Below are 72,089 nucleotides of genomic sequence, written 5' to 3'. Positions count from 1 at the left end.
CTGTTGTGCTCAGTAGACCTTTGAGTAATATAATCAGTGTTTTGAATCATCTATTTGACTTTTGGTTAACAGAGTTTCTGTTTGAAACTATTGTTGGGTTAAAAAGAGTTTTGAAAGAGAACAATGGTGGGTTTTGATGGAACAGTAGCTCTGCTTGACTTTTGTCGTCAAACAATGGTTTTGAAAAAATGTGGTTCTTTTGTCTTAAACAATTGTTTTCCAACGTTGAACAAACTTTTGAACCAAAGAAACTGATGTTATACTCCTCTGAACAGAGTTTTTGTTTTTTGTGATTTTATCAATCTTTTCTTAATTTTAAGACAAAGGTTTGATTTCTAATATTTACACAAACAACAAAATGATAAAGATAAAAAATTTTGGTAAATTTTTTAAAACAATTTTCTTTCTTTTATTTGGATAGAGATAGATATACAGGTAACCTCTATAATATTTTTTTATATCTTTTTTATTAAATTTTCTCTCTCATTCATAACAACAACTTTCAAAATATATATTAAAAAATTATAAATGGTGAATAGTGTCTTCTCAAATATACAGATAAATAGTAATATTTTTTATCTCCTCTACTCACACCCGTTTACAACCCCTTTTATTATAACTTTCTCACATAATTTCATGTAACGATTGTGAATGTTGTTAAGAGTTATTTTAATGTTAGATAGAATGATAGCTACTTGGTTTTTTTGTTTTTTTTGTTTGAATGTTAGGTTATTTGATCACATTATTCTTTGACTAACTATTTGATTCATTACTGTTGATGCAAATTTAGTGAGATGAAAATTGTTGGTGTGAATCAGTTAGATATGTTTATTTTCATGTGGGTGATTCTAACAGTGTGCACAACAATTAAGTCCAAATTGAACCAGGTTAAAAAGTCTAAAATCGGGTGAGACATCCAATGATCCAAACATTGAATATCTTGACATCGATGAAAAAATTTTAGGGTAAATTACACTTTCCGTCCATTATGTTTGTATCAGAATGCAATGGATGTCCGTTAACTTCAATAATTACAATCACAGTCCTTTATTTGGAAAACTCATTACACCCTACGTCCTTTAGCACTAACCAGGTTAAAATTTAAGTTAAGTGTGATCATGTGCCTTGCACCTGAGGGTAGAATGGTAATTTAACTTATTTGTTTACAAGATTATAAAACCCTGTCTCTTCCCTCAGCCATCTTTCTCCCTCTTTCTCTTTCTCTTCAACAAACCTCCACCACCACCACTAAAGCAACAATAGCTGCCCTTTGATGCTGAAACTAGTAATGTTTTTATAATCCTAAATATTACATTCTTGTTTGATGGGCTATATCTACACTTTCTATAAAAGGAGAAAACCAAGTGACATAAGAAAAGCTGAGGTGGCAGCCATAGAGGTTGTCCAACAAGGCTTTTCTTATGTCATTCTGCATCATAAAAAGCACTATAATTTTCAAAGGTTTGGCCCACCTCAAAATTTCAAAGGTTTGCCCAACATTGAAAATTCAAACCTCTGCCCATATACAAAAGGGCAACTATTTATACACACTTAAAACATCTGCCCATAATTTCTACCCATATTCAAAATTCAAAATCTTGGCTCCAAATTCAAAATTCAAATTATATATGAATCTGGCTCCCTATAAATAACATATATGAATCTGGCTCCACATTCAAATTTTAATTCATCTCTCTCTCAAATGCATAGCTCTCATGATTCAGTCGGTTAATCTCCGATTACAGTTCTTTGTTTGAACATTTGTTGATTATGTTTACACATTATCCTTCCAATATCATTGTTCCAACATCGTTGTTTCAGTGAAGCTCTGTTTCACACATCAATGTTTCAACATCGATGTTGCAATATCATTGTTGCAACATCGTGAAAAGTTTCTTGTTCTACCTTCATTGATGGGAGAGTTGCATTATTCCAACATCGTTAAATTACAATGAAGCTTTTCTAATGTCACTTGGTTTTCTCCTTTTATAGAAAGTATAGATAGATTATTGCAACATCGTGAAAAGTTATATGTGTTACCTTCTTTGATGGGAGAGTTGTATTTTAGGTTTGTGGTTTATTTTTAATAACTGTAGTTTAATTTGATTATGAAGAAACAAGTGTTGATAGTGTTGATAGTTTTTATTAACAGTCACATTTTAGAATATGTTAACATCCATATTGATAGATAGTATTAAATTAAATGCATATACATAGAAAGATATAAATGCATAAACTATTACACACTACAGTTAACACTTGAAAGGATTTCGTATACTCTCGCCTTTCTCCATGTGATTTTATTCTCTCTTTTGTTTTTCAGATCGGTTAGCATGTCGCAGATTTTCTGATCCCGTTTTAGTAGTTGTGACAGAAACTCTTCTGCATTCTTCTGGAAATCTGATGGAGGAGAGTGGAGGATTTCATCAAGTAATGCTATGCTATTCTAGGTTTTGTTGTAATTATTGTCACTGATTATGCCGAATTTTCTGTTTAGTTCCTCATCCGATCTTTTTTCTTTCAGTGACCAGATTGAGAATTGTGTTTTAACATTGCTGGTGTCTGACCAGTGGTAGAAGCATCTGTTTGCCATCTATATTTTTGTTGGATTTACTGATTTTGATTATTTTTTTACAGACAGTGATTTGTAAGACAATTTGTTGATGTTTTGATTCAAATTAATCATCGGTGTTTTATAGTGTTTAAAACACGTCTATGTGGCAAATGAAGAGGTTAATTGTAATTATGATGGCCTGTTTTTTTCTTTGAAGCTTTAAAATTTATCCCTTGGGTTTCTTGATATTTAATTTTATAGTTTTCCCATAAAAGCTGGGGTTTGAAAAGGTTTTTGCATTAAAAGGCTGGTGTTTTGAAATATAAATTTATATGTTTATATTAAAATTACACGTTTTGCTTGGTTGGATTCTTAAATGTACAATGACTTTAAATCTGATATCTTGGGCTGTTAGATATTTCACTATATAAACACATTGCCACTTCACCTGTTTTTCATTACGTTTTTCTACGAAGATAACATTCTTTCACATTACTTGAGTAATATATAAGTTAAAATGGCGTCATACACTTCTGCAGGGTCTAATGATTTGAAAGCAATGCTTTATCAGGCAAATTGAGGAACAAGTGTATGAGGATAAGACTACTATTCAAGAGCTGAAGAGATGTTTTGCTGGACTGCATTTTGGTATGTTTACGAGAGAGGAGGTTTCCAGAAACCAGATGCGAATGCCTTCAACTTCCGTTTGTGACCTTTGTGTTGTTGCAATACAGAGTGTGGTGATAGAGACGTGGAGTTCATGGCGATGCTCAAGGATATACATCGAGAGGTTCAGCAATCGATGGAGTTGAAGCTAAAAATTTCTTAATTCTTGCTGTTATTGTTAGATTTGAAAGTTTTCTTGTTCAGTATGTTATGTAATTATTGATATTTTAAAAATGAATGCAATTGTTTTCCTATTAATCTTTGTTGTTGCTTTTTTTACTTTTACTTATTTAGTGTCTGAGTTTGATTTATATTATGTTTATGTTGAATTGTGTGTGAACAGATGTTTGGTAAGTCAACAGAGGTTTAATAGGATTAAAGGTTGGTTTAAGGTGAACAGATGAGTGCAAAGACAAAATAATGTATAAAATTTGATCATCAATAAGAGTTTTTTGAAGAATTTGCTCCCCAAAATTACAAACACATCTGTATTTACTGTTGGAAAAGGTCTGTTGTAGCTATAAAAGGTAAAAGAGAACATTTGCTGATGAAGAACGTCTGAAGAAGAAAATGTCTGCTATGGGCCAATAGATGTTAAAGAACAACAAATGATATTCAAACTATGCTGCTCAAAAGTGGTCTTTATAGTAACAGTGGTTAGGATAATAGCAGTTGTTGGGAGTTTGTTAGATTAAGTTGATTTTGAATTATGTGTGAACAGATGTTTGGTAAGTCAATAGAGGTTTAATAGGATTAAAGGTTGGTTTAAGGGTGAACAGATGATCGTAAAGACAAAATCATGTATAAAATTTGATCATCAATAAGATTTTTTTGAAGAATTTGATCCTCTAAATTACAAAAGAGTTAATACTTGCTGTTGTAAAAGGTTTGTTGTAGCAAAAGTCTGGCAAAAGAGAGTATCTGCTGATGAAGAATGTCTGAAGTCGCTAAGGTCTGCTATAGGCCAACAGATGTTAACGAGCAACAGATGATATTCAAAATATGCTGCTCAACAGAGGTTTTATAGTAGCACTGTTTATCCTAATGACTGTTGATTTACCACTGCTGAATAAATGAATATATTTTAATCCTATTAATCTTTGTTGTCGTATTTTAGTTTTACTTATTTTAGCAAGTATAAGTAGTATTATATACTTTTGAATATCAGCTGAGGATTGCAGACCGATATTGATGTAGATGTGTAATTGTGTCTGAGTTTGATTTAGATTATGTTAATGTTGAATTGTGTGTGAACAGATGTTTGGTAAGTCAACAGAGGTTTAATAGGATTAAAGGTTGGTTTAAGGGTGAACATATGAGTGTAAAGACAAAAATAATGTATAAAATTTGATCATTAATAAGAGTTTTTTTGAAGAATTTGATCCTCCAAATTACAAAGAGTCAATACTTGCTATTGTAAAAGGTCTGTTGTAGCTAAAGTCTTGCAAAAGAGAGCATCTGCTGATAAAGAATGTCTGAAATAAGCCTCAACGTTATGTTATGGGTTAACAGATGTTAACGAACAACTGTTTATCCTAACGACTGTTTATCTTAATGACTGTTCATCAATCTTTTCATTCTTATGAAACAAGTGTTTATCCTAATGACTGTTCATTTACCACTGCTGAAAACAACTACTGAAAGGTATCGTCTGTTGGCATAACTTTTGTTTATCCTAATGACTGTTGATTTACTATTGTTTCCAACCTCTGTTGTTGCCCAACAGAGGTTTCCAAACAATTTTTCATCCATTATTAGAAGTGCTTAGGTTAAAGGCATGATCATAAAAGCATTCCTCTCATTCTTATGAGAAAAAAAGTTTATTATCCTGCTGCATATATTTCCATTTCTATTTTATCTTCTTCCATTGTGATCATCTTAACTGTCACAACAATCTTAACTTCTATTTATGCTAACGACTGTTGACTTATTCTGTTTCTAACTTCTGTTTTTGGCCAACAGAGGTTTCCAAACAACTGTCATCCATTATCAAAAGAGAGGTTCTGACGTGGACATATGTTAGCCATAAGATATTTGTACCTACTGCTTTGTCAACATTCAGTTAGTTACAAAAGTGTTAGTTATATAATTATTATAAACATATTTAATTTTTAGTTACAAAAGTGTTAGTTATATAATTATTTATATATAGTATAAATATTACAATTTTACCCTTAATTTTAATATATTTAATTTTAATTAACTACACATTATGTTACCCTTATGTAATTATCATAAATCAATGAGGGTTGTTTGTGGAACTATAGGTTAAATTAGTTGAAATTTGGGGGAACTAACAGTTCTGTGCATACAGACCACCATTACACATGAACAACTATCATCTTTCAAATCTTCATCCAAAATACTTTTTCATCTCCGTGTTCATCTAGGGTTCAACATATATTGTCTTCTTCTTCTACAACAGACTTCAATCGACCGATTTTATTGTTGATTTACTAAGAACAGGTATGTACATTCAACTTATGATGAAGTTTGTAGTCTTTTTTAGTCTTAAATGAATCGAATTATTGTAGATATACCATTATAAACAGTTACGAATACAAACTGAAAAAAGGATTTAGTTAAGTAGTTGTATTATTTATGGAGAACATGTCAAGAGATCATTATTTGGAAAAAAAACATTCAGTAGATAATCTATGTTTTAGGCATAGATATTAGCCGATGTTAGGGTTTATCATAAAATCCAGATTCTCAGTTATACAGTATCGTTATGGTTTATTCAATGCAATTTTAGAAGTTTTCTTTTTGTGCGAGTAATGTACTCTGTTTCGGTAGATATGCTCTATTTCAGGGATATATAAAATCTCGATTTTATGTTCTTTGTTTTCAAGATTTACTGAGTAATACTTACATGGAATTCTTGGTACTATTTTAATGTTTATGTTTTAAATTCATGGTTAATTTGTCTTACGAATACATTAGGATCTGTTGAACAGACTTTGCCTCAACAAACCTTATCATCTGTTTATCATGATCTGTTAAAGCTCTTTTGTTAAACATCCTCTGTTGAACTGCATCATCTGTTCATCCACAACAGATGTTAGTTTCATCATAGTTTTGTATTCATCAGCAGAGGTTCTCTTTGGCAGACGTTTGGTTGAACACTCTTTGTGTTTATCAGCAGTGGTTGTTTACTTCAACAGACATTCTCTGTTTCAGTAGATATTCTTTATTTTAGGGATATATAAAATCCCAAATTCATGTTCTTTGTTTCAGTAGATATTCTTTGTTTTAAAATGATTTTGTGTTGTTATTGTTTTTTGTTATTTATTTTCATTTTATTTGTTTCGGAATTCATCATTGTAACTTTTAAATATTCTGAACTTTGTATCATTATGGATGTCTTTTTTTTTCCAGATTCAACAGGAAAACAAGGAGAATGTCTTTCTACAAGTGTTTTTCATCAGTCACCAAGGAATTCTTGGTACTTTTCTAATGTTTACGCTTTAAATTCATGTTTAATTTGTTATACTATTGCGTATTTTGAAATGCTTTTCATTGATTGATTGCGTATGTGTTTATCTTACAGGTTATACCTGAAATCTTTTGCAAGACATGGTTATCATCTGCTGTTGATAATTACAATGCTGCCATAAGGTGTGTGAATGATAAGACTTGGTTGGTTAATTTTGCCGAGCATAATGGTCGTTTTGTTTTCATGAAAGGCTGGGAAAAAGTTGTTGCTGATTTTTCTTTATCTGATGAAACGATGCTTGTATTTAGGAAAATCGGACCATATGCTTTTTTTGCTGACACCGTTTATGAAGGTTGCACCTTATCAGCATTGTCAGCAAAAGCTTGTTATGTTCAGCGCTATTTCATCTTTTGTGTATAAAAAGTATATTGAGTCTTTCTGACATTTTGTTAATGAAATTACAGTTGAACGTTTGGTAAGTTGTAGTCATATCTATTTCTTCATGTTTTTAAATAAAGTAGATTATTTTTAAGGATGTTAATGCTAACATTTTTTTTTATTGTAGCTTCTACCCACCGATTTTGTGAAGAACACTATAGGTGTTTCTAAGCTGAAGGGAGCAATGAAAGTTTATATCAATGCGTGGAATTGGTTTGATGTTATTATTGAAAAGGATCATATTAGCAAGTGTTATTTCTTTGGCGATGGATGGAAGAAGGTCGTAGGTTTTCTAGGTGTTGATGAAAAATGTGTTGTTGCTATAAGATACCTTTTTTACTACAACTTTCATTTGACTCTCTTTGATGTAAGTCAATGTGAAGTTTTGGTACCTAAAGTTGTAATGGAAAACACGGCTGGTGGTGTTGATAAGCCTCCTGGTCAGACATCTAATGCTACTCCAGTAGTAGTTGAGTTACCTGATAAACAACGAGCCTTTGATGATGAATGTGATTCACTGACTCAGGTGATGGTTCTTCTGGCAGTGACGTTTCTATGGATGATGTTTCTGATGATGAGGAGGATGAAGATAGAGGTGGTTCTTCTTCTGATGATAAATATGATCCTGATTATCATCCAGTATAGTTTGTATGGAAATTTGATCGCCGCTTTGTAAGTTATCTTATCTATTCATTTTGTGTTATACATGTTTAGTAGATTTGATAAAGTTATTTTAAAAACATGTATATCTTCATATTGATTATTGTATTTTTTTTATTTTTAGCGCCTTAACACAACAGTTGTCATGATGTCGCGTATTGACATGTCGTTGAAGTTGACCATTCAGAATCTGCATGGAGTAGACACTGTCATTCATATATAACCTGAGAAGCATGGTCAAGGCTTCAGATATGTCGCAAGTCAATGGCGAAAAAAGTTCCTCACTCCGAACGATATCAAGGCACCGCAGAAATGCACATTCGTTTACGAACCTGATGTTGGCAAGTTGATTCTGAAGAAGGTGTCCATGTAGTTTGTGTTGTGGTTGTTGTTACAAACTACTTTTAGTATTTTCTACTAAGCTTATCGTTTGTGATTCTAAAAAATTATATATATGGGTTTTTGTAATGGTTGTATCTAAACAGTTTTAATGTAAATAATTATTTTTGTACTTGTAGCTTATCGATAGATTTTTTGTTCATCATGGGTTGAAGAACATATGATGTGTGCAAAATGTAACATAAAAATTACATCAAATGAGGTATAAAACTAACCCTTTTTAGTACTAATGTTGGAAAAAGTTTGTTTTTGTCTTCCTTTTGAATTTACAGGACCAAATGAGCTTAAACAGACAAAAGGGGCAAATAAGAAGCCAAAACCAACATAAATACCAAGAAAATGAATAAACATGACATGCCCGACCCCTCGGCAGCATCCCCAAAGTAAAAACAAGGAGTCAGAAGACTGACCACAGGGCCGTGTCTAGCCGAACACGGGGCGTGGTCAGAAACCTGCAGAAAAGACAAAACTGTAGAAGCTTCCACGCCCACCACAGGGGGCATGCGCAGCTCAGCACGGGGCGTGGTCAACGCAAAGATACGCCAAATCTTGCCAAATCTTGATAGTACAGATTCGATGCTGACCACGGGGTCGTGCCCGCTGGACACGGGGCCTTGTGGGACCCTCTTCTGACACTTGCAATTAATGAAGGAAGAGAAAAGGCTGGCCACGGGGGTGTGCCCGCTGGACACGAGGCCGTGGCCAGAGTACTGTGTAGGCTATAAATAGGGGTGCTTGGTTCACTTCAAAGGCATCCCTTGGCAAACCACTACTCTCCCACTTTGCCACCACTCCACCACCACTACAACACCAACACCCACCACCATCATCCATCATCCATCTTTAGAGTGTGTAATAGTCTCGGGATCCAAGATTGATTGTAAGGGTTCTTGCCAATCAAAGCCTATGTTTAGTTAAGCCTCTTACATCACTTGGTGAAGACAAATCTTGATTGTATTACTTTTGATTTTTAATCTTTAGGCACTTTTTATTTGGTTTCGTATTAATGACTTTAATAACTAGTTTCTTATGTTGAAGGTGAATTCTTCCTATCATTTTTCCGTGGAGTCTTGGCGTTACTTTACTGTCTATATAAAGTAGAAGATTGCATCATTCATGTTTTTACGGTCTATATAAAAGCATGTGGACTACCTGGTCGACGGTTAGGGGAATGGTTTGGTGAGGTTCTTGCCTTGTTTAGTGTATAGATCCTGCAAGGACCTGGTTCAAGCTTACTAGGACCTCATTCAATACCCACTGGTATTGGATGGCGGGGGTGCGAATAGCTTGAACCCCTCATACGTAAACTACTATTAATACATTAAACCGGCTACTTGAGATTGTATCCTTGCTGACTAAAACCACTTAGCCGAGAGTAACGTCACCTTCCAAAGAGGGGCCTACCACTTTTTGCATTAATAACTTAATTAATTATCTTTCAATATTCCGACCCTTTGGGATTGTATCCTTGTTGACTCAAACCACTGGGTTGAGGGTAACGTCACCTTCAAAAGAAGGGCCTACTACTATAACTAAGATAATCTCTTAAAAAGTCCGAAAGTGCGAAAATCATCAAAAGATACATTAAAGGCGAGTCATATCCAAGTGATTCATCTTGTCTATTTATTTTTATTTTATTTATCTTTGCATTTTTAGTTTTTATTTTCATGTTTCAAAACTTTTCTAAAAAAAATTAGATTGATTAGACGTTGAGGATAAACCGGTACTAAAAGCTCTTGTGTCCTTGGACGACCTCGGTAACTTACCAACTCTATACTACGCTCACGATGGGTGCACTTGCCCAAGTGTGTGTTTAGTGTTAGTAGAATATCGTGTTTTATAAATTTAAAACTTGATTAATGTGTAACATGGAATAAAATCATATCACGCTTCGCACACACCAACATACTACCTACGAAACATGTTACTATAAACGCTTTTCCTAACTGTACATGGTTAGTTGTTATGGAAAAACATGGTCAAAATTTTTATATGACTACAGGATGGAACTCCTGTTGACCATTAGTTTATATCAATTTTGTAAGGCTACACTAATTTTTTTTTTACTTTCTACTAAAATGTGTTATGCATGGTTTTCTAAAAGCCACCCGTGTTTGCACACGGGTCTTACCACTAGTTATGACATATGACAAAACTAAAACATCAGAAAGAATACACCCCTTCGAAACATTCACAATTAACCCATCTTTGTAAGCATTGATTTCAAATCAAGGTAACCAACTAAAAAACAAACTTAAAACCGAATTCGTAATAAACGAGCCTATTTACAGAAAACAACAACGCCTCGTCAGAAATTTCACAAATCACTAAAGTATGTTTGAAACTTTAAACAACCGTTAGTTGTGTTGAAATCGATTGGTTCCCCTACTCTTTAGAGATTTGGCCCCATTCTGGGGAGACCCTCCTTTATGACGAGATTTGTTATTTGTGTGGTTTCTTCAGGAGTAAATTGGTCTGGATCTTCAGTAACATGCGACACATCAGACTATAACCCATATGTCTTCGAAAAAGGGGGTGGCGGCTGATGAGGAAGACTCCCTTGTGGAACCAATTGATCCTTGTTTTCTGCATTAGGGGGTGTTTTACAAGTTGGAGAATTCAAAATTGATGGGGGATCAGGAGGTAGGGGTGAAATCTGAGGTGAAAATGATGGATTTGTTCCATCAAATGAAGGTTTCATGAAGAAAAGTGGGAGACGGCTTGAGGGGATATTTTTGAGAGAGAAATTAGAGAGAGAAAAAGTTAGACAAATGAAAATTCCTATATGTCATTTTTCATCATTTATTGTTAAGAAACATTTTAGATAAAGGTGTGAAATGATAAGAATGCCCTTAAGTGAATATTATTAACTGAAAATTTTAACAAGGTTAGTGCTAAAGGGTGTAGAGTGTTATTGGTTTTCCAAATAAAGAACCGTGACTGTAATTATTGAAGTTAAAGGGCATCCACTGCAACCCGATACAAACATAAAGGATGAAAAGTAACAACATTATTATTGTTGTTGTTGTTATTATTATTATTATTATTATTATTATTATTATTATCATTATTATTATTATTATTATTATTATTATATAATTGAAAAAAGTTATGTATTTTTTATTTTGTTTAAAAAGTAATCTTAACAATTCATTTTTCAAATCAATGGTTAAGATGAAAATGTAGAGAAAAAAAGGAGTGTAAGGGTATCTTAATAAAATCCTATTTATTAACTTTTTTTCTAAACATGCAAGTCACATTAATATTTCACCTCATTTTTTAAACGTTTATAACTATTTTATACGACATTATTTTTTCATGAAAAAATTACCAAAAAATGAATGTCTTTTCATCTTTAATTTGAGTATCATGTTTCTATATAAAATATGACAACTAAAAAAACCCACAAAAATATGTTGGATAACATTTTTTGTGCTGGATTTTTGTATTACATTTTTGTGCTAAATTGTTTTTGCTGAATTTTTTTGTCTTAATTTTATTTCTAAACTTTTTGTGCTAGATTTTTTTATACTAGATTTTTTTGTACTGATTTGTTTTGTGCTATATTAATTGTATAAGATTTTTTTGTTTTATATATTTTTGTACTGGATTTTTGCTGGATTTTTGTACTGGATTTTTTTGTGTTGTGTTTTTTAGAAAAAATAAGGGGTGTCACATGTCATTTTCATATTCATACTTCGTTTGGATAGTGAAAGATTTGAGACGGTGCACAACACTGTGCAAAATGACAGTGGTAACCCTTTGGAAGACGACATCATACAAGTCGTCCTCATTAACTAAAGTTACGTATTGAACCATGACTTTAAACAGATTTCAACGTGATATATAATTAGATTTTTTGTTTAATTATGCTTAGAATTAACGTTTAATTTTAGTTATGTAATGCTTTTTAGTTTATTTCGTGTATGTTTTTTTAGTTTCATTTTTTTAAGTTAAGTAATTTTGTAGTTTTAAAATTATGCAATGTTTTTTATTAATGTTATTTGTTTAATTAGTATTAATGGTTTTTTTTTAAATTAAATTATTAATGTTTTTTTAAATTAAATAGATTTGTTTTAATTTTTAAATATCAAAATAACAATTAAAAGTGTGCGTCACGTGTCGGATAATGCCCAATCTAACTCCTTTTTTGTATCACGCAATTTTTCTGACACGTGTTGACGTGGATGACACATGTCGTATAGCACCCTCTTTTCAAACCCGCACAATCCATATACTCTTAAATTCCTTAACCACGCCGCCTAATCATCGCCTCCACCTTCCAAGTAATCACATACATCTCTTTATCTAGAAGTGCTATTAGGCTGGGGAGTGTGGTTTAAAGCCCCTAGGGGCTTTATAGTGCCACATCAGATCCACATCAACGCCATCTCACATAGGGGGCTTTAAAGCCACTCCCTTTAACTTGCATGCAATGGTTTAAAGCCTTGACGGTTGGTCCATAGGACAACCCTTAATGGTGTTAAAAGACGAGTTTATCCCTCACTTGAGCGCGTAATTATCTTGAATTAGATGACTACAGTGGCTTATGTTTCAGGTACGTTTTGGAGCTTAAAATGGATAAATCGCTGCTTTGGATGGACTGGAGTGGAACGGGTCAGGCATGGAAGGAAAGAAGAAAATACACAACCTCAATTTCAAAGACCGATTCAACAACAACCGCCAATGCATCAATACCAATATCAACCACCATTTGCACCTCAAGGGCCTATGCAAGGGCAAATGGGTCAACCAAGAGCACCATTGGGTGCCCCTCGAAGACATCATCGGGAGGTAGTACAGAGAATTGAAGCTCACTTCCAGCCTATTGCTACTAACAATCCATCACCGGTAGTGATTCCTCATCATGCGGACGGAAGAACTTTTGAAGTTAGAACAACCGCCCTCCAAAGTTTACCAAAGTTTAAGGGGTTAGCAACGGAAGAGCCTTACTTTCATTTGGAGACGTACGACTCTATTTGTAACACCATTGGAGGTCAAGGGTTCTCTTCGGATGATGTCAAGTTGGTTCTCTTCCAATTTTCCTTGGAAGACAAAGCAGAGAGATGGTTTCACACTTTACCCTCCACATCGATTTTTACATGGGCCGATATGCAACAGATTTTCTTGGATGAGTTTTACACTTCCCAAAAGACTAATGATGCAAGGAGAGGTTTGAGAAGCTTCCAACAACAATCGGGGGAGATGTTTCGTGAAGCGTTTGAAAGGTTCAATATGATTCTATGGAATTGCCCTCATCACGGTATCCAACTTTGGGAGTTGTTGAATGCGTTTCACGAAGGGTTGAGTTCGGAGGATGCACGTGACTTGAGGTCGATTACTAATGGTACGTTTGGTACAAACTTTGAACAATACGATTGGGCATTTTTAGAACAAATGGCGGTGACTTCCAAAAGGAAGGCCCAATCCTCAAGACGGGCAAGGCATGTGATATAAAGGCCACAAGTGCATGGAGTAGAGAGTGGCAATGTTCAAACCATGAATCAAGTGTACAACGTGTGCACTAATTGCAATGAAATAGGCCACACGGCGGAAGTTTGTGTAGTGGGAGTGGTTGATGAGCAAATAGAAGAAGTGAATCCTATCCAAGGGGATGGTCGAAATTTCAACATGAACTCCAACACATACCACCCTGGGTTACGCAACCATCCTAATTTTTGTTATGGAAACGCGGCGAACCAAGCTAACCCAAACTTTCAAGGAGCTCAAGGTAACTTTGCACCTCGCCAACAATACAATCAATGCAACTATAGGGTTGGAAACAACTATGGCTACCAAGGGCAATTTCAACAAACGGGTCAAAGTGGTTCGGGTCAAAATTCGTCAAGCAGGAATGAAGTCATGGATATGCTTCGGGCTATGCAACAAGACATGCAAAAACGGAATCAACTTGATGAAGTCCGGATGCAAAAGGATGAGGTTCATGACAAGAGCATTCAATCACTAACAACCCAAATGGGTCAATTAGCAACTGATGTGGCGGAGTTGAAGAGGAACAAAGGTCAACTTCCTAGCGACACCAAGGTAAATCCTTCCCATGGTTCGTCACGAGGTAACAATGTTAATATTAGTCATGTTAGTGTGTTGAGAAGTGGCAAAGAATTTAAAGCCAATTTGTCACCGGGTTTGGTTTAAGGGGTGGTTGAGGATGTCACGGGTAATGAAAGTGACGATGATGAATTTTCACCGTTTATGCCTAAAGAATCAAATGTTAAAAAACCAGGGTTGGACATCATTAATTATATATATGAGCTTGGTAGTGAGAGGGGCGGGGGTTTGGACATTTAGTTACCCATTTTGTGCTTAAAGCCTATCATTTGTTACCCCTTAGCTAGTTTCCCAAAAAATTACCCGACTTGACCCGGTCTTATAGTGTTAGTAGTTGTTTTAGTAGTGTGTAGATATGTCATGATGTTATGTTGAATGTTTGCTTTGATTAAAAAAAAACAGAAAGAAGAGAGAAAAAGCAAAGAAAAGAAGAAAAAGAAGTGTTGAGTTGTCTTGTGTATAGTAGTTTAAGTTTGGTATTTGTTTGTTTATTTCATTGTGTAATAAAAGACCGGGTTAGGTTCTTCGCTACTACATATATATTCCATTTCCTACCCGTACGCCTAGCCACGTTACAACCTTAAAACCCCTTTGATTTGCATTCATGTTTGGCACTTGTTAGGAGAAGGACCAATTTAGGTACAAGCCTATAGTTGTGCAATCACTCGTTTGCCTTTTGTGTGTCTAGCTTACATATTCTAGTGCTTACTTGTTGCCGAGAGGAGAGATATAGCGAAGGGTGTGTTATTTTGGGTGTTAAGAAAGGGTTAGTAAAAAGACAACATGTTATTGCTTGATTTATGTTGATCACTTGTTTTGAAAATGGTTTTGATGACTTGCTTGGAACAAGCAACGGTTAAGTGTGGGGATGTGACGGGTGGTCCATAAGACAACCCTTAATGGTGTTAAAAGACGAGTTTATCCCTCACTTGAGCGCGTAAATATCTTGAATTAGATGACTACAGTTGCTTATGTTTCAGGTACGTTTTGGAGCTTAAAATGGATAAATCGCTGCTTTTGATGGACTGGAGTGGAACGGGTCAGACATGGAAGGAAAGAAGAAACAAAACAGAAGAATCAGGGGTCTACCGTAATTTACGGTGGATACCGTAAATTACAGTAGCCCTGAAACTCCCATTTTTCCACCGTAACACAGTCTACTTTTACCGTATCGATTTGAAGTCTACCGTAACTTACGGTAGCTACCGTAAGTTATGGTAGAGGCGACGAGGAAAAGACGTAACTGCTCATTAAAAACGGTTTTCTTGTGTCTTTTCAAGTCATTCATGATTGGTAATGTTTCTTTACACTTTGTGGGCGAATTTTAGCTTTGGATATCATTTGGGAACAATTTCTAACATTCGGTTTTAGTTTTCGATTCGTATGAACTTTTACTTTGATGTTATGATGATCCACCGAACAATGTCCGACTAAATTTGTGGGGATCATCTTAGGTGAAGGTTTCTCTACAACTCTTGTGTGTTTTTCCTTAATTTCTAGAATGATAACTTTGTGTGTTTGCTTTGATTATCATGGTGTATGAATATTTGATTGTAGCTTGTTGATTGATGTTTCAATTCTAGTCTAAATCGTACGTTCTTGGTGTTGTTGACAATCGAGATATCACGGGAAGGGATAGGGTTGGATATTGATTGATTGATCATCGGGAAATAACCTCGCGTTAATATAATCTGAGTACTTTGTTCCTTTTTATCACAACAAATGTTTGTACATGAGTTATGTCTATGTAACTTTTTCTAGGTTGAATTTTGCACAAGTGTTAAAAGAAACTGAATCCTAAGATGTCATTGTTCTCATAATCTGAATTAAAAATCCAATCTTGATTAGCAATTAGTTGATAACTTAGTTTTTAAATCAAACAATCCAAACTCTTGATCTTTAATTTCTGCACATTAGTTTAATTGCAGTTAATTTGTAAGGCTATAGAATCGACACATTTTTCACAAACTCCCTGTGTTCGATACCCATTTACTGCTATCTACTAGTTGTAATTTGGATTAAATTTGAGTGTACTACGACAACACGTCAAATTTTGGCGCCGTTGTCGGGGAGTAGTGTGCAACGTGTGTTAGTTTAATAGTTTTGTTTTGTATTTTCGGGTTTACGCTGGTTGTGTTTAGTGTACATGTACTTTGGGGGTATGCATACTAAAGGCTCTCACAAGTCGTCACCACTATCGTTTGATCTGGAAATTGAAAGAATGCTAAGGCAAAACCGAGTTTTGGTACGAGAAAACAGAATTATTGGTTCACCCACTTCACCCGTTACACCAAGAAACATCATGCAACAAACCCAAATACCACCCACAACGGGTCAAACGACCTCATCAACTTTCATTCCTACATCAACACAACCTTCACCAAATACCACCATGCCTAATTCCACTACCAATCCTACTCCACCTCATGACGTTACACTCACCAATACCACGCAACCGATTACTACTCAAGTTGAACCAAATCTTACCTTTAGCCCTTCTACCACAATTCCACCACTTTCACATTTCTTCCCAACCACGGGTCAATCATCTTCAACCCACCCACTACCACAAGGTTCAACCGTCATCCATACTACATCTACATACCGACCACCGAACCAATCGGGTTTCGAATATTCATCCCTTCCATTTGGGCAATCTTCGGGTATTCAAGGGGATGGATATGATGATGGTTTTGATGATTTTGGGGGGTATGAAGAAGAAGGCTTTTATTATGGGAGTGATGGAGGATACTTGGGACCTCAAGGAGGAGCGGGTCAAAAAAGTCAACCGATACAACAATTTCAAGACCCGGGTAGATTACCGGTTGGGGTGCAACATATTAGACCACAAGGGCCACAATTGCAATGCCCTACACCGCTACATCAAGTCCGTCCACAAAATACACAACCTCAATTTCAAAGACTGATTCAACAACAACTGCCAATGCATAAATACCAATATCAACCACCATTTGCAACTCAAGGGCCTATGCAAGGGCAAATGGGTCAACCAAGAGCACCATTGGGTGCCCCTCGAAGACATCATCCGGATGTAGTACAGGGAATTGAAGCTCACTTCTAGCCTATTATTACTTACAATCCATCACCGGTAGTGATTCCTCATCATGCGGGCGGAAGAACTTTTGAAGTTAGAACAACCGCCCTCCAAAGTTTACCAAAGTTTAAGGGGTTAGCAACGGAAGAACCTTACTTTCATTTGGAGACGTACGACTCTATTTGTAACACCATTGGAGGTCAAGGGTTCTCTTCGGATGATGTCAAGTTGGTTCTCTTCCAATTTTCCTTGGAAGACAAAGCAAAGAGATGGTTTCACACTTTACCCTCCGCATCGATTTTTACATGGGCCGATATGCAACAGATTTTCTTGGATGAGTTTTACACTTCCCAAAAGACTAATGATGCAAGGAGAGGTTTGAGAAGCCTGCAACAACAATCGGGGGAGATGTTTCATGAAGCGTTAGAAAGGTTCAATATGATGCTACGGAATTGCCCTCTTCACGGTATCCAACTTTAGGAGTTGTTGAACACGTTTCACGAAGGGTTGAGTTCGGAGGATGCACGTGACTTGATGTCGATTACTAATGGTACGTTTGGTACAAACTTTGAAAAAGACGATTAGGCATTTTTATAACAAATGGTGGTGACTTCCAAAAGGAAGACCCAATCCTCAAGACGGGCAAGGCATGTGATATAAAGGCCACAAGTGCATGGAGTAGAGAGTAGCAATGTTCAAAACCGCGAATCAAGTGTACAACGTGTGCACTAATTGCAATGAAATGGGCCACACGGCGGAAGTTTGTGTAGTGGGAGTGGTTGATGAGCAAATAAAAGAAGTGAATGCTATCCAAGGGGGTGGTCGAAATTTCAACATGAACTCCAACACATACCACCCCGGGTTACGCAACCATCCTAATTTCCGTTATGGAAACGTGGCGAACCAAGCTAACCCAAACTTTCAAGGATATCATTTGGGAACAATTTCTAACATTCGGTTTTAGTTTTCGATTCGTATGAACTTTTACTTTGATGTTATGATGATCCACCGAACAATGTCTGGCTAAATTTGTGGTGATCGTCTAAGGTGAAGGTTTCTCTACAACTCTTGTGTGTTTTTCCTTAATTTCTAGAATGATAACTTTGTGTCTTTGCTTTGATTATCATGATGTATGAATATTTGATTGTAGCTTGTTGATTGATGTTTCAATTCTAGTCTAAATCGTACGTTCTTGGTGTCGTTGACAATCGAGATATCACGGGAAGGGTTAGGGTTGGATATTGATTGATTGATCATCGGGAAACAACCTCGCGTTAATATAATCCGAGTACTTTGTTCCTTTTTATCACAACAAATGTTTGTACATGAGTTATGTCTATGTAACTCTTTCTAGTTGGAATTTTGCACAAGTGTTAAAAGAAACTGAATCCTAAGATGGTCATTGTTCTCATAATCTGAATTAAACATCCAATCTTGATTAGCAATTAGTTGATAACTTAGTTTTTAAATCAAACAATCCAAACTCTTGATCTTTAATTTCTGCACATTAGTTTAATTGTAGTTAATTTGCAAGACTATAGAATCAACACATTTTCCATAAACTCCCTGTGTTCGATACCCATTTACTGCTATCTACTAGTTGTAATTTGGATTAAATTTGCGTGTACTACGACAACACGTCAAGCCTCCATCATCAATGTTACACCCCAACCGATGGCGGAAACATCGGGGTGAGGCACTGAGCGAAACAGATTGTCCAAGAGAAATCCATAACAATTAAATTACCAGATAATTTACATTATGCCCCATACCATAACTTATCAAAATAAAAACAGTTATTACAGACATAGATATCTCAAGGCAAATCATAGTTCCGACAACTCAAAATATTTATTATTTGTTTGTTTCTAGACTCTCTCCTAGCTTGATTCCATAAAAGCAAGGCAAAGTACAACATCCTAAACACCTGACGCATACGTTAAAATAAAAGTCAATACACATAGTGTAAAGGTGAGCATACAAGTTTAATAGTATAATAGGTTGCGAAAGTCGTTTACGCATAACCAGCATGTCACATGTAGCAAAGTGAAGCTAGTAAGTTATCGACAATGAAATATGCACAGACGTGACTGCAAGTTGTGGAGTGCGCAACACATATCACCACTGTGACACGTGAAGAGATACCCTTAGCAACCCCCGTCCACGATAGGTGCTGAGTCCAAACTATAGTACTATCGTTGCTAAGGTGTCATGCAACAATCACTGTGTAAACATAACATACAATCATTCATCGAGTAACATGTATAACGATGGCATGAGCGATGAATGGAGCCCTGAGTTTTTAGCTTGAACAGTTTTTTGCTCTCTTGGATTGAAGGGAGCCCTGAGTTTTTAGCTTGAACAGTTAACGATGGCATGAGCGATGAATGGTGCGTTAAACGGTGATGAGTGAACTGAATGACGAAGGGCCATTCATTCGGATGACAGTCCGGACGGATGGTCATTCGATCGGATGACAATCCGTACGGATGGTCATCCGAATGGATGGCCATTCGGTCAGATTGTCCTTCATTTGGGATGGATGTATTTGTTTATGATGGCTTTGAAGTTTTCATTGTAGAATATTAAAATAAGAGAAGTATCTCTACCTTTCAGGTCATCCGGTCGAATGGTCGTCCGGTCGGATGGTCGTTCACTCGGATGGCGATCCGTCCCAAGAGAGACATTTCCTAGAGAACATGTTCACAGCGGAATAGTCATTCAATCGGATGGTCATCCGATAGGATGGCTATTTTTCAGAAACTGATGATCTTTGATAATTTGTAAAAAATGTCTAAGTGTTGGGATTACAAGTCGTCCGATCAGATTGTCGTTCGATCGGATGGCAATCCGATCGGACGGTAGTCCGTTTGGTGACTTGCTCATTTTTTGAAAGTTGGAAATATTTTGTTAAGTTTGAAAAGTTTGCGGTTTAACCGAGACGGTATGACAACGTGTTAAACAACGGAAATTCCACCAAGTCCGAGGCGTCCGATCGGATAGGAATCACCCCCTCCGATCAGTTGACTGTTCTTGACGGTATTTTATGTTTAACCCGTGAATAGGTCGTCTTCTCCGATAGGAATCAGTTCTCAAACCGACACTTCACTAGAGAATGAGTGGGAGGCTTGAATGAGCTCTGATTCTAACGGTTTTGAGTTCATGAGTGTAAAAGAGTTGAAAGAAAGTTAAACCGGTTTGAAAATGTTTAGATTATGGCGAAATTAGTGTTTAAACATGTTGAAATCCCTTAGATCTGAGTTGTTCATGGTGGAATGAGGTCACACTTTGAAGTTCATGAGAACCCATGGTGACATCACCCTAGAACAGCTCAAACCGGATGGATTTCATGGTTAAAAGTTGAGATTTGTTGGTGAAAAAGATGAAGGAGTGTGTGTAGATTATAGAAGTACAAGATTTGAGGTAGAAACTTACAAGAATCGCGAGAAATCGAGAGAAAAGAGGGCTGGAACGTGTTGGTCGGACGAGAGAGCTGTCACATCATGAACACATGATGTGACAGGTGGTATTTATAGGTGAAGGGAGAGTGAGGCGGTGTACAGCGATGGATCACAGGGTGGTTCGATCGGATGGCCATCCGATCGGATGGTCATCCAGACGGATGACCATTCGATCGAATGTCTCCGGCGAGTTGAGTTTCGATGTTTCGTTTCGTGCGCTGAGCGTTGCGATGCGTTACGAGTAAGCGGTGCGATAGTATTAAACAATAGTTACTCAAATAACCTAACTAACACTTATCATAAAAGTAAACCTTATATTTCGAGTCCGCGATGAGATTGCGTTGCGAGAGAATTGCGATTGCGTTTTCGATTAACCACCACAAAAACAATAATAACATGCTTAAGTAACACATAAATAGCACACACACGTAAAACAATATCCGGTACACATAATTCGAGTTGTGATGCGATAGCGATGAGATAGCGATAAGTCGAATAGCGATAAACTGCGGTTATTACATTTACTCCACATAATACAACTAAAGTAACATAAAATAGAGTATCGATTACAAGTCAAAGAGTTTAATCAATAATTAGGCAAGGAGTGGCAGATCGCATTTAGCAATCTTTTCTTCCTTTGACTTTGACTTTGACTTGTACTTTGACTTTGAAAATGCGGGGTGTTACAGCCTCCCCTAGTTTAGGGAATTTTGTCCCGAAATTAAGGCGCATGCATAATGAAACGCTGAGGGTACTTAGACTTCATGTCACTTTCGAGTTCCAGGTGAACACTACGTCGCGTTTGCCTTCCCAGCGAACCTTCACAATGGGAATGCGTGAGCGCCTGAGCTTCTTGGTTTCTCATTCCATGATCTCAACTGGCTTTTCCACGAAGTGTAATGTTTCGTCCACTTGTAGATCCTCAAGTGGTACTTGTAAATTCTGCTCGGCCAGACACTTTCTGAGGTTCGATACATGGAAAGTCGGGTGGACATTACTAAGTTCCTCCGGTTGTTCGAGTCTGTAAGCCAACTTGCCAAGGCGCGAGCTTTCCTTTCTTGTCGAATCTGATCACACCCTTCCAAGGTGATACCTTTAGGAGTACGTGATCGCCAACGTCAAATTTAAGGGGCTTGCGGGGTCTATCGGCGTAACTTTTCTGACGACTCCGAGCTTGCAGCAGATTGTCTCGAATTTGGAGGATTTTGTTAGTCGTTTCTTGTAACAGCTCAGGACCGGTAATTTGCGCATCTCCGATCTCATGCTATACAATAGGCGATCGACATTTTCTTCCATATAATGCCCCAAATGGTGCCATTTGAATGCTAGAATGATAACTGTTATTGTACGAGAATTCGACCAAAGGTAAGTGCGCGTCCCAATTACCACAAAGATCTATGACACACGAGCGAAGCATATCTTCAAGGGTATGAATCGTTCTTTCAGTCTGGCCGTCGGTTTGGGGATGGAAAGCGGTACTTAGATTGAGAGTAGTACCGAGAGCAGATTGAAACGTTTCCCAAATACGCGAGGTAAACCGACCACCGCGGTCAGAGATGATATCACGAGGCGTCCCGTGTCGACAGATAATTTGGTCGGTGTACATCCGGGCTAATCGTTCTACCATGTAGTCTTCTCGTATCTGCAAAAAATGAGCAGATTTAGTCAAACGGTCAACGATAACCCAGATGCTATCGTGACCTGATGGCGTGCGGGGTAGTTTCGTTATAAAGTCCATAGCTATACTCTCCCATTTCCACATCGGGATCTTGGGTTGGACGAGTAAGCCAGAGGGTCTTTGTTGCTCCGCCTTGACTTTCGAACAAGTCAGGCACTTCGAAACATAGATTGCGATATCCTTCTTCATTCCAGGCCACCAGTACCGTAGACGAAGGTCATGGTAAATCTTGTAGGCACCAGGATGAATGGAATATCGAGACTTGTGCGCTTCAGTTAACAATATATCTCGGAGGTTATTGCGACTTGGAATCCAGATGCGATCTAGATAGTAATAGATACCGTTCGATTTGGTGACAAAGTGCGATTCAGCACCACACTTCTTCATTTCCTCTCACATGGTATCTTCAACGAAGCAAGCGTGCTGGGCATCCCGAATCAAGGCTTCGAGGTCGTGTTGGGCGTGAGTATTACGAACGCTATGCAAATAGCTTCTTCTGCTTAGAGCATCGGCCACAACATTTGCTTTTCCAGGGTGATAACGAATCTCACAGTCGTAATCGTTAAGAAGTTTAACCCATCGGCGTTGGCTCATATTCAGTTCCTTTTGATTCAAGATATGTTGCAGGTTCTTATGGTCGGTGAACTTGGTACCGTAAAGGTAGTGTCACCAAATCTTTAATGCAAAAACAATTGCGCCTAGCTCGAGGACGTGGGTTGTATAGTTCTTCTCGTGGATCTTGAGCTGACGAGAGGCGTACGCGATACCCTTGTCCCGTTGCGTGAGAAAACAACCGAGACCAAGGTTCGAGGCATCACAATAGACAACGAAGTCATCGTTTCCGTCGGGTAGAGTGACGATAGGAGCATTGCAGAGCATATGCTTGAGAATTTGAAAAGCAGTCTCTTGTTCAGTTCCCCAAGCATAATGCTTGTCTTCATGAGTCAAAGAAGTAAGCGGAACGACGATTTTCGAGAAATCAGCAATGAATCGACGGTAATAGCCCGCTAATCCGAGGAACGAACGAACATCGGATGGTGATTTTGGAGTAACCCAACTCTTAACGGCTTCAATCTTCACGGGGTCGACGTGTATACCTAGACTATTAACGATGTGACCGAGGAATTGAACCTCCTCTAACCAAAATTCACACTTGGAGAACTTGGCATAGAGTTGATTCCCTTGGAGTAATTCGAGAACCAAACGTAGATGTTGCACGTGTTCGGCTTTCGACTTCGAATAGATAAGGAAGTCGTCGATGAATACGATGACGAAACGGTCAAGAAATGGTTTACACACGCGATTCATCAAATCCATGAAAACCGCGGGTGCGTTGGTTAAACCAAAGGGCATTACGATGAATTCATAATGGTCGTATCGCGTTCGGAAAGCGATTTTCGGTATATCTTACTCCTGGATTCGTAACTGGTGATAGCCTGAGCGTAAATCAATCTTCGAGAAACACGTTGTGCCTTGTAACTGATCAAACAAGTCATCGATTCGAGGCAGGGGATAGCGATTCTTGATAGTCAGCTTATTCAACTCCCTATAGTCGATGCACATCCAGAACGAACCATCCTTCTTGTTGACGAAAAGGACTGGTGCGCCCCAAGGAGAAGTGCTAGGGCGAAGAAAGCCTTTGTCAAGCAATTCCTGGAGTTGACTCGAGAGTTCGCGCATTTCAGACGGAGCGAGGCGATATGGAGCTTTAGCAACAGGATTTGCTCCAGGAACGAGATCAATACGAAAGTTGATGTCACGAGATGGTGGTAAGCCAGCTAGATCATCGGGAAAGACTTTAGGAAAATCATGAAGCACAGGCACCCTATCTATTGCCTCCTCTTTCTTTTCCTTCTTCGCTACCACGATGTGAGCCAAGAAGGCCTTGTATTCCTTGCGGAGATACTTGCTTGCCTGTATACACGACATAAGTTTGAGACCTTTCGAGGAGTTCGCCGTACACACAAAGTTGGTCACCATTAGCGAGCGAGAAATGAATCATTTTATCAAAGTAAACGACTTCAGCATGATTTTCGCGAAGAAAATCCATGCCTACTATGACGTCAAAACTACCAAGCTGCATCGGGATAAGGTTGATAGGGAAGACGTGATTGTTGAGTTCAAGCGTACAATCACGGAGAACAGAACGGACGGTAACGGTTCTTCCAGTGGCAACTTCAACGTCGGACGTCGTAGGGATATGGGCGCGTCTACGCTTTAGGAGTTTCTCGAATTCAAACGATACAAAATAGTTATCTACTCCAGTATCGAACAAACACGAAGCATATATACCATTTACAAGGAACGTACCATTAACCACATTATTGTCTGCTTGAGCCTGGCGGGCGTTGATGTTGGAGGCACGTCCGCGGGCTGCTGGCTGCTGCTGCTGCTGTTGTTGTTGATGTTGAGGCTGCTATTGTGGCTCTTGCTTCACCACTCTGTTGGGGCACATGTTTGCAAAGTGGTTGGGATCACCACATGCAAAGCAAGCACTAGCGTGAGCAACGGGTGTAGGAGTTGCTTGTTGGCCCTGTGGATCAGGAAGGAGAGCTTGCGATGCAGGAGCTTGACCTTGGGCTGGAACTTGGCGGGGACAAGTACGGCAGTTAGTAGTAAAGTGGCCGTACAGGTTGTAGTGAACACAAAACCTGCATGCAATCCCAGTAGGATGATGATAAGTACACGCTTGGCCGGCGGTGCATTGGTCACCGGTGCCGCTACTTGGCGGTTCTAAGGTTGCGGTTGAGCAGGTACTGCTAGGAGTTGAGCGGCGGTAACAGCACAATTTGTAGTTGTTCTTTCTCTTGCGGCAGGAGGACATGGAAGCTTGCGGAGCGGCGGCGGTTTCAGCGGTGGGAGCAGCGGTAGCTTGGTGAAGATTCTTGGTGGCTTTATCGAAGTAACCAGCCCTAACTCGCTTGTCATTAATCTCGGCAGCGAGCAGGAAGGTTTCCTCAATGGTTGTCGTCTTCGCGGCTTGCACGAAATCAGCCACACAATCCGGTAGAGCACGGATGTATTTCTTGATGGTTATCTTAGGAGTAGTAACTTGGTCGGGACAAATGATGCTCAGCTGCTTAAAGCGGGCAGTTAGACCAACGTTGTCGCCACCCTCTTGCTTGATATGCCAGAACTCGTCCTCTAGCTTCTGAAGCTCGTGGGGAGGGCAGAACTCCTTCATCATGATCTCCTTCAACTCATTCCCACGTAAGCCTATAGGCTGCATCATTCCCACGCTTGTTTCTTTAGTCCACCAGTCCAGAGCCCTGGACTAGAAAACGCCAGTGGCGTTAACAGTGCGTATGTCTTCAGGACAGTCGCTTTGGCGCAGGGTGACTTCAACTGAATCGAACCATTGAAACATGGCAGTAGGCCCGTCTTCTCCGGGGAATTCTTTAGGTCCACAGGCTTTAAACTGCTTGAAGCTAAAGGCAGACTTAGGAGAATCAGTCCTAGATTCTTCAAAGGACTTGCTGGTGTTTTCATTCAGCTCGCTAACAATTTGCGGAATTACCTTAGCCATCTGCTTAGCGACTAGAGCAGCAATGCGTTTGTCCTCATGGTTTCTGTGGGCGGCTCGGGAGGTATGCGATTCAAATGACGACATTGTCTGCAACAGACATCGCCATAGGACTTAAACACTATATAATCGAATCACACCTCACACGCACTACTACTAAATAAAGCTCAGGAACACATCTACACATAAGCACGAAATCAAGTAGGCACATAATCCACAGAAGCACGTAAACACGTAGGCACATAAGCACGTATACACATAAGTACCCAGCTCGTCGTAACCATATATTACACTATATTTTGCTCGTATTCACCTACATATATTGCACGTATTCACCTATCTTTCACAGCTGCGTAAAGCGTTCAAGAGTTGCGAGTGCGATTGGCGAGTAGCATGGCGTGTAGTATAGCATGCGATTATTCACAGAGTAGTGGCGATTTGTCAGCGCATTGAAATAGATGTATAGTGCAAGTCGTGTGTGTTGATAAAAGCGAAAAGCGTATAAATCATCAAAAATCGAAACACATAAATAGGTAAAACCACATAAAACACATAAAGTTCCACATAAAAGCGACAAATTACAGATTTAGCGGCGGCGAAATCCGGAATCGAAACACATGAAATCACCGATGGGAGTGTCTGGGTGTGAGACGTCGACTATCCAAAGGGATTCGACTATTCACAAGGACTTTAAGTGCACATTGTGGCTTTCCGGACTGTACTCTCGCCTCAAATTGTGCGATCGGCACGCATCCTTCCAGTTATAGCATGACTCAAGTCGTTGGAGTCCATCGAGAATTTGGTGAGAGTTTTGTAAAACCACAATAGGGAGCGGAATAAGTTATCAAGGTTCGGGTTTCACCCCTGACTTAACGACTTTATTCCTGTTTGTGTGATAACATCATGAGATAGAGAGGAAAAAGTTTGCGTCGAAGTTTGGATTTCACTCCTAATTCAACGCAAATTCTCGTGTTTAAAGTAAGAATTGTGCGTCAATCGGGCGATTTAATCGAGAGTTTGCGGTTTTCACACCTGATCTCGACACAGATCCCCTTCTCATTTTGTTAGAATTGTGTGTGTTTCCATCCTTAAAGGCGGATAGAGCATAGTATGTTGGTACTTAGACTATAGACTAGGTCGTTTCTAAGAGATCGACCCGGACTAGGTCGAGTTGATCGAATAACAGAAATAGGCTCGTGCGGAATCCCTACCGGGTTTGCACAAGGCGGTCTGTTGGTACTTAGACTATAGACTAGGTCGTTTCTAAGACATCGACCCGGACTAGGTCTAGTCTTGCCTGATTTCCGATAGTTATGGCTCTGATACCAATCCGTCACACCCCAACCGATGGCGGAAACATCGGGGTGAGGCACTGAGCGAAACATATTGTCCAAGAGAAATCCATAACAACTAAATTACCAGATAATTAACATTATGTCCCATACCATAACTTATCAAAATAAAACAGTTATTACAGACGTAGATATCTCAAGGCAAATCATAGTTCTGACAACTCAAAATATTTATTGTTTGATTGTTTCTAGACTCTCTCCTAGCTTGATTCCACAAAAGCATGGCAAAGTACAACATCCTAAACACCTGTCACATACGTTAAAATAAAAGTCAATACACATAGTGTAAAGGTGAGCATACAAGTTTAATAGTATAATAGGTTGCGAAAGTCGTTTACGCATAACCAGCATGTAACATGCAGCAAAGTGAAGCTAGTAAGTTATCGACAATGAAATATGCACAGACGTGACTGCGAGTTGTAGAGTGCACAACACATATCACCACTATGACACGTGAAGAAATACCCTTAGTGTAACACCCCGAAAACGGGTTTGGTAACCAAACCCCGTTAATACTAATACACGGATAAAATAGCCTTAGTAGTGAAAGTAACCCAATAAATATTAGGATTTAAATAAATAATCCTAATATTAATAAAAAAAGAGAGAGAGAGAGATTCCACGAAAATAAAAGGGATAAAAAGGCCCGAGTTCACGGGACCTAAAATATAACGGGTTATAACTTCCCAAACCCGTTAAAGTAACTAGGAGTAATTAAACTAGTTAGTAGCATGTGATTAAGTAACTAATGGGAGATATAGCTTCATTTGATCAAAATAAAACATGAGGGACTAATATGGACAAGTGGGAAACTTGTTTTATTAAAACAAAAAAAAACACAACACACTTGGTGTGTGTGTGCGTCTAATCGCCAGGAGAAGAAAGAAAGGGGTTAAAAACCCTAGTTCAACAAATCCTCCAAATTGAAGCTCAAATCAAGCCCGAATCGTCTGCATGATTACAAATTCGTGATCACCTAGTCGTGGGGATCATAAGGTATGTAAAAATTTGATGATAAGTGAAGTTGCAAAATTTGAGTTAGCATCATAATTCACGAATTATGTAAAGGATTAGAGGAGCTATGGCTAAGTTAAGTGATGTATGCATGCTTAGGAACTAAACCCTAAGTGAAAATCATACATATGATGATATGACTTGAATGATTTGGTGATACTTTGAGATTATGATGAACAATCATAATGGAAATTCTGGAATGAATGATGAATCTATGAGTGTTATTGTGATTATATCTTGGTTTAGAAACAAACCCTATTAGAAAACTTGATGAATTGTTGTCAAAACTAGGGATTTGATAATTACCCTATTATGTGCTAAGTGGGTTTTGACTTAATAATGAAGATGATGATATGTTTGTGTTAGAAATCATCATAAGTGATAGTTGATGCAAGATACTTGAACAAATTATAAGTTTGAGTGAAAGCTCATGCATGACTTGAAGTGGGTTTTTGTATGTTATGATGAAATTGGTAATTTCGTTCATATAAATTGGTGTATGAAATCGTGTAGTATATTAATTCATATGAAAAACTTGATTATATAAGGTGTTGGGATGAATCCTAGTGATATGATGAATGGGTCTCACTTATAGATGAGAACCCTTTGTTCTTGTGAAATGAATGAATAAATTAGTTTTTGATAATCGCTTGAACTAATTAAAGTGATTGAAATGTGATAAACATGGTTAGAACTTTGGTTAAAACGGTGGCCTAAAGATAACGCCTACCGGGTAATTAAAGAATGCAAAAACTATTTGATGAACTCGAATATGCATCTAGTATACTAATGGTTAAAAGTCAAACTGCCTTACGATGTGATGAATGATAATTAGATATAGAAATGCGTAAGGTGGAATAATCGTATTAAGTCATGATTAAACTAACCACCTTGCGAATGACGAATAATAGTTGGCGCTTAACAAGCAAGGTGAAGCTTGGGGAGAAAGCGGGTCAAACGGATCAAGAAGGAAAAGAAAAGTGTAGCTTGGATATGAGGTAAGTAAAACTTACACCCTTTTGTAAGACGTGTATATTTTATAAACTATAAATGCGAATGATGCAATATCCAAAATAAGGGTTCCGACACGATTGACATAAGTCGGAACAAGTGTAAATGATAAAAACCAAGGTTTATGGTAAATGGGGCAATTGAGTGAATTTGAAAATTTAAAACCATGCTTTTATCTTTGGTCTTATAGTCTAAACGGGTCAAATGGTGATGATAACACCATTTGACAATATCGACTAATGTGATTGTTAAGTCGTATGTTATCAGGAGCGATTAGCAATTTGGATAATCGCGACGCCATAGAATATTGGTTAATTAAAGCAAGGTATAAGTCGGGTCTATTTGTTGACCCGGGCCAGGTACGCATATATAGTCTTATAGTTAAAAGTGCAATGATTGGTCAAGTATTTAGTGAAAGTCCTTCATCGCAAGTTGAAGGACTAAAATCGACCAAAAAGCCATTGATGGGTCAACCGGGCAAACGACCCTTAGAGGTTGTTTAAAAACTTATATTATGACCGTGCAACCCTTGGGTGCGCATAAAAGTTGTGGGAATAAACTTTCTAGGGTTAAACGCCTTAAAGTGCGTCTTGCCGTAAAATGACATATCCGAGGGATAAAATTTGGAATAAGTATTTAAATGCGTTAAATCCACCACAATTATAATTGTCGTGGAAGACTATTCAATATAAATGGGTGGACTTATGTTGCATACAAGGGACGAGCGTAAATTAAGCTTAAAAGTACATAAATACCCTTAACGGGTCAAAACAAGCATTTAAGTGCAAACGGGATTTTATTATGTAAGAAACCCGTGATTTGAGATTTATATGATAGAAGATATTGAAATAATGAATTTCATGAGTTTAAAAGTCAAATAAACATGTTGGTGTGATAAAATCATGAACGGGTCAATATATGGTAAAAAGGGTAGTAAGCCGAAGACTTAAAAGTCTCAAATTATGTTAATCCGGATGTCGGATTTTAACTCCATAAGATGGAGAAATAAATTACGGACGCGTAGGAAAAAGAATCGGGTAAAACGGATTAAAAACAAGAGAGTTATGCTCGTTTCCGTGAAATCGGGTTATGCTGGGAATGTGCAGCAACTGTTAAGCAGCATTCTACTGAAAAGGGGGCTAGGCGTCACGCGACGCCCCCTAGTTCCGGAAAAATGTTATTTTTTTGTTGTTTGACCCATGGAACTTGTTTAAACTTATTATTTAAGTATCAAAACTAACATTTAAGTTGGTTTTGATTATAGGTGAATGCCAAGAGTGCCCGGATGAAGATCAAGCTCGATGAGGAACCAAACACGATAAAGTTAAAAGCTTCCGCGTGGCGTTTTGTCGTATCTTTTAAATGACGAATTCAATTACATTAAGTTGTTCTTTTTTTAAAATTGTAAAAGTTTTAGTAAACTCGTATTGTCATACTTACGTGTAATCGTAAAAACATGCATTTTTACGAAACTTATATAAAATATTGTATTAAACAAGCAAGGGTGTTACAAGTTGGTAATCAGAGCTCAAGGTTAAAAGAAAAAAGTGTTCGGTTCGAGGCTTGATCGCAAATCTGGTAAGTACAAGTATGTTAATGGTTTAGCGTGTTAAAGTGTTGTAAACAACACATAGGGTTATCGTGTAATACACGTTACCCTAATTAAAATGATTGATATAGTTGATGAAAATACGCGCGTTGACGTGTATAGTAGAAAAGCCTTGTATTATAATTCGGGCGATTACTGAGGTCGATATTACTAACTATTGTAAATGTTTTAGTTGAAGGACACTCACATATGAAGATAGCGAGGGTTGAACAAATTACGGATATGATAGAGGAATGGTCCGAAGTATGACAAGAGGAGCATGCTCACCAAGGACTAAATCGCGTAACGACCGCGAACAAGGTTATTGGCAAGGAACGCCCGTCGGGGCAAACATTACCAGGTGCACGCTTTTAAATGTAAATGCAAAAATAGCAATATGCAACAAACATGTAGGGAATGATTGTTGCATATGTAAATTAGAAACTTGGAAAACCGAATAGAAAATGTATTCGGGATATTGTTTCCAAGAGAAACAAATAGAGGCATTACATACATAGGGCGTGATGTGAAAACTATAAAAAGGTCATGTGTGTCATGTGTTAATCACTTACTCTGGCCAAGTAAGTAGTGGCATATGATACCATGAACTTCTTATAGCGGACACATTTATGTCCGTAGTAAGGGTGGGTTGAATGGGACTAACTTAAATGGTACCCAAATGAATCAAATAAGTAAGATGTTTGATAGTAAACGTAAACGTAAGTCGGATAACGGAAGCGTATTACGTAAGAAAAACGAGCCCGAGAGAAGGGACAAGGATCAAGTAAAAAGAAAATACAGACCGACCAATAGGAATGCTAAGGCATAGGGATAAAAGTTTGACTGTCACAAGTGATGAAATTCACATGGACAATTCAAACGAATTGAATAAAGAATAAAGGACTTGATTGAATAAAAGCGATGGATCTCGCTAAGACGACTGACGGGTGGTCCGTTGGACAACCCTTAAATGGGTTAAAAAGATTAAAATTCCATGTTTTACTTGGTTATTTGCTTGAACTTAGTAACTACGAATGTTTGTGTGATTTGCAGGTAAATCGCTTAATTCGGTTAAATTGGACCCGTAGGCTACGGTTGGAAATTAAATGGCAATGTGACTTTGTGGTTCAAGGGATTAAAAGGATAAAAGGGGTGGAACCAAAAGTCATCACTGTAACTTTGGTTTTGTTTTGTTTAACAACAACAGATCATCATCAAATCGGCAAGTATCATCACATGTGGGCTTGGATTTTGATGCATGACACATGAAGAACATCATAATTTGGGCCGACATTTGGATGGATTGTATTGGGCCGCCACACACAAAAGGGGGCAAACATTGGATGAGAAGTGGGCGGCACACATCATCAAATCATCATCACATGTGGGACTAAATACATCAACAACAAACATTAAAACTCATCATCATCTAATGCAGAGGAGGTGGCGGCAAAGTCAACAACAACATCATCAAGCACTCGTGGATTTCCTTTGTTCTTATTGGGCCGCACATCATCATCATTACAACATCCTTACATTCACGTGACTTATGACAAGAAAAAAAGTCAAAACAACATAACATCAATTCATCACCATCGATGGCTGCTAGTCTGAATTCTAATGATAATAGCATATGATTGGTCTTGGGGGGCGGCAACATCAAGAAGTCAGGCGACATCTTTTGAGGATACACGTGAAGAGGGGAACCAACATAAAGTTCACGTGGGCTTGAGGATCTCATGTGGGCTTGGGCGGCACCTCTTGGATTTGGCAGTTGGTGAGTGGGCCGCCATATTGAGAAGAGAGGCACTTGTGGAATGGTAATTGGGTTCTGTGGACGGCACATGCAAGTCAGAGCTCCACCGTAATTTACGGTGGAGCCGTAAATTACGGCGGTCATGAAAAGGGCACAAGTCTCCACCGTAAATCAGTCTTTTTGTACCGTAACATTTTCAAGATTACCGTAATTTACGGTATGACGGTGGACATGACGAGGAAAATGGTAACTGCTCATTAAAATCGATTTTATTGTGTCTTTTGGGATTATTCTCATCATTAACGGTTCTTAGACACTTTGGGGGCGATTTTGGAGTACTTGCTTGCTTTGTGAACATTTCCAATCATTCGGTTTGTGTTTTTAATCTTTATGAACATTAGATTGATGTTGATGATGATTCACCGAGCCATGTCCGGCTAAACTCTTCGGTGATCATCCTAGGTGAATGTTTCTAAGACTTTTGTGTGTTTAATTTCTGCATTTCTAGAATGATATCTTGCGTTGCTTGAATGTCATGGTGTATGTTTGATTGTTTGTAGTGTGTTAATCCGTATTACAATTTCTAGTCTCGATCGTACGTTCTTGGTGCCGTTGGCAACTGAGATATCACGGGAAGGGTTAGGGTTGGTTATTGGTTAATAGGTCATCGGGAAACAACCTCGCGTTATTTAATCCGAGTACTTTGTTCCCTTTTATCACTTCAATCACATATACACGAGTTATGTCTATGTAACTCTTTCTAGTGAAATTGCACACAACTGTTTAAAGAAACTGAAACCTAGGGTGATCATTGTTCTCTCCTAATTGTTTACAACCAACTTTGATTTGCACTAGTCCGTAATTTAGTTTTCTAAAACAACAATCCACAATCTTGAATTTTAATTTTCTGCAATTTAGTTTAATTTTAGTTTAAATACAAAGCTATACAATCAACACATTTTCCACATATTCCCTGAGTTCGATACCCTACTACCGCTAACTACAGTTGTTTAGGGATTAAATTTGCGTGACCCACGACATCACGTCAAATTTTGGCGCCGTTGCCGGGGAGTAGTGCGCAACGTGTGTTAGTTTAATAGTTTTGTTTGTTATTTTCGGGTTTACGTTGGTTGTGTTTAGTGTGCAGGTACTTCAGGTGTATGCATACTAGAGGCTCTCAAAGGTCATCACCGCTATCGTTTGATCCGGAAATTGAAAGAACGCTTAGACAAAACCGAGTTTTAGTGAGAGAAAACAAAATCATTGGTTCACCTACTTCACCCATTACACCGAGAAACATCATGGCTGATTCTCAGATACCACTTACAACCAGTCAAACAACCTCATCCTTTATACCTACTTCCACCCAACCATCACCAAACACTACATTACCTAATACCACTGCTGGATTTACACCAACCAATTCCACTCAACCAATCACCACTCAAAATGAGCCTACCATCACTTATGATCCATCCACCACAATCCCACCATTATCTCACTTCTTTCCCCCAACTACGGGTCAATCATCTTCTACCTTCACAATTGCACCCAATTCAACTGTTGTGCATACTACTTCATCTTTTAGACCACAACAACAACAGTCGGGTTTTCAGTATTCGACCATTCCATTTGGGCAAACTTCAGGAATTCAAAGGGGTGGTTATGATGAGGGATTCGAAGACTTTGAGGGGTATGAAGATGATGGGTACGGTTATGGAGATTATGGTGATCAAGGGGATTTTGGGTATGTTCAAAGTCAATCTCAAGGGATGGCGAGTGTTGGTGGAATGCAACAACAACAACTTATACCGCAACACATTCGGCCAAGACCACAAGGGCCAACAATCCAACAACCTATTCCATTGCAACAAGTTAGGCCACAACATGTATACCCACAATTTCAAAGGCCAAATCAATACCCACCGATGCCCCAACAACCAATTGCACCACAAGGGCCTATACCAAGACCAATGGGACCTATTCGTCCAAGGGGTCGATTGGGTGTTCCAAGAAGGCATCTTAGGGAACAAGCAAGGGGAATAGAGGCACATTTCAGGCCAATCATTACTCAAAACCCTTCACCGGTGGTTATCCCTCACAACAACCAAGGGAGAACTTTTGAAGTAAGAACAAACTCGTTGCAAAGTTTACCGAAGTACAAAGGGTTAGCAACGGAGGAGCCGTATTTCCATCTAGAGGCCTATGACTCAATTTGTAACACTTTTGGGAGTCAAGGTTTTTCGGCCGATGAAGTCAAGTTAGTCTTATTTCAGTTTTCTTTGGAGGATAAGGCAAAGAAGTGGTTCTACACTTTGCCTTCGGCATCAATATATACATGGGGGGAGATGCAACAAACCTTTTTGGATGAATTCTACACCGCCCAAAAGACCAATGATGCGCGGAAGGGATTGAGAAGCTTTCAACAACAACACGGTGAGATGTTCCATGAGGCGTTTGAGCGTTTTAACATGATGATTAAAAACTGCCCTCATCATGGAATTGAGTTATGGGAGTTGATGAACGCTTTTCATGAGGGGTTGAGTGCCGAAGACGCACGTGATCTAATGTCTATCACCGGAGGGACGTTTGGAACGAATTATGAGAATGAAGATTGGGAGTTTTTGGAAAGCATGGCAACTACATCAAAAAGGAAGGCCCAAGCTTCAAGGAGAGCCCGACCAACCACTAACCGACCACAAGTGCACGCCATAGATGATGGTAATGTTCAAACCACTAATCAAATATATAATGTTTGTGCTTTATGTAATGAAATAGGTCATGTGGCTGAAAACTGCCAAGGGATGTTGGAAGGGCAATATGAGGAAGTCCACGCGGTTCAAGGTCAAAGTCAAGGAGGAGGTGGTAGGAACTACAACAACATGAATTCTAATACCTACCACCCCGGATTGAGGAACCACCCGAATTTTCGGTATGGAAACCCTTCGAATCAAGCTAACCCGAATTTCCAAGGAAACCAAGGATTTCAAAGGCAATATCAAACGGGTCAAAGCTTTTCGGGTGGGAATGAAATGATGGAGATGTTGAAGGCGATGCAAAGTGAAATGCAACGAATGAACCAACGTGATGAGGTTCGGATGCAAAAGGGCGAGGTTCGTGACAAAAGCATCCAATCGTTGACCACTCAAATGGGTCAACTTGCAAGTGACGTGGCGATGTTAAAGAAAGCAAAAGGCCAGCTACCGAGTGATACGGTGCCAAATCCCAAGAACATAAAAAGCATTAACATCAATGTGGTAAGCACCGTTCCAAATACTAAATTTAATGAAACATTGCTAACTTCTTCGTGTCAAATGAATGTAGGTTTGAAAAAAGATGCCGAAGTCGAGAATGATAAAGAGTGTGAAGCGCCAATCGTGCCTATCCGTGTGGGAAAATTAAAAATTCCTCACGCATTGTTGGACTACGGGGCAAGCATGAGTGTGCTACCAAGTGATCTATACGATATGTACGACTTTGGTCCACTTGAAGGTATAGACACCATGGTGAGCTTGGCGGATGGAAGTTGGAGGCGTCCACGGGGAATGGTTAGGAATGTTAAGATTCAGTTGGGAGAATTTGAATACCCGGTGGATTTTCTAGTTTTGGACTATGCTTCTACCAACATGGCATCACAACAAATGGTGATTTTAGGTCGACCGTTTCTCTATACGGCAAATGCTCAAATTAATTGTAGAGAAGGAATTATTACCATGACCGAAAGGAACCGTAAGTTGTCATTTGATGTTCAGACTAAGATGATTCGTTACGATTTTGTTGTGGCGCAGGATAGCGGGTTTAGTGAAAAGGTGTTACCACAAATGAGAAAAAAGCACCCACCGGACCGTGAAGAAACACATATGGGTTCAAGCAGGAGTGTATTTGATTACCCACCAAGTCAAAATGAGACGGAGGCATTTTGTCCAAAGACAAGCTACAGTGGGGGAGGTGATAGGAACCGATTCTTTGAGCCACCATAAATGGGGTGGCACGGTCTGGCTGAAGACGCGAAACTTAGCGCTGCTCGGGAGGCAACCCGAGGTTTTTCACTGATCTTGTTATTTCTTTAGTTTTCTTTGTTTCAGGGCCATGGCAACACTCAAGTGTGGGGAAGATGTGCGGATATTTGTGTGAAGGTGGTGATAGGAAATTGGATCATTTACAACATCTGTTGTGGCAAACTTCACCAGGTCAATGTACTTTTTCCTTAGACTTGTCATGTTCTTTAGCTTTGAAATATTGTTCGTTTATTAGTTTGCTTTTGTTTATTAAAAATATGAAAAAAAAAGTAGAAAAAAAAATACGAAAAAAGAAAGTTGGGGTTTGAGATTTAAAGCTTTTGTTGATGTTGAATAAATTTTAGTGATCAAAGCCCTCAAAGCCATACATTGGGACAATGTATCCCAAGTGTGGGGATGAGGGAAATTTTTAGGAGTTTTAAAAATTTTTGTAAATCCAAGCGAAAATTGTTAAAATTTGAAAACTTGATATTGTTCCACTTGACACATCGATACCCATTCCTAGTCTTTTCTTGGTGAGGATTTGAGCCACACATGATTGTTATTGATATTTCATTGTTTGAGTGGCGGTGTGTGTTGTGTGTTAATAGAACTTGTGTGTGAATACTTGTTAAATCCTAGAATTAGCATGCTTTTGAAAATGATAGGGGGATTTTTAGGAAGCCTCGTCTAGATGTGTGAGAGTGCGGGATTGGTGGGTTGGACCTCATACGTTACATATATGAGCTTGGTATTGTGAGGGGTGGGGGTTTGGTCCTTAGAAAGCCATGTTGAGCCTTAAACCATTCGATTGTGACCCGAGCCTATTTCCTACAAAAATTCTACCCTTTTGAGATGACCCGGTTTAGGGGATTTAGTATGTAGTATTGAGGTTCTTGTATATATTGTTGAGTTTGATGTGTTATGAAAAAAAAAAAGAAAAAAAGAAGAAAAAAAAAAGAAAATTATGAGAAAAATACAAAAAGAAGTATTTAGTTGCAATAGAGTTGAGAATGTCAAGAAGCTTTGTATATATTTTTTTGGTGTTTGCTTTGTAGTAGTAGACATAAAATAAAAACCGGGTCAAATCAATTAGCTTTTTCATATGTATTCCACCATTTTCCTACCTTTACACCTAGCCCTGTTACAACCCGCAAGTCCCTTTGATTCAAAAGCATGTTAGATAGTTGTTAGGAGGAAACTTGATTTGTATACAAGCTTATTGTCGCGCACACACACACACGCATTGAGTGGTTTAGCATTATGCTAATAATTCTTGTAACCGAGAGCTTTTCGTGAGGGGTGTGTTTTGTGGTATGATTGGAAGTTAGTAAAAGGACGGCACATTTAGCTTGGTTTACATTGATCGCATCGCTTGAGTTGAAATTGATTTAATGAGTTGCTTGAGACAAGCAACGGGTAAGTGTGGGGATGTGACGGGTGGTCCGTTGGACAACCCTTAAATGGGTTAAAAAGATTAAAATTCCATGTTTTACTTGGTTATTTGCTTGAACTTAGTAACTACGAATGTTTGTGTGATTTGCAGGTAAATCGCTTAATTCGGTTAAATTGGACCCGTAGGCTACGGTTGGAAATTAAATGGCAATGTGACTTTGTGGTTCAAGGGATTAAAAGGATAAAAGGGGTGGAACCAAAAGTCATCACTGTAACTTTGGTTTTGTTTTGTTTAACAACAACAGATCATCATCAAATCGGCAAGTATCATCACATGTGGGCTTGGATTTTGATGCATGACACATGAAGAACATCATCATTTGGGCCGACATTTGGATGGATTGTATTGGGCCGCCACACACAAAAGGGGGCAAACATTGGATGAGAAGTGGGCGGCACACATCATCAAATCATCATCACATGTGGGACTAAATACATCAACAACAAACATTAAAACTCATCATCATCTAATGCAGAGGAGGTGGCGGCAAAGTCAACAACAACATCATCAAGCACTCGTGGATTTCCTTTGTTCTTATTGGGCCGCACATCATCATCATTACAACATCCTTACATTCACGTGACTTATGACAAGAAAAAAAGTCAAAACAACATAACATCAATTCATCACCATCGATGGCTGCTAGTCTGAATTCTAATGATAATAGCATATGATTGGTCTTGGGGGGCGGCAACATCAAGAAGTCAGGCGACATCTTTTGAGGATACACGTGAAGAGGGGAACCAACATAAAGTTCACGTGGGCTTGAGGATCTCATGTGGGCTTGGGCGGCACCTCTTGGATTTGGCAGTTGGTGAGTGGGCCGCCATATTGAGAAGAGAGGCACTTGTGGAATGGTAATTGGGTTCTGTGGACGGCACATGCAAGTCAGAGCTCCACCGTAATTTACGGTGGAGCCGTAAATTACGGCGGTCATGAAAAGGGCACAAGTCTCCACCGTAAATCAGTCTTTTTGTACCGTAACATTTTCAAGATTACCGTAATTTACGGTATGACGGTGGACATGACGAGGAAAATGGTAACTGCTCATTAAAATCGATTTTATTGTGTCTTTTGGGATTATTCTCATCATTAACGGTTCTTAGACACTTTGGGGGCGATTTTGGAGTACTTGCTTGCTTTGTGAACATTTCCAATCATTCGGTTTGTGTTTTTAATCTTTATGAACATTAGATTGATGTTGATGATGATTCACCGAGCCATGTCCGGCTAAACTCTTCGGTGATCATCCTAGGTGAATGTTTCTAAGACTTTTGTGTGTTTAATTTCTGCATTTCTAGAATGATATCTTGCGTTGCTTGAATGTCATGGTATATGTTTGATTGTTTGTAGTGTGTTAATCCGTATTACAATTTCTAGTCTCGATCGTACGTTCTTGGTGCCGTTGGCAACTGAGATATCACGGGAAGGGTTAGGGTTGGTTATTGGTTAATAGGTCATCGGGAAACAACCTCGCGTTATTTAATCCGAGTACTTTGTTCCCTTCTATCACTTCAATCACATATACACGAGTTATGTCTATGTAACTCTTTCTAGTGAAATTGCACACAACTGTTTAAAGAAACTGAAACCTAGGGTGATCATTGTTCTCTCCTAATTGTTTACAACCAACTTTGATTTGCACTAGTCCGTAATTTAGTTTTCTAAAACAACAATCCACAATCTTGAATTTTAATTTTCTGCAATTTAGTTTAATTTTAGTTTAAATACAAAGCTATACAATCAACACATTTTCCACATATTCCCTGAGTTCGATACCCTACTACCGCTAACTACAGTTGTTTAGGGATTAAATTTGCGTGACCCACGTCATGTGTTAATCACTTACTCTGGCCAAGTAAGTAGTGGCATATGATACCATGAACTTCTTATAGCGGACACATTTATGTCCGTAGTAAGGGTGGGTTGAATGGGACTAACTTAAATGGTACCCAAATGAATCAAATAAGTAAGATGTTTGATAGTAAACGTAAACGTAAGTCGGATAACGGAAGCGTATTACGTAAGAAAAACGAGCCCGAGAGAAGGGACAAGGATCAAGTAAAAAGAAAATACAGACCGACCAATAGGAATGCTAAGGCATAGGGATAAAAGTTTGACTGTCACAAGTGATGAAATTCACATGGACAATTCAAACGAATTGAATAAAGAATAAAGGACTTGATTGAATAAAAGCGATGGATCTCGCTAAGACGACCAAATAAATTAAAATAACGTCTAAAACCATATAAGAATGGTTACCTGGAAATGATTACGGTAAAGATACCCGATGAATGGGTAGGATTTGGAAAGAATGCGTAAGCCAAGAGACGGGAACGCGAGATAGAAAGTTAAAAGACTCGGAATATGAGTCATGACTAAAAGACAATGAGAATTTGCAAACAGAAATGTTAATAACTACGCTCAACTATTTTAAAGTTGAACGGGTCGAATAAAGAATGGAGTTTGAAGTTCACAAGTGATGAAATTTCACACGAACAAGTCAAACGAGATAAATAAGGTATAAAAACTTGGTAGTGCAAGTAAGCGCAAACTGAATAATGGAAGCGCGAAACATTAATGAACCTACGTGATGGGTCATAAAGGAATATATATAGGAAAAACGCAAACCAGCGAAACAAAAATGTTAAAAAAAACACTAAGATAAAGAACCCGGGTAATGGGTCGTAAAGAAGTATAGGTAAGAACCGAGTAACGGTAAGTGTAGGGTAAACCGACGAGTAATTGACGTTAGTAGTCAAGAAGTCGGAAAGATAATTCGAAAGAAAACAATGTAGCCTTATGTCACACCCCAACCGATGGCGGAATCATCGGGGCGTGGCACTGAGCGAAACAGATTGTCCAGAAGTTTCCATAACAACTATCTATATAATCCAGTTAAAGATACGTCCCATACCGTATCCCGAATAAACAAATACATTATTATAGATAACATCCAAACAAGTAATTCTGTTCCGACAACTCAGATTTAACATAATTAAATATTGTTCAATGCTTCTAAGACCCAGCCTGACAAGATCTACAACTAACTATGCCCTAGTTGCTTGTTCTTGACAGACAACTATTTGTTGGGGGCCTCTAAAGCTTTATTCTAGCTTCACTTCCCTAGCAAGCAAATATCTTAAACACCTGTCACATACATTAAAATAAAGTCAATACATAAAATGTAAAGGTGAGCATACAAGTTTAATAATCTCCCTAATCTAATAAAGCAAATGGTTTTGGCTGAGGTGTCAACACCACAAGCCCCATCCTTTCTCTCTTTCCTACATGGCAATCTCTGCCTTCATGAAGAAACATGTGTCGTCTCCTCATTTTTTTGGTGTTAATATAAAATTATTTATTTATAAAAGTTAATGGTCATTAAAGATGCCAGATAAAAAGTCTGTTTCTCCCTCCTGCAGATCAAAACTAAAGTCCAAAACCCTACACGCCCTCCCACCCTTTTTTCCCTTTCCTCCTGTTCTTCTTCTTCTTTCCTTCTCTGCCTTTCAGTTTTCCAAAAATAACTTCACATTCAAATTCGAATTCAAATTCAACTTATTCTCAAAATCCTATCTCTCTCTTCGTGTTTCAAAAACCCTAAGTTTTAAATCAAATCAGTTCAAATCACGCATCTCTCCTCTCTTTCTCTCTCTCAGATCTAGCGTTTGAAATCGGATAAAGGTGAGTGAGCTCCGGTGGAAAGGAGAAGTTCATCAGATTTCTCCATGTGTATCTTGACCTAATTTTTTTTATTGAATTTGTTTTTGATAGTTTGACTCTGATTGTGCTTCAGATCTGACTTGGATCGACTCTGTTGATTAGTGGTTGTGCTTCAGATCTGACGACCATTCGACAAATCCTAAGGTAAGATCTCGAGTTTTCATCACTCATTGAATGTTTTGGTTCATGTAAGTAATCGTATTTTATGTTGGCTATGAAGAAACTGTTTCCTAAAAGGCTGGGAGTGGAGTCGGGTGTAAGAAGTAGTGTGAAAGAAGCTGAACGCAGTAGGCAAACAGAGGATTATGCAACTACTTTATCAATTGGCTGAGGAGTTATCGGTTCTTCATCTCATTGCCATAAGTAGTAATTTAAAGTCAAACAGAGGATTATGCAACTACTTTATCATTGTTCAGGTGTTGAATTGTTATTGTTTTGGTTATTTAGACTGAGGGGAGTGGGGCGTCCACCCCTACTCAAGAAGCCCCAAGAAGCCATGAACACCGCCCCCCATGGCGTCCCAAGGGCGTCCCAAGCCATGGCGTCTCCCACAAGTCGCCCAAACTCAATCTTTTCCTTTTTCATCAACCAATCAAAAACCTTCCTTTTTCAAACAACCAATCATAAGTCTTGGAGGGGCATCTTGAGTTGCCATGAACCCCACGCCCCCTTTTTTGAGGACGCCCCAAGCCGCCCCCAAACGCCACGTGTCGCAAGACGCCCTCTTTTGAGGACGCCCCACTCCCTTCAGTCTTAGTGTAATACCACGGTAGGCAAATCCCACTTCGTTCGTGCATAGAAGAGATGTTTTGTTTTCTTAAGGAATACGAGACCTTAAATATAACCGATACGTTTTGGGAATATTGGCTGTGGATAAGAGTAGGGCTGTATAGTTGTACTCAACTTTAATTATTATAATGTTGTGTGTGCACTACAAGAAACGGGTACCTTTAGCGGCGACAGGTGTCGCCGCTAATAGTCCTTTTTGTCGCCGCTATTGGGTTTTAGCGGCGACACGTCGCCGCTACAATGTCACCGGTATAGGTCGGCCGCTATTGAACAAAATGTCGCCGCTAATACTGTGGTCGCCGCTAATGCCTCTGCCTGAGTATTGCCGGAAAGTTCGCCGGAGACGGATTTCCAAATTTCAAACATAAAAATCTTCACTGTTTTGTTTATACTCGAAAATTAACTTAAACACAATAACAAAAAAATGATTAATTTCTTATTAAGATCCATTTACATTACATGGTTTTTACAAATACCTTTACAAAAAAAACACTACATATCTCTAAAAAAACACTACATATCTCTAAAAAAACACTACATATCTCTACAAAAACTACAATGGCGGAGCTTGGTTGTCGCGGATGACGGCGGATCTTGATGGTGGCGGATGACGGCGGAAGGTGGTGGCGGATGACGGCGGAGTTTCGTGGTGGCGGATGACGGCGGAGGTTGATGGTGGCGATTGGCGGCAGAAGGTGTGGTTGTTGCTTGGTGGTAAATGATGGAGTTTAGTGAACATGAAAGTTGAAATGGGTGTTTGAGATGGGTGTGTGAGGATAAGAGATGAATGTGTGTTTCTTTGAGCAGGAAATGATGATAGCCATTAGATCAATTTTTAATCAATGGTCAGCAGCAAATCTTGTAGAAGCACACGGATCGGGCTTTTAGCGGCGACAGCAATAGCGGCGACAAAGAGCCTTTAGCGGCGACGCGTGTTTCTTTGAGCAGAGGAGATGATAGTAGCCATTAGATCAGTTTTTAATCAATGGTCAGCAATAAATCTTGAAGAAGCACACAGATCGGGCTTTTAGCGGCGACAGCAATAGCGGCGACATAGAGCCTTTAGCGGCGACGCGTATCTAGGTCGCCGCTATTGCTCTTGTCGTCGCTAATACCGTCGTCGCTAAAGATACCTTTTTCTTGTAGTGGTGACAAAGCAGTGATTAGATGGAGGAACATCAAACTTGTAGTGATGGTGGTTGTGAGGTTCTAATTCCTAAGGTAAGTTATGTATGATGCTTAATTATTTGGGAACTTCGTATTAAACTTAGATAAAACCTGGAATTTACATTTTAGTTGCTTTGTATATTATTAACTGAGTTATAGATTATGAATATCATCCATGATTATTGTTGATGCAACAAACACGGGACCAAGGATGGTAGCTTAGCTGGTTAGGCAAAAGGGCTGAAGGGTTCAGTTTTGCCTAACGCAGGTCGCGGGGTCCCTCCACGTTTGCAAAACGTGGAAGGAGGTTCACTAGTATGATTGAGATATTTGCTTTGAAGTTCTTTCTTCGAGACTAGCTCGAATCCAGAAAAGAAAGCAAATGGGATGAATCTGATGAAGAGTTATTCGGAGGTGACAAAGAACTCTTGAATGACAAGAGATTAAGGAATCTCTGCTTTTCGGAATGTCTAGGAAGTGTCTTCGAGCTGTCTTCTTATAGTGGAAGACATCTCTCGAAATGGTATGGATTATACTAGTGGAACCTGTTTGCTTATGGAGGGTTTCCCCTTTTGGGGTTCAAGGCTTTGGACCCCTGGTTAATAGGGTGTGCCTGTACAGACCTGCTCTGACTTTGTGAGTTGGTGAGCGTGAGTTGGTGAGATGAGTTGGTGGACATGACTAGTTACTGTTCCTCGATTCACTCATTATTCAGCTTTTCATCCAATGAACCTTTCAACCTTTTAAACTCTTTGCATATTGGTGTTTTTATTTGCCTTTGGGCTACCCCCGTCGTCAGCCCCCCAAGTCAGAGGTTTTTGGGGTATTATGCTCAAAGACTTCTGACTTTTATGCATGTCTTGTAAAGGCTTCAAGGGTTCGTTGTTTGGAGGCTTGAAGGGTTTGAGGCGGTTACTTTTTTGAATTTTGAAATTTAATCGATTTGACAGTTGATTGGACATGTGTCAGGCGGCGGATTGGCAGAGATTTTTATTTTTATCTTTAATACCCTTACTTTACTCTTATATTCATTTTTACGGTTACAAAACTTCATCATTTTCCCTTCAATCATTCACAGTTTTCCTCTTCTCAGGTTAGTTTCTTCTCCATTTTCACTTTTACTTTTTTCCGATCATGGGTGCCCTTAAGGATTTAGCGAGGTCATTTTCTCGATTGACACAAGAGGAGGTTGACCTGTTTTGTCTTGAACATGGTATTGATAAACAGTTTAATCCAACCGCCCCTGCTTGCGATGCTTCCATTGACAAACCGATTCCTGGTTTTATTGCTCTGTACTGTCGGCATTTTGAGTGGTCTAATCTTCGTTACCCTTTTTCATTTTTTGTTCTAAATGTGCTTGAGTATTATCGAGTGTCTTTTGGGCAAGTGCACCCGAAAGGAATGGCTAGGGTTTTGCACTTTGAAGTGCTGTGTCGTGCTTTAGGTTATGATCCTTCGTTGTTGCTCTTTCGGAGGTTCTTCCGGTTAGCCAAAAACGGGGATTGGTTTACTTTTGAGAACACAAAGGTTGAAACTTGTCTTGTTTCCTCCATGGTTACGACCCTTGGATCATGGAAGAATACGTTTTTCTGGGTTTCTGAATCCATTATTCCTTTCAAAATGGTGTGGAGGCATCCGGATGCTGTTCTCAACGATCCGGAGCCTTCCGAGTCTGAATTAAATGATGCCTTTCTTTCAGCCATTCGGGGGTGCCCTTCCAGGGTTCGTCCTTTTCCCGAACATTTGTTAGTGCTTTTAGGGGTTAGTAATATTTGGGCAAAGGTTGATCGGGATCCGGTGTTGATGAGAAATGGCCTTGGTATGCATTTTCTCCCCTATGCCTTTTCGTCTTACTTTGTTTGTGACTTATTTTCTTTATTTGTTTTTTGGCAGTTATGTCTGCTTTGGACTTCATCAAGAGTGACGATACGTCCGATGTGGTTTTTGAGGATGCTCCGACTGTTCCGGGTGAAAATGTTGTTGTGAGGACTTCTGAGCAAAGGTATGAGGGTTCAGGTTATGTCAGTGTTGAAAATGTGAAGGGTTTTACCAAGTCCAATGTTTCCAAGCCTTCAACTCGCCGGTTATCTCGTCGTTTACTGAAAGCTACTCCTCAATCCACTTCCACTGAGCCAGTGGATTTGAGTGATGACATCGAAGTTTCTGAGGATCATGCTGAGGCAGAGGTTGAGAAGGAGAAGGAATTAGTTGTGCGTGGTAAGAAGGTTCGAGGGAAGAAGGGTGTTGCTACCCCTGTTCAAGAATCGTCAAGTAGAGACGTTGAAGGGTTGAACCCTGAGGGCACTTATGTACCTTCTTGGTTGGTTAAGAATGATGACACTTTTAAGGATGCTGCTGTTTGTGAAGATGCTCTTAGTCATCTTGCTCCTCCTTCCGTTCGTGAAGCTATTGCTGAGATGGATGATGACACTATGTTAGCTCGCATGGTTTTAACTACTTGCAACCTTGCAGCCATGCTTCCCCAAGGGATTACACGCTTTCGCCAAAGGATGCGGGAGTATGAGGATTTCTCTAAAAAGAAAGACAAGATGAAATCCTCCCTTGCATCGATGAAGAAGGAAGTGGCTGGGTTTGCAGAGAAGGAGGCAGCTTGGAAGAAGGAGATTGAGGATTTGAAGAAGATGCATGCTATTGAGATGGGTGACTTGAAGAAGAGCTTTGAAGCTAATTTGCTGAAGTTGAAGGCTGATCGAGAGGCCTTGTCTGTCCAACAGAAGGCTTTTCGTGAAGAAAAGGAGGGGTTGGAGGCTTCCGTTGGTCAGGTGACTGCGGATAATCAGTGGTTGATCGAGCATGGGTTTCAGCAGGTTGTGACTTATCTTTTGCATTCTAAGGAATTTAACTCTGCCCTGGGTGATGTTTACACAAAGCTGCTGAACCTGGGGAAGCATCAAGGCCTTACTGCTGGCTATAAACTTCATGAATCTGGGCAACCTTTGGAGAAGTCACCCATGTATCGCCCCGAGGCTTCTGATGTTTTCAAGGCTTCTGTTGAGCAGATGGAGAGGCTAACTTACCCTTATATTCATGAGGTATCCTCTTGCTCTGGTAAGCCTTTGTCTGTTTTACAGGGATTGAAGCCTGAAGGGTTGAATGAGAAGGTTTGTGCTGAGGTTTTGGGCTCTTTGTCGAGGAAGAGGTCTTACTCCGGGGACAGTGATGATACTCTTTCCAGCCTGCCTGAGACCTCGAAAGATGTTGGTTTGGAAACCTCTGCGGTTGGTGGTGAAGAAGGTGTGAAGGGAAAGAAGACAAAGAAAGCTAAAAAGTCTAAGGGTGAAGGTTCCAAGCCTTCTGGCAACTGACATTTATTCGTAGCTTTCTTAGCAAACACTTTAATGTTTTGTAATATTTTAAACAATGTTGAGGTTTTGGGAACCCTTAAGGTTCCTATGGTTGGTTAGGCCTTTATGGCCGTTGGACACTAGTTTTATCTGCAAGTCACTAGGGCTTGTTTTGACTATCTGATGAAGGTCTTTTATGGCCTTTCTGACTATGACATGATGGTTTGGTGTTTTTGTTTATTTTACTTGCTTGGTTTGTTTTGTGGGGTTTCAACCCTTCAAGCTTTTTTGTATGATTGCTGCCGGGTTGGAGCCTTTAACCTTTCAAGCTAAGTATCTGTTGGTTGAACGCTGGGTAGCGTCTGATTTGGTTTGTATGTTTGGTTGATGGGCTTGTTTATTTTTATTTTCTTGCCTTGCCTTTGTTTACTTTGTCTTTATGTTTTTTACACTTTAAAGGGTTCAGTGCTGCAGTCACTTTGCCTTAGTGTTTATCATCAAGACGTAGTATCTATCCTTTTCTTTTATTTCGTTGTGATTTGTTTGATTTCGTAAGTCTGTTTATTGGGTACATTTTTTAGACTTAAGGAACGATTGGTGTAGGCTGTTCAAACCTGTCTATGAGACACTATTATTTTTCTTTGATAAGTCTCATGGAGTTGTATTGATTTAGGAACTCACCCCTTATATAGGTCCATTCAACCCTTGAACCTATTGAGCGATATGGCCTGGGAGCTCATCCCCTTACATGGCCCTTGCCATGGAGTTTTTTGCTAGGTTCTCAACCTGATATTAGGATAGAAAGACAAGTTTGATAAAGTAACTTCATTCATTCCAGCAACATTTGCTTTTACAAAAGGTTTTTGTTTTGCTACAAACCAAACTTTCTAAACATAAAACCTTCTAAGGGTTTTTCCGTTCCAGTGCCTTGGAAGCCTTTTGCCTTCTGAATCTGCCAGCTTATAGGATCCGCCCTTGTGTGCTTCGAGGATGGTGTAAGGACCTTCCCATTTTGGGCCTAGTTTCCCTTGGTTTTCCTTTTTGCTGGCTTCATTGTTTCTGAGGACTAGGTCCCCTGGCTTGAATCTTTCGTTCTTGACCTTTTTGTTGTAATAGGCCTCCATCCTTTGTTTGTATTTGGCTTCTTGTATTGCTGCTTGATCCCGGGCTTCTTCTAGGAGTTGCAAGTTCAACATGGTCTCTTGTGTGTTTACATTGGGATCCATGTTGACAACTCGTTGGGTTACAACTCCTATTTCAGCTGGGATTACGGCTTCGGATCCAAATACCAAGCTATACGGTGTCTTTTTGTGACTTGTTTTTTCCGTCGTTCTGATTGCCCATAAAACGCTAGGCAATTCCTCCAGCCAATTACTTTCATATCTCCCCAATCTTGTCTTGATACCTTCTACAATACTTCTGTTGGTTCTTTCCACCTGGCCGTTTGATTGCGGGTAGGCCACTGAGCTGAAGATTTGGTTGATCCTGTACTCCTTGCACCAAAGGCTGAAGGGTTTCTCGGCGAATTGTTTCCCATTGTCAGTGACAATTACCCCTGGTAACCCATAGCGACATATGATATTCTCCCAAACGAAGTCTATGACTTGTTTTCCTGTGATTTTGGCAAGGGGTTTAACCTCTGGCCATTTGCTGAAGTAGTCGATTGCTACCAATAGGAATTTTACTCCCCCTTTGCTTGGAGGGAATGGACCGACAATGTCCATTCCCCATTTATGGAATGGCCATGCTGAGGTTATGGGAACCAAGTCGTGTTTGGGACTTTTTGGTATCGGTGAGTGGATTTGGCAGGCATCGCATTTCTTTAGTTGCTCAGCGGTGTCACGATGCATTGAAGGCCAGAAATATCCCAAATTCATAAGCTTTGCAACCACCGATCTAGCTCCAAAATGAGCTCCACATATTCCTTCGTGCACTTCTTTGATCAAATATTTGCTTTGTTCAGGGCCCACACACCTTAGTAATGGTGCAAGGTATCCTTTTTTATAGAGGATTTCTCCTTGCAACACATATTGTCTTGCTTTGATCTTTACCCTTTCAGCTTCCATTTGGTCGTTGGGTAGTTCATTGTTTTGAAGGAACTTCTTTATGGGAGTCATCCAATTTGGACCTTCCTCGGTGACCACATCTTGTACTTCCAATTCATCAATTGAGCGAGCCTTCAATACTTCAACCAACACCTTTTTTGTGAGGTGGGCGAATGTGAGGGACGCTAATTTGCTTAAGGCATCTGCTTTTTTGTTTTGGGATCTTGGAATTTGTTTGATGTTGCATGCTTGAAAGGTGTTCATTAATTCCTTGGATTTTTCTTTGTACCTTCTCATGTTGGGCTCTTTGGCAACATAGCTGTCATTGACTTGGCTTGATACCAATAGTGAATCAGTGAACACTTCAAGCTTGTTGACTTTCATTTCTTTGGCTAGCCGGAGACCAGCAATCAGTGCTTCGTATTCAGCCTCGTTATTGGTGGTCTGAAAGTTGAAACGAAGAGCATATGTGAATTCTAGCCCTTCAGGGTTGATTAAGATTATACCAGCTCCTGACCCTTCAACGCTTGAAGCCCCGTCTGTGAACAGTTTCCAGGCTTCAGGGTTGGAGGGTTCAGTGGTTGTGGTGTTTACTTCCTCAGTCTTTTGGCTTGGGATTTCTATTAGAAAGTCAGCCAAAACCTGAGCTTTGATTGCTTTTCGTGGGACATAGGTGATGTTATGTTCACCTAGTTCCACTGCCCATTTTGCCAATCTTCCCGAGTTTTCAGGTTTTTCAAGCACGTTCTTAATGGGTTGGTCAGTGACCACTTGTATAGGATGTGCTTGGAAGTACCTTCTAAGCCTTCTGGCTGTTTGGACCAAGGCTAGGGCTAATTTTTCAAGGGGAGGATATTTGGTTTCAGCCAGTTTTAAAGTTTTGCTGAAAAAATAGACGGGTACCTGAGCCTTATCCCTTTCAATGGTTAGGACGGCACTGATGGCTTCATCGGCTACTGAGAGGTACACCGATATGAGCTCCCCGGTTTCCGGTGCTGCGATATCTGGCAGTGAAGCAAGGTGCTGCTTCATTTGATTAAAAGCTTCCTCAGCCTCATCGGTCCATCTGAAATCATTTTTATCTGAACAATTCTTGAGTGTTTTGTAGAATGGTAGAGATCTTTCAGCCAGTTTTGATGTAAAACGTTTCAAGGCTGCAAGCTTCCCATTCAAGCTTTCGACCTCCTTCTTGGTTCTTGGCGGTTTAGCTTCGAGAACAGCCTTTACTTTGTTGGGGTTGGCCTTGATGCTTTGCTTTCCCACAATATGGCCCAAGAATTTTCCTTCATCAAACCCAAACGAACATTTTTCGGGGTTAAGCTTCATGTTGATTTTTCTAAGATTCTTGAAGGTTTCTTGGATGTCATCAAGCATCTGGTATTCCGTTTTGCTTTTGATCACCAGGTCATCGACATATGCTTCCATGTTTCTTCCAATTTGGCTTTCGAAGGCTTTATCGACGAGCCGTTGGTAAGTGGCTCCCGCGTTCTTGAGGCCAAAAGGCATTTTTTGGTAGCAGAAAATGCCCTTGTCGGTGTGGAAAGCCGTTTTTTCTTCGTCTTCCTTTTTCATGAGGATCTGATGATAGCCTTTGTATGCATCGAGGAAGCATTTGAACGGGTATCCCGTGAGTGAATCAACCTTGAGATCAATTTCTGGGAGTGGGTAACAATCTTTAGGACAAGCCTTGTTAAGATCTTTGAAATCTATACACATTCTCCAAGAGTTATCAGGTTTTCGAACCATAACAGGATTAGCAATCCATGACTGGTACTTAACTTCTCGAAGAATGCCAGCTGATACGAGTTTTTCAACCTCTTGGCAAGCTGCTAGGCTTCTTTCGGGTGCCAGGCTTCTTTTCTTCTGCACCACTGGCTTGACGTTTGGTGGTATCCGTAGCTCATGTTCAGCAATGCTTCGAGGAATCCCGGTCATGTCTTCGGGGGACCAGGCGAATACATCGCTGTGGTGTTTTAGCAGCTTTTCAAGGTATGAAAGAGTTTCTTGAGAAAGGTTGGGGTTGACCCTTATCCGCTGTTCGGGGTATTTAGGGTTGATGACTATCCCCTGCTTGTCTTTCTCGTCATCGGGACTTTCTCCTTCGATCAGGTAGGCTTCCTGAGAGGGTTGGAGGGTTGCAATCCCTCTCTCAGTGGGGAACTTGACAGTACCATGGCCAATAGATACAGCCATGTAAAATGCACACTGTCCGGGCCTCCCTATGATCACATCATAGTTGGAAGGGATATTGATAACCACGAAGGTTAGTGATCGAGTCCTTTCCTTTAGACCTTCCCTGAAACATACGTCAAGAGTTATTTGCCCCAAAGGTTTCAAGGTTATATCAGCGATACCTTTTATGGAAGTTCCGGAGGGTTGAAGCCTTGAACGCTCCTCATTGCTCAATCGGTTAAAGAATTTTTCGAACATGATTTCAGTGGCTGCTCCTGTGTCTATGTATGCTTTGCATGTTTGTAAGGTCCCTACGAGGGCTTCGACCACAAGAGGGCCAGGTAGTGGGTCCTTCTCTGTTGGGGGGAAGCAGACACACTGAAGCTCCCAAGCTTCCAAGCGTTGTTTCTTGTAAGGGGCCCTGTCATCAGAGTACACCATGTTTACTTCCTTACCTTTGCTTTCAGCCATCTTGTCTCGAACTCCTTTTACCAAATGGGCAAGTTCTCCCGACTTGACGGCCTCTTCAATTCTCTTTTTCAGTTGGAAGCAATCATTGGTGTGATGTCCCTTTTCTTCATGGAATTCACAGAACTGAGTGGAGTTCTCGTTTCTCCGACTTTTGGGAAGAGGCCTGGGAGGTCTGAAGTTTTGCTTGACCTCTTCCGTTGCCAGGATCTCCTGAGGGGTTTTGGTGAGAGGAGTGAAACTCATGTTTTTATCTCTGCTTGAAGGGTTACGCCCTTCAACCCTTCGAGGGTCTGAACCTTTTGGGCGTCTGTCGTAAGAGTTGAAGTTGCCTCTTTTTCTAGCTGGACTGCTACTTCGCCAGCCAGAACCCCTTTTCCTTTGTTCCTTGATGTCAACAGCTTCTTCTCCTCGGATGTGAGCCTCGGCTCTTTCAAGGGCTTCTTCCAAGGTTTTGGGTAGAGATTTGTTGAAATCCCGCGTGAGATACTTAGAGGTTATGGCGTTCATAAAACCGGCAACCCTCATTTTCTCATCAGCCCCCACGTAGGTTAACCCTTCTTTCTTGTACCGTTCAATGAATGCTCGTAGGCTCTCATCATCTCGTTGTTTTATTTGAAAGATTACAGTCGCGTCCTTAACGTATCTCCTTTGTTGGGAGAAGTTTGCCAGGAAGCCTCTGCTGAGATCATCAAAGCTTCGAATGCTTTGAGCAGGAAGGTCGTTGAACCAAATTCTAGCGGACCCAATGAGGGTTTGCATGAACATTAGGCAACATTCAGCATTCGACCATTTTTCTATTCGAGCAGCACCAGTAAAGATTTGAAGATGATCTTCAGGATCTTCGGTCCCATCATATGTTTTGATGTGGGCAGGCATTTTGATTTTTGACTGGAAGTCATAATCAGATATCTGTCTTGAAAAGCATGAAAGGTTACTTGGCTTGTAAGGTTTAGCCAAGTCCTCTTCAGGTCTCGTGCCTCCGTTGTTATTATTGCCTTGGTTTCCCTGGGTGGCCAGCACTTGATTGATGAAATGCTGCCAAGGGAAGTGGGCCATCATCTGAGACATCACATTGGGCACGAAATTGAAACCTTGAAGGCTTCCAGGACCAACCGAGCAACTTACCCCAAGAGGGGTGCTGGCAACAGCACTTCGTGCCAAAGGGAGCACGGACAGGGCTTGCTCCCATGTGGTATTCAGAGAAGTGGGACAACTAGTCACTGGGGATTGTAGGAGTTGGTCGAGGGTTAACTCGTGTCCCAGAGGAGTACCACTAGCGGTTGGTTGGGAAGAAAGAACAGGATGAACAGTGGGGTTTGTCATAGTAGACAAATAAGGATGAAAGTTTGAAGGGTTGCTGGGACCAGCTTCACCTCTTGTAACAAAGGGTGGTAGAGGTGGCCCAGGAGACAACGTCGGCTCAGGCTCGTCATAGTCTAGACGAATCCTTATACCTTTTTCCCTTTCTCTGTTCACATGTTGGTTAAGAAGTGATCTTAACTCAAGGAAGTTATTAGCGACCCCCTCGGGGGTAAGTTCAACGCGTGTAGGAGTGTCAGACACACCAACGTTGGGAGACGGAGCTCCAGATCTGGATGGGGTTGGTGTGTTAAAGGTGAGGAACTCGGGTGTACTCCCCGGAGTTGAAAAAGGCGTTGTTATTGTTGTGTGAGCTTGACCACTTCCCGGAGTAGAGGTGTTAGGAATCTGGTTCACCTCCCCCGGAGATCCACTTTCTGACATGGTGATTTTGAACGAAAGGAGCTACACGTACCAGGTCTCTTTTGAGGAGAAGCAGCGGCGTAGCCCCACGGTGGGCGCCAACTTGTTGATGCAACAAACACGGGACCAAGGATGGTAGCTTAGCTGGTTAGGCAAAAGGGCTGAAGGGTTCAGTTTTGCCTAACGCAGGTCGCGGGGTCCCTCCACGTTTGCAAAACGTGGAAGGAGGTTCACTAGTATGATTGAGATATTTGCTTTGAAGTTCTTTCTTCGAGACTAGCTCGAATCCAGAAAAGAAAGCAAATGGGATGAATCTGATGAAGAGTTATTCGGAGGTGACAAAGAACTCTTGAATGACAAGAGATTAAGGAATCTCTGCTTTTCGGAATGTCTAGGAAGTGTCTTCGAGCTGTCTTCTTATAGTGGAAGACATCTCTCGAAATGGTATGGATTATACTAGTGGAACCTGTTTGCTTATGGAGGGTTTCCCCTTTTGGGGTTCAAGGCTTTGGACCCCTGGTTAATAGGGTGTGCCTGTACAGACCTGCTCTGACTTTGTGAGTTGGTGAGCGTGAGTTGGTGAGATGAGTTGGTGGACATGACTAGTTACTGTTCCTCGATTCACTCATTATTCAGCTTTTCATCCAATGAACCTTTCAACCTTTTAAACTCTTTGCATATTGGTGTTTTTATTTGCCTTTGGGCTACCCCCGTCGTCAATTATCAACTTTCTGCATTTTGATGGTTGATTATTAATGCAAATTAACATAAAAGCGGGTTCGGTTTCTTAAATATCGTTTTTTGGGGTGTGTGTGGCTGATTCCTACCCCATTTCCGACACTACATTGTAAATTAGGAGTGAAAGTTAGCTAACTTTTTAAAGAAGATGAAATCGGCCATTGATCGAAGTTGGTAGTAGGGTATCATTACGGCTTCTTTATTGACTTTGTTGATAATATAGATGACATTAAGTTATTACAACATGTTGGTTTTAGTTTTATTTAAAGCAAATAATGTTGATCGATGGTTATGCCAACATGTAGCATTGACCATATATTAACTTGCAGCCAAATGTTAAAAGGATGCATTTGGTTTATTTATTATTTTTAAGGTGCTTTTTTTAATGAAAACTTTAATTCTATTAGTATAAAAGGATACACTCGGTTTATTTATTATTTTTTATGTACATTTATGTAGGCATTATTGCAATGGATGCACACATAAATGGCAAAAATGCCTTCGTGCAACATGAACACACTTATTCTATATGGGTATTGTGTGCACACATGACATGGCGGAAGTTCAGGTTAGCAATTTTTTATAGATTATGTTGTGCATTATCTGTTTTGTATGGACTTTCATATGGGTCAAAACGGGATGCGTCCGATTAGGTTGGCCAGAAATAGGGGTGTGCATAAAACCGAATTAAATCATCCATAACCAAATTAACCGAACTGAAAAAAAACCGATCCGAATAAAGACCGGCGGGTCGGTCGTCAATGTTTTTTTTTCTAATAATCAACATTAGTGGGTCGGTTATGATTATTCCTATTTCTATATGAGGCGAAGCTTTTAAGGGGCGGGAGGGGCAGCCGACCCTCCGAACTTTTCGCTCAGTAGTGAAGAGTATGTAGTTTTCGTATAGAAATATTTGGGTATATATGTTTTCGACCCCCTGGTTTTATTGAAATTTTTATGTCCGGTGACCCCTCTCACGTCAGAAATCTCAAGCTTCGCCACTGTGAACATATCCGCCATAAGTTAAACCAATAGTCACAGTTCAATACAAATGAATTTAAGTTTTTGCATTGCAAAGATGAATAGAAAAGAACTTACATGACTCATCCAATACATATTATCTATGTTTTAAGTTGATTATTTCTATTTATTGCTACTTACAAAATAGAACTTGGTGTCTATATTTAATGAATAGAACAAAACTAGAAGCTAGAAGTATGTTATTGGGTTTAGTTTTGGTGTGCTTTAATTTTTTACAAAAATGGTTCACTTACCGGTGTCCCTAAGTTTTTAACTTTCTGTAGTACGAAAATAAGTAATTTGGGTTTTTTTTTACTGATTCTTTTTACAATGGTTGTTCACTATTTTCAATGGTTGTTCACTATTTTTTTTTTTTTGTTTTTTTTAACAAAACCGACAATATCATTCCACACGAAAAAGGGCAATTACAAAGCAATGGCAGGTACGGGCAACAAGTTGCGCCGCCACCCCCTTTTGAATAGAAAAACCAATTCTACTAAATACAAAATTTGAAACCTTTAGCGACGAAGAATTACTATTAACGACTTTTTGAACCCGATTCAAAAGTCGCACAGCGTCAGGAGCGAGACCACCAAAGGTATCAAACGCAAACGGGACAAACACATGTTGATTCTCCAGGCAGGCTTTCTCATGTTTTGCCACTTTCTATTTATTGTTAAGGATTCTTTAAAAAAGATTGTAATTCGTATTATAGCAGATGGGAACACCTGCTGTTAATGTTGATGGAGAAACCGCGAGTAAGCCGGTTGTTAATGTTGAAGAAAGTCAAGAAACCATAGAGCAAAAGAAAGATGGTAGATGTAAAAAAATATTGGGTACGAAACCATTTTACTACAAATAAGGATTCGGGTAAAGACAAGTGTCCTTATTGTAAGTCATATTTGGCGTCCTGTTCAAAAATGAAAATAGTTAAGATTTGGCACGGGTCGAAATAGGTCCGGTCATGCTGGGTTAAAACACTTTTGCCCAGCTTTTAAACTTTTTTTAGTTATAATATTATTACAAAAATCTTATTCAACCCCCTTCTACCTGTTTTAATCATTTTTAGATGTATAAATTGACCTATTTTAATCATAATTTAGACGTGTTAATTGACTTGGTTATAAGTGGGTCAAAATTGTTAACCTTTTGTGTGTTTGCATGTTTCTATCAGATGATGAGGCGAAACAATTTGCACAAGCGGTGTAGGAAAGCATCAAAGGCAATTACCATTTTTTTAATCGACGAGTTTATAACTTTTATATTATACATTCACAACCCGTGATTAGGTTTATGAAAAATTTAGCCTTAGAAGGTTTCAGGACCAAAAGGCTTAATGTCATTTTTATCTTAATATAATTACATGTTTGTATTATAGTATCTAACTGGTACACCAGAAGATGTCAGAAAATGTTTCTACGAATGGACCAGGAACAACAACTACTGGTGCTGAAGTTGGGTATAAAAGGAGTGCTTATATGGGAAGTTGTAGACATGATTTATAGCAAGCTATAAGAGCATCGTCACCAACTCCATATTATCTTGATGATTACTATGTTGGTACCATTTAGTTATTTAGTTGTGGTATAATATAATTCTATATCATTTTAGTAATTAAAACCTAGCAGGTGTTCTTCGCTGACAAGATGGTGCTATTGTTGCAAATAACCCTACTATATTCGCAATACGAGAAGCTCACCTTCTTGTGTCAAAAGATGGTCAAGAGCGATTCACAAGCCTTTAGTCCAAATGGTACCAAACATGTATAATTCCTAAGTTGTATACATAACCAATATTTGTCTTTTTTTGATGTTTTTGTACACGGCTTATAAAGAAAACTTTGTTACTATTTTATGTAACGTCACTTTATTTGCATTACTTTTATCGATACACTTATGATTAATGTGATTTAAATTTTCTACCCGGGTTGCCACCCGGGTGATAACTTCAGGCAATGAATGCTAACCAAAGCAGTATTGTGATTTGTGATAATTTCAATTATATTTATTAAAATATAATTATTAAATTATTTTGTAATATTTAATTTAAATAACTTCAATTTCCACTCTTTAACAGTTAGAACTCATAATCCGTTAGTACAAGTTGGATTATCCGAATCAAAAGGTCCGAAATTAAAGGGAATATGCCACAGAATAGTAATAGTAATGAAGTTTTAGGAGTGTTTCAATTAGGTCACTGATAAATTTTATTGTTCCAATTAGATCATTCTACTTTATTTTGGTGTTCTAATGATAGATATTTTACCTGAATAGCAGGTCATAGTCCTATATCATTTTGGGAATATGCCACAGAATAGTAATAAAGTTTTATGAGTGTTACAATTAGGTCACTGATAAAATTTATTGTTCCAATTAGATCATTCTACTTTATTTTGGTGTTCTAATGATAGATATTTTACCTGAATAGCAGGTCATACTCCTACATTACAATTATTTAACTTTTTTATTTTGACTCATTTGTACGTATTTGGTGTATTAAGACCCGTTTGGTGTAGGATTAATTAGTACTTTTTTTCACTAAAAATTTACTAACATCTAACTATTTTTCATGATTATATAAAAATTTTTATAACTTTTTAGAGATTTTGAAAAAAAAATCACTTTTTTTAATTTTTTTAGCATTTTTTTAAATTTTTTTTTTACATTTTTTTAATTTTTTTAAAACCTATTTGCCATTTATGTGACATGTCAACAAATTTTTTAAATAAAAAACCTAAATAAATGGCATTTAGGATGGATGACCTTCTATTTAGGTAAAATATCTAGTATTGGAACATCAAATGAAACTCGAATGACCTAATTGGAACAAAAAAATTATGAGTGACCTAATTAGAACACTCTTAAAACTTGGTTACTATTGTACAAAGTTAACCCGAAATTAAATAGGTATTTTGTAGAGAATTAATAGTATTGCAATTTCTATTACTTATTGTCATATTGAAGTAAATATCCTAAGTAATTCAATTTCTTTTTTTTTTCTTATTGGTAAGGTTTGCGAAACATGTATCTTAGCATGAAAAAGATATCAGGTTATAAATCATACAAAAAAAAAATACTTTTATAGACAGATTTTTTTAACACAACCCATAACCCGTGAAGATCATGGGTATATAAACTGTTGGGTGTGCTTCGAGGTTGAAACATTAAGCGTGGGAGGGTATAAAGAGGAGACATTAAGCGTCACGTTAGAAAGGTGGCACGGTAGGAAAAACACGTGGTAGAAGGGACGTTAAAGTGGTTTTTTTTTTAAAAAAAATCAAGAACTAATAAAATGTTAGTATAAAGAGGTTATCCAATTATAAGAAATCATATATATATATATAATTCTTTTGTAAATATAAATTTTTATAAAACAACCCATAACCCGTGAAGCTCACGGGTATATAACCTAGTATAATAAATAAAACTTATTGTAGGAACGTGTTAAATTCTTAGGCAATTGTGTTGATGGTTTTCCCGCTCAATTGATTGTATCATTTTTTCTTGGACCCGACCCGTATCACAATATGAATTATGCTCTTATTTTCCTACTTTCTCTCTTTTCTGTTTCCTCAAAACCCTAAACACAATCTTCATGGGACGCCACAAGATTGAAGACGCCATAAGATCGAATTGAGGACGCCCTAAGATTGAAGACGCCACAATCTTTTTCGCTAATTTCTCTCTCTATTCATGTTGAACCCTAATGGCTACACATCCAAATCTGATCCAGCCCCTCCATCTTATGTAAATCCATCTTCTTTTAGTTTGATCGGCTATCAAATGTGAGTTCCTATGTCATTATCCAGTATGTTTTCGCAGATCAGAGTTTTTAATTTGTCCAGTCTTACTTTGTTTTTAGGGTTTGAGATTTCAAGATACCTATGGTAGTGAGGATGATGAAGTGGATGCCATGGCTAACTTTCTGGTGCTGTAACCGATTTGGTGGGGTTTGGGCTGGGTGTTTTCATAGCTGGGAAGTTGCACTCGAGGTGTTCGTTGTAAGTCCTGAACTAACTTTCTGGTGTTTATTTTGTTTTTTTATTTTTTTGGTTGATTAATGGTTAGAAAACCATTAAACTAAGAACCAAATCAACTTTGGAAGACGATGAGTTTCAACCTCTTCAATTGGGTTCCGATAGTTTCTCTTTATGGTTGTTAAGTTGTGTTTACACCTATTTTTTGGGTTATAGTATGAGGCTATAGTTTTAATACACCATTGCTGCATAAAAATTGAAGTTTTTCTTACAACTTACTTGTAGGATTTCAGTAACTGTAGGTCGTAGTCGGTGACTAATTTGACGCAAAAAACTTTTGGTTATGTGGACATATGTTTGTATGGTTTTTGAATAATTACATTTGATTGAAAATTGATGTAAAGTGCATTGCTCATTGTTTTCAAAATTGATTAGGCTACATAAGGTTGTCACAAAGGCCTCTTTATGTATACTAAGTGCAAATGCTATCAGACCGGGTCAATTACATCAATGATTTTTAGGTTTTTTATGTGGTTACCCATTGCCTAATTCCTATGTTGTGCTCAAACAGCAAACAATGACGACGGCAATTGCGAAAACTCTTCAACCTGGGAGCGGACGATTCTTTGTCATATAAACAATATTAGGGTATAAGGCTGGTAGGGAAATGTCAGAATTCAAAAGCATCGAAGCATTGTCAGAGCATTGAACAATGAATCGACATAAATTATCGAGAAGCAGAATTCATGCGAGCGGTGTCTCTTGTGTAACGGGTTTCGAAAATCGTATAACTCTTTGTACGGGTCAAAACGTGTCGGGATGGATTGATCTGAATTCTGAAACACTTTTTGTCAATAATTTGAATTGATTAACAAATAACTATTGCATCAAAAATATTACAGATAAAACATCTAATTGCCAGCTTGCTAGAGTTTAACGATAAGAGATAAAGAAGAATATAAACATGAAAAAATATATGCAAATTTCTTGATCTGATATTTGCTATAATATAAATCTTCAAATTGAAAAGTTTTTCCCTTAGATTAGTGAAGAGGAAGACAAGTTAAATAAAGAAAATTCCATTGTTATTGCATTTTATATTTTTGTTTTTTACAACAGTTGGAGGCCTGTATCCACCTATTCTTCAATGAACTTCATGAGCCAAACACTTTCCTTCCAAGCTAATGGCCTTTGCCACCTCTTTCTAATTTCAAGCCTCTAGGTTAGTTCTCATTAATCTTATCTAATCATTGTGACGACTTATTAGCAAGTGTCATTCTCATGCTGGTTGCCTAGAGCTAAAAGGTGCATCAGCTGAACTTCTTGCTAAACTCATACCAGAACATGCTTGGAAGCAACATTGTCATGTATTTGTAAGCCAACATTTTTTGTTAAATATTGGTATTTTTGTGATATACTTATGATAACTCATCTCTTATTGGTAGACAAGAAAGAAATATGGAGAAAGAGTCATGTTGATATATGATTCCATTATGATGCTTTGATTGCATGTCACTTTTTTTGGGATTATGATTAAGAATATGGTAATAAAATTTAAATAAAATGATATAACGATGTAGAGGATGTAAGCATTTGGGTACATGCTAGACTACTCTTTAACCCTTCTAACCCATCAGACACGGTTCTATTTTAGCCGCGTATCATATATTTTCAACTACTAGACTGGCCCGTCAAGACATATGTTGTAAAGAAAGTGAATTATTGGATATATGGTTTATCTAGATTTGCTTTTTGTTGTTCTTTTCTTATTTTAGGTTTAAGTAGTAAAAGTATTTTAAATGAACTCAAATGCTAATAGTTATGTGTGGTGGATGTTCATATAACTTTTACCTCTTTTTTCACTTTTATAGCATGGCGAGACTGGAAGTATTGATGATGGTGGTCATGTTAAAAGCTCTAGAGTTGCTGACCCAAATATTCTGACAAAAATGTAGAGATATTGATGTTTTTATCTACTAAAGATGGGAAGTTATATGTGTTTGATTGTAATATTTGTATGATCAACTCTAAAGCAACGCAACTGAAGAAAAATGCAACATATTTGTGCATATTTTAGGCGAGTATAGCTACTCTATTATTTTGTATTATGCTATAAACAGTAGAGTTAAAGATTTTTATAAATGAAAGCCGGTCAAGTGGGTTGAAAGTCTCTTCTATTCTGTTTTTATGTATGTCTTATGCAAATTAAATTGTTCAACCCGTGTATCACACGGGTAGATAACCTAGTAGCATATGGAGTTCGAATAGTTTACGCATAACCAGCACGTACACAGAGGGAAATGATGCATGTTAATTATCAACATGGACCTATCGATACCAATGACTGCGGGTTGACTGTCCGAGACAGTTCGCAATACATGATTACCACCGTAATCCATGCAAGTAATTGTCCTTAACAACCCCCGTGTGAACGGGTGCTGAGTCCAAACTATAGTACTACGTTGCTAAGGCAGGTAGACAACATTCCACGTGTAAACATAACAACAAGCATACATTTAGTCACGTAATACATGCAATCGGTTAGCGTTCAAATAGTTTGAATAGTGTGTTCGATTGTGATTTTGATAAGTAACGTATGTAACACCCAAAAGTGCTAAAGCAAAAAGGGATTCGAGTATACTCACAGTGATTGGTTATGGATTGAAGGGAGCGCTGGGAGTAGGGTTAGCCTGAATAGTTCGATAGGATAACGATGAGTAACGCGGAAATGCAAACAAGTGCAAATGGATTGAATAGCCTGGTCGATCGAACAGCAGGTTCGATCGAACGGGCTGTTCGTTCGGTTAACAGTCCTGTTCGATCGGCCGGTAGGCTCGATCGGCTGGTCCATTCGAGTGGATTGTTTCTTCCTCTGATGTGTTTGTGTATGATGGTTTGAAATTTTGAAGTTTTCGTTGTAGTATTTGAGAACACTGAACTGTTCTTACCTTTCAGGTCGATCGATCGAACGGCCTGTTCGATCGGCCGGCTTAACCGATCGGTTAGGAACTTCAGAAGTAGTTCTCAGCAGGATGTCACTCGATCGAACAGCCTGTTCGATCGGCTGGCACTCCATACTACGAACGAGTTGCAAAATCGATTAAGTGCTGAAGCATAGTATCTCATGATCCGAAGAGTAATGTTTACCAATCGATTAGCATATTCGATCGAACATCACTTCGTCAATATCATACTTCATGGAGTTTGAAAAGTGTGGGACCATGTGCTAGCCGATCGGCTGGCCCGGTCAATCGGCTGGTATGTTCGATCGGCTGGGCTGTTCGTTCGAACAGTCTAGCCGTTTGGCCAGCAATTTCTGACCTGGTCGGCCTATCGTCTACCACTTGGCTGTTTTGGTTGTTTCGATATGATTCCAAGGTATTTTGACGGCGAGTTAAACCATAGAACGTGGGTTCTTACTTGCTTCACCGGTTCGGACAGGAATCACCCAAGTCCGGCCGGTGAACTGTTCGGAACGGCGGTTTAATGTTTAACCCGGAATCGGTGAAATGTCTAGATCTATGATAGATTTTAGTTTGTTTATGTGGAAATCGGTTAGATATAAGCTATTCATGGTTGAATGAGGCCAAAGTATGGTGTTCTTCAAGAACACCATGATGACATCATCCAAGAACACTTAGATCTTGGTGATTTCACGGTTAGAAATCAAGTTTTGAAAGATAGAAAGGTGTAGAATCGTGTAATGATCAAAAACGTACAAGAATTAGAGTGAAAACTTACCGGAGTTGAGAGAAATCTGAGAAAAGGTGAAGAATAAGGGCTGGTTCAGTCAGAGCTTTCCAAAAGTAGAAAGAGTGACAATGACAGGGCTATTTATAGGCTCCAAAAGAGGTAAGTGTCAGCCGATCGGCCAGGACCTCCGATCGGCTGGGCTGCTCGATCGAACAGCATGTTCGATCGGCTAGCCTGTTCGATCGGTGATTCCTGTTCGATCAAGAACACCTTTATTAGTGTTTCGCGACGATTTTCGATATTTCGATTTCGATGGACGACGATACGAATACGATAGAGTTCCTAATCAAATTACTTTCAGTCCCAACTACTATATCTAACATACAATCATCTGTAAGTCACGTTTCGATGTCGGTTTCGATTGAGTTTGATTGCTTTTCGAGTTTCGATTGATTCGATTGAATACCACACAAAACATAAAGTAAACATGCACAAGTAACACATAAGGCACACACACACATATAGAATTACCAAAATTCGCATAATTCGAGGTTCGAGTTCGATGATTGATTTGATTAACTTGATTACCGATTGATTAACTTTATCGCATTGTTACTTCCTACTATTCACAGTCGTAAATCGATCGCATTGATTAAACATTCGGTTATTTCATTTAGACAACACTTACTCCACATAATACAAAAAGCAAAAAGAACTATTATCAGTCAAAGAAGTCTAAGTTGACTTGGACTTTGACTTTGACTTTGACATTCGAAAACACGGGGTGTTACACCTTAGACTACGGTCAAGGTTAAACGAAATCCAAAAAGTAAAGGTGAATAATTTTAAACATAAAAAGGGGGTGCCTTAACGCCATATGTGTATATAAACACATACACATTTGAATAAAGACTCGAATAAAAGATGATCTACGGGATCATCATAACCTATGGGATATTAATTAGTGTTAAGGTCTACGGGGCCAAAATGACCCACGGGTCATGAATTGAAGCAAAAGGATCATAAGGGACTCACCTTAAAGAGGTGAAAGCTTAAGGAAATAGCCTACGATGTTAAGTGAAGGAACCTACGGGTCAATAGTGTAAGGTGAGGGAACTTGTTACGAACCCCCGCGTAAAATGAAAACGAAAAAGAATAAATTATTAGTTGTCAATTTCCTTAATATGAGTAATTGACGTAAGTTAAAGAGGAAAACGTTACACTAAAATTCAGTTTTAGTAAGAAACAACGTTTTAATAAATACGGGTATTATGAGAGAAATTAAAAAAGGATTAATATTAAAGGATTTCGGTCTTAACACTGATAGGTGTAAAAACGAAATGTTCGAAAAGAAGATTCTCGATAATGAAAGGTTATATAAACTTAAATATGACGTGACATGAAAGTCACTCGTTAAGCTTGAGATATAAAAGCTTAAACCATGAAATGGTAATGATACGCCGAAGACCATAAACCCAGGGAATGGGTAGGTATGTCTAGAAGCCATAAATTGTAAGTAGTAAGAAAGTATAATGCAAAACTAAACGGGTCGAATAAATAAATAGGGGTACGGTCAAGGAAAAGTAATACAAAATATAACCAGGTTATAGTGCGAACGATGAAATGAGAATAATAAAAGTTTGTAAGCCTCGAGAAGGCAAAATGGATACACCCAAGCGAAGGGGTATAAGGTACGAAGTGACGGCGACTAATTAGTCTAGCCGGTAAAACTATTCAAAGTTAAGAAAGCGTCATAACAAATACAAGCGCGGGATAGACCTGTTCAAAGACTAAGTGGTCAAGTGACAACTCAATCAATAAAATAAAAGAGTTATAAGCTGTAAGTAACGGCCCGCGAGGCCTTACACATGAAAGACGTACACGTCAGTATACATGAAAACTTTTGACCAAAAGAAACGGATGCCTTGAAAACGAAACTAGGTTCGTTTGATTAAACCAAGGAACTACGTAAATAAGGTTTCGGGGACGAAACCTCTTTAAGGGGGGTAGACTTGTAACACCCCGAAAACGGGTTTGGTAATCAAACCCCGTTAATATTAATACACGAGTAAAATAGCGTTAGTAGTGAAAGTAACCCGGTAAATATTAGGATTTAAATAAATAATCCTAATATTGATAAAAAAAGAGAGAGAGAGAGAGAGATACCACGAAAATAAAAGGGATAAAAAGGCTCGAGTTCACGGGACCTAAAATATAACGGGTTATAACTTCCCCAACCCGTTAAAGTAACTAGGAGTAATTAACCTAGTTAGTAGCATGTGATTAAGTAACTAATGGGAGATATAGCTTCATTTGATCAAAATAAAACATGAGGGACTAATATGGACAAGTGGGAAACTTATTTTATTAAACAAAAAAAACACAACACACTTGGTGTGTGTGTGCGTGTAATCGCCAGGAGAAGAAAGGGGTTAAAAACCCTAGTTCAACAAATCCTCCAAATTGAAGCTCAAATCAAGCCCGAATCGTCTGCATGATTACAAATTCGTGATCACCTAGTCGTGGGGATCATAAGGTATGTAAAAATTTAATGATTCGTGAAGTTGCAAAATTTGAGTTCGCATCATAATTCGCGAATTATGTAAAGGATTAGAGGAGCTATGGCTAAGTTAAGTGATGTATGCATGCTTAGGAACTAAACCCTAAGTGAAAATCATACATATGATGATATGACTTGAATGATTTGGTGATACTTTGAGATTATGATGAACAATCATAATCGAAATTCTGGAATGAATGATGAATCTATGAGTGTTATTGTGATTATATCTTGGTTTAGAAACAAACCCTATTAGAAAACTTGATGAATTGTTGTCAAAACAAGGGATTTGATAATTACCCTATTATGTGCTAAGTGGGTTTTGACTTAATAATGAAGATGATGATATGTTTGTGTTAGAAATCATCATAATTGATAGTTGATACAAGATACTTGAACAAATTATAAGTTTGAGTGAAAGCTCATGCATGACTTGAAGTGGGTTTTTGTATGTTATGACGAAATTGGTAATTTCGTTCATATAAATTGGTGTATGAAATTGTGTAGTATATTAGTTCATATGAAGAACTTGATTATATAAGGTGTTGGGATGAATCCTAATGATATGATGAATGGGTCTCACTTATAGATGAGAACCCTTTGTTCTTGTGAAATGAATGAATAAATTAGTTTTTGATAATCGCTTGAACTAATTAAAGTGATTGAAATGTGATAAACATGGTTAGAACTTTGGTTAAAACGGTGGCCTAAAGATAACACCTACCGGGTAATTAAAGAATGCAAAAACTAGTTGATGAACTCGAATATGCATCTAGTATACTAATGGGCATTTGACTTTTAAAAGTCAAACTGACTTACAGTGTGATGAATGATAATTAGATATAGAAATGCGTAAGGTGGAATAATCATATTAAGTCATGATTAAACTAACCACCTTACGAATGACGAATAATAGTTGGCGCTTAACAAGCTAGGTGAAGCTTGGGGAGAAAACGGGTCAAACGGATCAAGAAGGAAAAGAAAAGTGTAGCTTGGATACGAGGTAAGTAAAACTTACACCCTTTTGTAAGACATGTGTATATTTTATAAACTATAAATGCGAATGATGTAATATCCAAAATAAGGGTCCCGACACGATTGACACAAGTCGGAACAAGTGTAAATGATAAAAACCATGGTTTATGGTAAATGGGGCAATTGAGTGAATTTGGAAATTTAAAATCATGCTTTTATCTTTGGTCTTATAGTCCAAACGGGTCAAATGGTGATGATAACACCATTTGACAATATCGACTAATGTGATTGTTAAGTCGTATGTTATCAGGAGCGATTAGCAATTTGGATAATCGCGGTGCCATAGAATATTGGTTAATTAAAGCAAGGTATAAGCCGGGTCTATTTGTTGACCCGGGCCAGGTACGCATATATAGTCTTATAGTTAAAAGTGCAATGGTTGGTCAAGTATTTAGTGAAAGTCCTTCATCGCAAGTTGAAGGACTAAAATCGACCAAAAAGCCATTGATGGGTCAACCGGGCAAACGACCCTTAGAGGTTGTTTAAAAACTTATATTATGACCATGCAACCCTTGGGTGCGCATAAAAGTTGTAGGAATAAACTTTCTAGGGTTAAACGCCTTAAAGTGCGTCTTGTCGTAAAACGACATATCCGAGGGATAAAATTTGGAAGAAGTATTAAAATACGTTAAATCCACCACAATTATAATTGTGGTGGAAGACTATTCAATATAAATGGGTGGACTTATGTTGGATACAAGGGACGAGCGTAAATTAAGCTTAAAAGTACATATGTGACAACCCTCACTAAACCAGGTATCCGTACGACTTAATTAATAATTAATTACTGCTTAATTACTATGCTTACTTGAATTTATGGATAAACTGCTACTTGAATGCTGATACATGTACATACTTGCATCATACTCTATTTACTGTCACTACATTATTTACATGCTGAACCTTAGTGACAAACATGATGCACAAAAGCACAGTAGCACAATGAACGGATAACCTATTGAACGTGCTGTCATAACTAGCACCAGGCAGATACTGCCTCTAAGGCCTGTATGAGCCCGAGATAGTTAACTACACTAATAGTGAGTGTGAAGATACAAGGGTTGTAGAACTGCGTCTCTAGGAATAAGTTACAGTGATCGGATGTGCCTAAAACGTACTCTAAGTACAAAATTCAGCACATTAACTAAAAATTCAGCTTTTGGTTAACTCATAAAGTGCCAAAACATGAGAAAAATATTACTAGACACTTTCCAAAGTATCGGGAATAAGTTGTGTCACTAAAATTTATATTAACGACACTTTAAAGCTTTGTTAAGCGCTTTAACGGATTACTATCCAACCGAACAACCGGACTATACCCGGAACATGAAAATATTGCCAATAACATTATTTATCTTTTTCTGAGCCAGTTGGGGTCCCTGAATACCCTAACACCCCCGCCATAAAGCACAACACACTACTAACCGGGTTAATCACTTAACTAACTAGATTAACCTAACTATACACTAACTAATTGGTTGGATTTGAACTAGGAACCCCCCCCCCCTACGTATTCGGGCCCCTTGGGGGACTCCCTTGTACTATTTTGATTAAACAAATCCCCTTGTCTTATATCTAGCCTACATATGAACCATTGGATCATAAACATTCTAAATGTCTATAAGTAGTAGACTAAACCCACATGATCATTCACACTTAACATTTCACAACAACACTTCATCTCTCTCTCTCAAGAAGCTTCGGCCGAACCCCCCTTCACCACCCATCAATTTTTCAAGTGTTGTTCAAGCAATTCCAAGTTCATTCAAGCGTTAAGGATCACGTATAAGGAGGCTTGGTGCATTCGGAAGGCGAAGGACCTCACCCTATTGCTTTTATCCACTCATTTTGCGTCTAGATTCTTCCCTAGCCTCGAGCTAGTGGTAAGTTGCTTGAATCACCTTCTCGAACTATTTTAAGATGGTTAAAATGATTTGTAAAGGTTAAAAGTCATGAACATACAAGTTGATGCATAAAAGTCTACTAAAAATGCTAGTAATGGTGGTTAAAAGCTTAAATGTTGTGTAATTCTTGTAATATTTGATTTGTGTAGTTATTTGGACCCGATCTATGTTGTGGTAGCACGGATCATCGTTTAACCCGGGTTGGTCATGATCATGGATCATGACATAAAGTTGTTTTGGATGTAACAAGGGTTAAAGGATGAAACTCTACCACACACGAATCATGAACTTGTGTAAAAGCGATTTTGCTTGTGAAATAGTGTTTAAAACTAGTAGATCTACGGATCTACAAGCGGTATTCTCAAAGAACCAAGTATCAAAGAAATCATGTTTTGTAAAGACGGATCTTACACTAACAAGAATGATTTTTAGAACACACAAGTGTGTAAACACTTTTATAGCACAAAGTTTCGACAAAATAACTATTTTTGTAAGAGATGACGAGAAGTTCTAAAGACGGAATTTCTCTAAAAACGAGGTTTTTACGAAATCGGATTGCTTTATATAAAGATCCACTAAATGTAATGGGATTTACTTCATATTTGTGAGTAAATCACAAGTTCATGTAATTTTTGCGATTTACATGTTTATTGACTAGTTTGATGCGTTGAATATTGTTTTGGTTAAATAAGAAAATGGTTGATTTGATTTATAAAAGAAAATGATACGCTTAAAAGCGTGGCCACCTCCAGTTTCAGAGGAAACTCTGGCGAAATTTTTCCAAAAACCTAACACTTAGAAATATTTTCACTACAAGTGTTAGAAATACTTTTCGACATGTTTTAAAAATATAAGTTTCGCCACGACTTTTTTTACAAAATATCGGAGGTGGGATTTTCACAAAATTAAACGTGATAAATATATATTTAGTAAATATATTTTTCACAACGTTACTTGTCAATTATTTGTGAAGATACATAAATATTATTTTTAGGGTAAAAATAATATTATCGAATGTTAACGAATCCAAAATAATACGAACGCTTTCACGATAAATATATAAGTTACACCGGTAATTATTATTACCACTCGATCGTTAAAACGTAACTTACGCATTTAAAGAAATATTTATGAACGCGTATTTTTGTAAAAATTCTATGTAATAGAAAATATAATATTTTTGAGAAGAATATTTATATTTTGGAGTTAGAAATAAAATATATTTTAAGTGAGACTTAATAATATATTTCGAACACACATGTATTAAATCCCCCATCCTTGGGAAGGAAAATGATTACCAAGTATATACAGAAAATAAACACGAAATAGTTGTCTAACTATTTCCCAAAAACTTAAACCATAAAGCTAAGGTATACTTGGTAGAGACGCACCACTGTGAGTTCATGTCCCCCTTTTCTCTTAACTGTTTTCAGTTTTTAAACTGCGGGGGTGAAATACATGTTACTATGATTACAAGTACTTTATACATGGTACGGTTAGCGTAAGGAGGTTTACTACTTAGATCATGTGAGTGGGTAGGAGCAACATGAGGCCATTAGTCCTCATGGTAGGACCGAGGGACAGGAGCGGTAGATCTATCTGGGTGTAGCGAGCCCAGCCCCAGGCCAAACTAGAAACGGACCTCGAGGTGACTTTGTGCCCGACGCATAAATCCGCTAGGTTTGAGTCTCCCTACTTGCACTTCACACATATCAATGGCCTTGCAAACCATTGGTGATCTCAATTCCCTTATTTGCTACATACCAGGATTTTTATACTTACAAAGGTTTATTTACTCACTTACACATGAACTCGCTCAACATTATTGTTGATTTTTCAACTTACATGTATTTCAGGGAATTAAAGGATCTGGCGCGGTATGTGTCACACCCCGATTTCCACGTGTCACCGGTGGGCCCGGTGTGGGGTACAGTGACGTAGTTGGCATCGTCATAGACAATCAACACAATATAATAATGCACAGCGGAAGCAGAATAGATACATTTCAACTTTAATTGAAATGACATAATAAACATCATAAGTAGTTGAAACGGATCCACAGGCGGATCAAATAAAAAAAATAAGAATAAAATTGTTCAACAGTTTATTTTGTCGTGCGAGCTTGCGAAACTATAGTGGACGCTCTTAGGAAACAGCCAGCCTAGTTTACACTGGTAAATACAAATCGACTGACTCATTTTGAAAATGATTGAAAATTGATTTAAATGCACAAGGCATAAATATTTTTATTAACTTGGGATATTTATGCAATATAAACTTGTGAACGATTTACATGTACCCGTACTTATGGTGGCCCGGGATCTGCTGTCCGGGCTAAAGATTAAATGACACACCACATTAAAGAGTTATACACGCCGGGTGTACGCCTACACCCCGTGCTCTGGTCGTGGCCATCTCGTAAGATAATGCCAAGGATATCCGGGACACGGTCAATAACCCCCCAAAGCCTAAAGTAAGACAAGACTGTTTAAATGAGTCGCACAAGCTATTCAAGACTGTACACCCATAAGGTGCAGGACTTGTGCGCCCGATCAAGCGGTATTTTAAATACCGTACCCCAAGCCCGTATAGGGAAAATAAGTCAAAACGTATTTACCTGAGCAAGTATGAATCACAAACGGTAAGTGTAGGTAGCTTTTACTGGACCTCCTAATCTGGAACAAAGGTTTATAATAACCTATTAGATTCCTAACGGGTCTTTTATTTAAGCCTAAGCTTTGACCGGTTAGTTTTAAGGACGATACGGTACAAGCGCACGATTAAGCGAAAGACCGGATAGAATGTGATTTAGACCCGACAAGTTTGAATACTTGTATCATATGGGTATACTAAATACATTCTGGATTTTGAGTTAAAAATGATAACGTTTGACCCGTTTCGGTCAATTTACGCAAACTAGTTACGTAAACCGAACCGAACGCTAAAAGGGCGTTACGGGTAGTCAAAAGAGTCAAATGCAAGCTCCCTGAGATAATATGCTTGAAATATGATATAACATCAGTAAGTTATGTTCTATATTGCCCGGAATAATTTTAAACTCAATTTATGCCTTATAAGGGCATTTTGGTCATTTAAAAGATTATAAAAGAGTCATATTAGAAATCTGAGTTTCGGGTCTGGTTTATACAGTAAATATACTTCATTTAACATATTATAACAGTAGGGTATGACCCATATACCAAACTTAACATTTAAAAATCAAACTATGCACCGTAGGGGTATTTTAGTAATTTCACAAGGGCTAAAATGCGAAAACTGGAAATCTGGGTTCATATACTTATACTTACTGTTATTATATGAAAATATACCAATTACATCAGTAGGTATGAGTATTATATGTTTAAAATGAGTATAACGCTTACTATGCGTTAAAAACGCTTAAAATACGATTTAGAGCCGTTTCCGAGTTTTCAAAAGAAAGCTGAGATTTTTATATTTCCAGAATGCTCAAAATGATTTATTTAACATATAAAATCAGTGGAAAAAGGTTTCGGGTCAAAAGAATGTATAAAACTCATTTTATGGCTTAAACGGTCAAAACCGGCATAAACCGAAATAACTTAGCGATCTAAGATATGATCAGCCAAAAATTAAATAAAAATCATCTAAAATCCCAAAATATTATATAACA

General features: G+C 38.6%; 1 long non-coding RNA gene and 1 other non-coding gene across 6 annotated transcripts; one reads left to right on the top strand and one right to left on the bottom strand.

Moving 5' to 3' along the window:
• Positions 1–35,057: 35,057 nt before the first annotated feature.
• Positions 35,058–35,163, bottom strand: LOC118490987. Its single transcript, XR_004890212.1, has one exon. It is a non-coding gene; the product is annotated as a small nucleolar RNA R71 (small nucleolar RNA).
• A 23,616-nt stretch (positions 35,164–58,779) lies between these two features.
• LOC110929199 lies at positions 58,780–61,387 on the top strand. 5 transcript variants are annotated; one of them, XR_002586908.2, is made up of 6 exons: positions 58,782–59,053; positions 59,131–59,269; positions 59,817–60,042; positions 60,365–60,467; positions 60,551–60,618; positions 61,117–61,387. It is a non-coding gene; the product is annotated as an uncharacterized LOC110929199 (long non-coding RNA). The 5 variants fall into 5 exon arrangements; XR_002586907.2 differs by having other exon boundaries at positions 60,542–60,618; XR_002586906.2 differs by having other exon boundaries at positions 58,781–59,053; positions 60,365–60,618.
• The last annotated feature ends 10,702 nt before the right edge of the window (positions 61,388–72,089 follow it).

Source organism: Helianthus annuus, chromosome 3 (genome assembly GCF_002127325.2).
Source record: "Helianthus annuus cultivar XRQ/B chromosome 3, HanXRQr2.0-SUNRISE, whole genome shotgun sequence".
Lineage (NCBI taxonomy): Eukaryota > Viridiplantae > Streptophyta > Magnoliopsida > Asterales > Asteraceae > Helianthus > Helianthus annuus.
The sequence above is the reverse complement of the archived record's forward strand: the minus strand, read 5'-3'. Positions and strand labels throughout refer to the sequence as shown.